This window comes from Ruditapes philippinarum, unplaced genomic scaffold (assembly GCF_026571515.1).
Source record: "Ruditapes philippinarum isolate M1 unplaced genomic scaffold, ASM2657151v2 ctg507_1_1_1_1, whole genome shotgun sequence".
NCBI classification, from domain to species: Eukaryota; Metazoa; Mollusca; class Bivalvia; order Venerida; family Veneridae; genus Ruditapes; species Ruditapes philippinarum.
In genome coordinates this window covers 89,299-161,387 of record NW_026853082.1, presented here as the reverse complement: position 1 = coordinate 161,387, position 72,089 = coordinate 89,299, and the positions used below count along the sequence as shown (strand labels likewise).

Genomic DNA, 72,089 nt, shown 5'->3' with positions numbered 1-72,089 from the left:
TAATTGGAAAAATTGGGTAATGTTATGGGTATTGGTATGTTAGCTAACATTTTCATCCCGAACACATGTGTTAATATCTTTTGTGGTTGTACTAGTTACAAGAAAAACTAAACGCAGAACAAGGGAAATAATTCAGTCAAAATGGAAGATTATGAATCTTGGTGTGTGACTTCAAGTCAATATCTTCTGTTGTTGTAGAGATAAAAGTTACACGCAAAAACTAAACACTGACTTTCTAAGTCGAAAAAGAGACACTATTCAGTCAAAATACATGACAGAGTTATGGAACTTGGGATGTGACCTTTCACGTTCACCTCATACACATATGTGAAGTTTTAAGTGAACAGCTTCAGTTGTGGAGAAACAAGTGAAACGAAAATAAATCTGAACATTCCGTTTAGCTTATATTAACGACAATGAGTAGGTAAGCTCTCCTTTTCTTGGAAAAGTCGAACTAAAATACTTTTGTTTGAAACGGAACATCGTAAAAATAGAATGAATACTAAAACAGCTTCACTCGCTCCTTATATAGGTTTTTTCTGTCTTGGCTTACTAGTAGTTCTAGCTTCCCGCGTGATCAACCAACACATTAAAACCAAGGTGCAGTATATGAAAAGACTGAATATCATTAATAGATTTTGTTCAATAGAATAATAGTGTAATAATAATAATAATAATATAGTGTAATATCGTTTTGACGTGCTCTTCATGTATACTGAAGGAAATAAAATATCTATCTACGTTAGCGGACGTTGCTTAATTTTACCGCGCTTATAAGGGAAAATAACGACAAGTTTTCGCTTTTTCGGCGGCAAAAGTTTACCTGTGATAAAAAGAATATTACATTCGTGTCTTTTAACATTGAATTTATTAAACTCGTTGAATAAAATAATAAAATGCTCGGCAGAGCCTCGCAATTTATTATTTTATCAAACTCGTTTAATAAATTCAATATGAAAAGACACTCATGTAATATCCTATATTTATTTGATGCTAACTAATGAAATACTGTTCTATCAATGAAATATATTCATATTATATCAGTCACAGTGTGGTGATATAGATTTGGGTGATATAAGCCACGCCCACTCTGCGTACGTATTTATAAGTCTGGATTCCCTAAACATGCATTAAAAATAACTGTTTAATTTCATTCTAAATGACATATTTCTCGATTCAAATGTCCGTAATTTTGTAAGATTGTTGACAATGAGACCGCAAAAAGAAATATAAATAAATAAGGATTATTTTGCTTGCAGCGTTAACGTTTGCCGTCATATTGTTTACGCGCGCGTAGTCTCCGCGCTTCAGTAGTAAACGGTCTAAAAGCACTTTTCAAAAGGCACATAAAATAAAAAGAAAATGTGTTTGCTTTTCGTGAATATGAACTATATCTCACATCGAAGTGAGAAAATGTTCATATTTTCACTCGCGCTACGCGCTCGTGATACATATTTCATTTTTTTTCTCACTTCTCAGTGAAATATATTTCATATTCACTCAAAACAAACAAATATCCTCTATAAAATTCACTAAACACCGTCGTTTGAAACTATCTAATCATAAAAGGCGAAAAAAAGCTAAGACGCGTCGAAACGATAAAGCGGCCCCGCCACAAAGACACGATCTGTTTAAACGAATTAACTATATTATTATTACTAGTGGAATAGATATGGAAAGTTCCATAGAGCGTCTGCAAGCAATTGGCACAGACTTGCAAAAATCGTCTCAGGAAAGAAGGTTCCTAGATGTCAAAATGTCATACTATTTAATTGAACCAAGATTCCTGAAAGTCTGCGGAAGTCAAAAGTCTGTCAGACCAAAAAAGGTTCATTGATGTCAAAAGGTCCTAATCTCTAATTAGATATCCTGAAAGTCAACGGGGGTCTCAGCTACTTCCCAAACAATCATATATGGTCTCATTGGTGTAAATATGGTCATAATTTGTACTGAAACTAAGATTAAGTCTGTGAGATTCCTTTAGACTGTCGCTGTATGGTGGGAAGAAATTTGAGGGTTCACAGAGGTAAAAGATCACTTCCAGTTGAAGTCTGATACTATGCCGTGCATTGTCACCAAAATTTTTTGAAGGTTTCGAGAACGTAAGACGACTTGATAGCAATACCATTACGACAATGCGACAGTTCTATGAAGACAATACAATGCCGACGATACGATATTGCAACAAGTTAGTACGATGGCGATAAGATATTGGTATCGTGATGTCGACATCACAATATCGATTTATTGCATTGTCGCCCTTGTACTATCGCACTGATATAACCACGATTGTCCTTATGATATTCCGTGTATCACATATTGAAAAATAAACTTGTGACATTTGTGATTCGCCTGTTTAAAAATTCTCAATTTTGCTTGTGACGTTTGTGATTGGCATTTTTACCCGATTTTGGTCAATCACATTCGTCACAAAAGTCATTTGTGACGAATGTGATCACATTCGTCACAAATTCATAAAAACTTGTGACGAATGTGATTTGTGACACATGTGGCCTAACAACGCTCTGCTCCAAAGAACGGATTAGAGATTTTGCCTATAGGCTTATAGCTTCTGTTGTGCGGCCGAAAAATGATAAAATTCTTTTACAAAAAAAATGAATAAATACGCATGATGATTTTCTTTTAAACACAAATGTTTATAAATATAATCATTTTCTTAAAGGTCATATTTTCAAAACTATGTGTGAAATTTCAAATATGTTAAGTTACAGGTACTATATGTTTTTACAATAGATGTCAAATTTATAATTATGTAACCTGAAGAATAAATGTGTGTCACGGTTCAGAACTGTTCACTATTTAGGGGAGAAAATGTGCAGCCTGACCGGGACTCGAACCCGGGACCCTCGGAATACCGTACCGCGGCTCTACCGACTGAGCTATCCGGCCGCTTACACATCTTCTCCCCTAAATAGTGAACAGTTCTGAACCGTGACATACTCCCCTGCTATATTGAAATTCGACCTCGAATTTCACAGAGTTACAGAGCAATGTAAATTAAACTCAGAGCTATATCAGTCACGGCCCCACGTTGGCCACCAATTTGTTACCTTCTATATTCGTCGAAGGGTTTTTAAAGTTCTCTCTTGTGGTTGAGACTGTAAAAACACACAGAGGCAGCATTCCATAAATATACAAAACCGTCAAAATCATGAAACAAACGATGAATGAGAAAATGAAGAATGAATATATATCAATACACATATATAAGTAAATTACCTGTAAAAACACACAGAGGCAGCAAAATAAATAAATAAACAAGAAAGTCAGAAGTTTCGTTCTCACGTATACAACTGTAATTCAAATCTGCCGTGCGCATGCGTGGCGGTAAATCATGAGCGAAAAAATGAGGCCCGTCACCAGTTACTATAGTTAGTGTCTGATATATGATGAATGATATAATGAGGCTATGGGAGTAAATATGAGATGAAGAGTGGATGGACAAGGAAGAATATATTTATAAGAAATGCACTATATATCATATTGGATATAATAATGGTAAAGTATATACATGTATATATAATGACAAATGACCCTGTGACATGTGGCTTTTCCTCCTTGTCCAATCAATGGTGCTAAAAGTTTAATTATATTTAGGTGATAATGTCAATTTAGCCGTCTGTACTTAATAAGTTGTTAAACCTTATTACTGATAAAATGTCCAGGTGATGATTGTTGTTATAAATTATATGTTGCTATGTTACATTATTTTGTATTGAAACATGATTGGTTATTTTGTTATTTAAGAAACAAAGATGTTAAAATTTTATTGGTCAGTTTAAAACGAAACCATTTTTAGAAATATTGTAAAGATAGAGAAATCGAACAGTTAGATTTTGGATTTCCAATTAATAACATTGTGCCTCTCCACTAGAAATATTTGTTACTGCTTTTTAATATCTACATTGTATTTGTTAACGTCAGGATAACCTGTGTATATTTGATATATTATTAATGTTTGTACGTGGTATTCCACTGAGAAAGAAACAATAAAATAATGATTAAACGGAACATTGTGTTGTGATTAAAACCATCTTCAGTAGAACCTATAATTCAGCGCATAATACTTGGTGGGAATCAGTGTCTTTCCCAACCTCTCAAATTAGCAAGCGAGACTACGAATTCAACTTCCCCAAGAAAAACAACAATGAATATCATAAATGGAATACCATTTAGAAGTGCAAAATCATGTGCACAATGTGGACTTAATCATTATCACAGACAGGAGAAGTGTTGTGCAAAAATGGCAAGATGCAACAATTGCAAGAGAATTGGACACTTTGCACGAGTTTGCCAACATCAAGCAGTTAGGTCAAGTCTATCTAAACAACGGGATCAAGAACGAATGACAACTTTTATTAGACGCAAGACAGCAGAATGCACATTACCATTCTACAATGAAAACGATGCTTTCTTTCAGAACAACCAAACAAACAACTCTGTAAGTCATGTTTCAATAGCAGAATTTCAAAAGTTGAAATCTTTAACTCATTCAATGAATAAAACAATTAACGGTTTGAAATCAGAAAATGTGGCTCTCAATTTGAAAAATCAAAGACTCAAGGACTTTACCGAAAACCTGCAGAATGAGATATCCCTCAAGAAATCAGAAATATGTCATCTTCAAGAAACATTGATATTACAAAGAAACTCGCTAGAAGAAAAGTTTAGGGCTGACTCGATAAAACTAGAAAAAATGGACAAACTCATATTAGAATTTAAGAAAATACATGACGATTATGAAGAACTGAGACCTGAATACAATCGGAACACTTACGAAGCAATGGTGACAGAATCAATGAAAAACGACCAAATAGATGAACTTAAAAACAAAAATAAAAGCTTGAGAAATGAGATCGCTCAGCTGACAGACAAACCGAAATATTTATGTCGCAGAAGAGAAACTGAAAATGAAAACCAACAACACGATCGTTATAACACATGCGAAGCCGGGTTCCAACATAGGGGAGGCAATTGTCACCGCGGAAGACAGCAAGGACATAGAGGGCAATACAGCAGAAATAGACGTCATTAGGGGTGTATTGTTTACAATAAGACAGTGATTAGGATATATATTATAAGTGGATGGTACTTACGCTTTTCAGCAAAATCGGTGCTTTATGTTATCAATATATTTCTGTAACTGAATATCTAACGTAAACAGTATTTTAATTTAATGATATTTATTTTTGTTATATACATATTTTAATGCTCCATTTCACGGGAGTGAAATAGTCTTAAAGGAGGGAGAAGTGTTGTGCGGCCGAAAAATGATAAAATTCTTTTACAAAAAAAAAAATGAATAAATATGCATGATGATTTTCTTTTAAACACAAATATTTATAAATATAATCATTTTCTTAAAGGTCATATTTTCAAAACTATGTGTGAAATTTCAAATATGTTAAGTTACAGGTACTATATGTTTTTACACTAGATGTCAAATTTATAATTATGTAACCTGAAGAATAAATGTGGCTTTTCCTCCTTGTCCAATCAATGGTGTTAAAAGTTTAATTATATTTAGGTGATAATGTCAATTTAGCCGTCTGTACTTAATAAGTTGTTAAACCTTATTACTGATAAAATGTCCAGGTGATGATTGTTGTTATAAATTATATGTTGCTATGTTACATTATTTTGTATTGAAACATGATTGGTTATTTTGTTATTTAAGAAACAAAGATGTTAAAATTTTATTGGTCAGTTTAAAACGAAACCATTTTTAGAAATATTGTAAAGATAGAGAAATCGAACAGTTAGATTTTGGATTTCCAATTAATAACATTGTGCCTCTCCACTAGAAATATTTGTTACTGCTTTTTTAATATCTACATTGTATTTGTTAACGTCAGGATAACCTGTGTATATTTGATATATTATTAATGTTTGTACGTGGTATTCCACTGAGAAAGAAACAATAAATGATTAAACGGAACATTGTGTTGTGATTAAAACCATCTTCAGTAGAACCTATAATTCAGCGCATAATACTTCCTACACAACGGATCTGAAATAAATTCTATAAACTTACTAAATAAAAACACAAAGGTTCTATTACTACATATATAGCTAAACTATAGAAAAAAAAATTCTCTACGTTTTCAACAAAACTCATCAAATAAGTTTATTCCCTTCTGTTTAGGAACCAACCAAGCAACGTAGAAATGTTAATAAATACAATAAAGAAACAACAAAGAACACATGCTCTAACAAAGGAAAACTATTCCTTAAGAAATACTATCGGTATTTAATTCAAGGTATATTGTTTGATTTTATCAACCTGTCAAATTGTATACAGATTTCACGACCAATGTACACTGTCTATATTTATATATTCGATATATGTTTTGTAAGATTGTGAGATATACCCAGCAAGATGCGTTTGATTTTAATTTGTTTCTATGAAATAATTATACTGAGCGTTATATCGTACTGTAAGAGGGTTGTACTACTAGGAGATTGACTATTAAAATGGTGTTTGACCGACAGTTTATTTTGGAAAATTAGGATAAAATTCAAAATCTGCCTAAAATATAAAAAGACTGCCCCACTCTTTTTATAAAGTAAACGTTTCAGGTAAGTTCTAATTGATATTTTTACAGAAATTCCGTTTCGATCCGGGGATTATTTATTGTTTATATGAAGAAAATAAATGAATTAAAAGGAATCATGGCTATATAAAAACTTATTCTGACTTTCACCTGTTCACTCACTGTATACCCTCGAATGAGCATAATGTCACTTTAATGAAGCTATTGTCACAGGTGTACAAATTTACCTATATCATCATATACTAATACTCTAAATTTCAGCAGTATTCCGTAACATTGTAAATCGACTACTCAACGTGATTTACAATAACACTATCTTTTTACCTTTCCTCTTTACTATTCCTTTGTTATTTAAATGATTTTCTATGACGTATATAAGTTTGACCAATAGGGTCAATTAAACAATATATTTTGAAAAAAATAAGATTGTATTGTATACGTTTGGTTTATATAACCTTAACTTAAATCATTTAAATTAATTACATGTGTATAATAAAAGGAATATATTTTGCTACAGGTAATTCTCTTCATATGTTGCATTTGTAAATTGCGTACATCTAATGTTAATAGACTTATATTATTTGAGTTCTGAGATCATTTCTTAGAATATATTTTTCTTTGTGTAATATGATGTCGGCCATTTTGTACATGTATGTTTACATTATTTAAATGCAATAAAATTAAACAATATATTTTGAAAAAAAAAATAAGATTGCATTGTGTACGTTTGGTTTATATAACCTTTACTTAAATCATTTAAATTGATTACATGTGTATAATGAAAGGAATATATTTTGCTACAGCCGGAAGTTGTTTTGATCCGTCATCCCCTGGCCCCAGATATATGAAACTCTACCGTTGAGACGGTCCAGTGCCCTAGACTTAAGAGGGACGTCTGGCGCCTCGGCGACACTATGTCAAATTAAGTTGTTGTGTTTGTTGTTTTTTTTATATGATTTAACCTTGTTTTGGTAAAATAGTCTTTTTAAACAATTAAGTTTAATAATAAATATATACAATTTAAGTTAATTTTAGTTAAAGTTCAATGTGTTAAATTGAAAAAGGGCAATTACAACAAAATTAGACAAGGCAAAGTTATGGTTGTTTTGCACTACATTTCAACTTAATGAGATCTATCTCCCTACAAAATTCATGTTGAAATCTCTTATAGTTTTGGAGCTATGTCCCGGACAAAGTTCAAAGTATAAGAATGAACAAAGAGCAGTAACGTCAAAATTAGGCAAGATAGAGTTATAGTTCTTTGACACTGCACTTCTATCCAAAAATAGTTGTGAAATCCGACTTCAAATAACGAAGTTATGGGCCGGACACGATTTTGCTGCAAGGTCATGCTGTGACCTTGACCTTCAAGGTAGTGACCAAAATGTTGATTGCGACACGTCGTCGCAATATGGTGATCATTTCTGTGAAATAGTTGAAAAATCGGATTTCAAAAAACGACGTTATGGACCGGACACGATTTGCTGCAATAGCATGCTGTGACTTTGACCTTAAAGGTTGAGACCCAAATGTTGCGCGCGACACGTCGTCTCAATATGTTGATCATTTCTGTGAAATAGTTGTGAAATCCGACTTCAAATAATGAAGTTATGTGCCGGACACGATTTTGCTGCAAGGTCATGCTGTGACCTTGACCATCAGGGTAGCGACCCAAATGTTGCGCGCGACACGTCGTCTCAATAAAGTGATTACTTCTGTGAAATAGTTGTTGTAAAATCCGACTTCAAATAACGAAGTTATCTGCGGATGTTTCAAAATTCAAAATTGTTCATAGTAAATGTTGAATTCTCCTTAAGCCGGTGCTAGGGGACGTGGACGGTAGTTTGCATTTAATAGTACCGTCCATGAACAGGCTCAATCAAACCGAGCCGGCAACATTTTCAATTATGCCGTGTTCGGCTTTCTTTAGGGATTCTTATTTTCTGTTTTTATGGGCCGGGCACGAATTCGGGAATTACGTACGGACGGACTGACGGACGGTCGAAATGGATAAAGGGACAATTTCTTTTGTTATTTTCTAGTGTTAAATAGAGGTTCAATGGCCTCTTACTATTTTGTTACGGAGTGAACTCTATTGTTCTCTTTTGTTCTGTTTACAATAAGATCTCTATCCCTATTCGGTTGTGCTGACGGACGGACGGACAACCAGGCGACTATATGCTACCACAAAATCTTTTACTGGTACATGTCCAATACAAAATACAGACGTTAACGTTTTATTTGTTTACTGTAAGTGCAGAGTTTTTAAAGTGTTTTTCCCCATTTCATTTAGCTATCTCACAATGTGAATACGCAAAAAAGCGCGTATTGATATTTCTTTATTCATACAGGATCCACTTTCGTTTTGATATGTTTGTTTCCTTTTTGTTGTTTTCTGGCATCTCCGTGTCCCTAGCAACCACATGTTTGTCCAAAGAAAATATTAATAGAGCGATCTATGATCACATGTGTCGCATCATGATGGCCACTTGCATGTGTCAACTATTGTGTAGAATGAGACACAAAAAATGAACAGGACATTTTTTCATTCAAGGGACATAACACGGTCAAACAATTATTCGACCAGGTAACCCTATGTACACAAGTTCTTGAGCTACAAAACAAATAAGTTTATTTCAAAACAATTCAGTAAATTTTAATTGAAATTGCATTCGGGTTATTAAAGAAGTATTCCTGGCGGATTTAACTTAATACAGGACTGGAGCAGTACCTAAGAACGCTTGCAGAACTCATAATTACAAAATAGACAATTATCGTTTTTTTTGTTTTGTTTTTTTTCCCGCCGATTCTTACATTATTTATTCATTATCATACATGAATCGGTGTGATAAGATGAAATATACCTTTTAAAAGTTCATTCCATTGGGTGAAAAGGCAACATTTTAGCATTTTAGTATTCAAGCGCCCTGTCAGGTATATACCGGAACACGGTATTTAGTGTGGTGGTCTTATCTTTTTTGACAAATTTTAGAAATAAAAATCTTTAAAAGGCCAACTCTGAAAAAAATCATTGAACAAAAAAGAAAAATGCCGACTATACGCACAACAATATTTGTTACTGATAATTCCTGTTTGGGTGACATTGAACCATTAGTTTTTGAATAGAAGTCTAGACAAGCTTCTTTGTAGATGGCAGCACACACAAAAACAACCTTTTGAATTGGAGGACCATAACTCGGCCATAAAACATTCAAGCGAAGAACCCATGTACTGTGCTTAAAGACTTCAGCTACAGATCAATACTATATGTTCCATTGAAATTGCATTAGTGGTATAAAAGGAGTAGTCCGAATGTCTCTCCCCTCTTTGTGTACAACACAACAAGTTTTTTGTTTTCTAGTATACTTATCATACAAAATCTTGTATAATGTTGTATTGTGATGTTTATCATGTCTTTGTGTTTATTCATTTCATAACATTGTCTGTTTTGTTTATGTGTATTTGCACTTGATGTTCTTCTATAAATGTTGTGTATTATGCATGCTGCTCTCCTATGATAGAGGTAATAAAGAATCTATTTATCTATCTATAATATTTCAATGTTAACTAGCAAATATGCGAGTTGAACGCACATTTATACACCGTGTATCTCCAGTAACGCCGGAATGTGAAAATAACGCACGATTCGTTCAACAAGAAAAACAGAATTGTGCAATAAATAAAAATGTTTAGTAAATGTCACTTGCCTTAAAAACCGAAATTATACTGTATAATATGCATTGTTGTACTTATAAGAGTCGACAAAAAGGCAAAATCTCGCACAAAACGTCAAGCCATCATTTGCACGAATGATCTTGAAAAGTAAGGAATTTTGTTGAAGGATAAAGAGCATTGTCTTCGCAGCCGTATGCGGTTGTTCATTTTTTCTGTTCGGTAAAATAAAAGATATATTGGCCAGTTTACTTACCGCGTTGGAAATCCTGTCAGGTAGCCGCCATTTCTTGCACAATTCTGCTTTACTTATTGCACGAATCGTGCGTTACTTTCATATTCCGGCGTTACTGGATATACACGGTGTTATAGTGTGAAGCGTTTATTTTTTTGATGTTGTTTTGAAGGGCGGTTTGTTGATTCGTTGAAGTTGGTTGAATTTAATTGCTGTGATCTTAAATTGGTTGTAATTAGTTGTTTTGGTTGTTGTCTTTTATTTGGTTGTTGATTTTTGTCTGTTTGGTAAGAAATATTTGATTGATATTGGTTGAATTTGGGTCGCCCGGGTCAAAGTCAAATGCTCTACCTATTTAGCTAACCGGACGATTTAGAGCTTTTAATAGCATCACCAAATCTTTAAAATGCAGATATATCGATAACAAATTTGCATTTGCTTTATATATTTTATAAAACGATGTAGAATTGTCTAAATACTGATAGATTGTCATCATTCCTGAGGTTAATTTTAATAATGGTGTTTTCATAGTACCTTGGTATAACCGGTTTTACACTGTTGATTTAATACATTATTCTTGTATATGTATTTAGCACATTTATGAACTGTCTACATCTATCTTATTCATGCTCCCACCCCCTGCAAAACAAAATGTTTTATACTAAAAAACATTCAACCAGAAAACACGTGCGATTTGCGCAAGTACCACGGTGTCAAGTGTATACGCATCCTTTTTCCGTGTACCGTCGATAATTTATCATCCTGCGCGCAGTGCTCACCGTATCATTTTAGACAAAACAAACACTTTAACACAACATGCATGATGGAAAATGATCTGAAAGTCACACGTTTGAAGTAAGTGTATTCATTAAAGTGTGTCTACGGAATATTTTGATCATTGAAGCTTATGTCTTTAGCTAGTTTTTATCAAAGACTTTTACGATTTCTTTGTTTTAATGAAAACAGCTAGAGCTGGCTTGGGGAAAATGAGCATTTGGAAAATTTCTAAAAGAGATAATTATGTTGTCAATCAAAATATTTATTTAATATAACTGTTAGCATCAAAGATATATATACACAGACTCTTGCACGCAAATTTAAGCCGTTAAATATCTTTAAAAAAAGTCATAAAAGTGTGACAACTGACCGAGTTCTTGGTACCGTATCATGGGTCCGCACCGAAAATTGTGACACCGTATACATTAGCGCTGGACTTGCACCGTATCATTATGATAAACCTTATGTTGAAAAATCTTATTTGTATTTATTTATTGTTGTCCATCTAGACGAGACCTGTAGATGTATATTTATTATTTTTAAACCAGAGGAAAATGCATAAATAGAAGCAAGCCTGGTTCTTTTGTGTGCCCGGCGTAAATACGTGGGACCACGGTCATATTCGAAAGAATTCGAGTCGATACTTTATTATTAAGATCAGTTCGATTAACACAACTTGAGTACAAATCGCTAACATTCTTGTACATGTAAAGAAGCAAGTTTTTAGTGAAAATGTTATGTATATTTAACACAAATATGGATATATAATTGTCACCATTTTATACATACTCTTTGAGATAGTGCTTACGGAGAGAGTTTAAAAAAAATTGAAACGTCTGACTTGGAATTCTGGCATCGCTTGTCAAGACTCGAACCCCGCCAGCATGGCCATGTTTCATTGGGCAAGAAACTTACATTGTTGTGCTTAAAGTTATCTATAAGTTTTATAATTATAGTCTATCAATAACTGGAACTACAAGGAAAAATACAAGAATGCCGACACAGACATGTAATCGATACAGTACGAGTTTTCCTTCAAAAGTGTCTTCTTACAGACATAAGAAGACAGTTTGAAGAAAATACGAGTAACTGTATCTGAATTATACGACATTTAATTGTAAAGAACCGATAAATTAATAAACACATTTAATTATAAATAGATCTATGTATGTTCACGTTGAAAATATAAAACTATAGAAACTATTTGCATTTAAGCTTTGGGCAGTGAAAGGTGTAGGTAAATTGTATTCGCACGGAACTTTCGTGCACTTAATCAATCGGACATAATTCACTTTCATTTGTGATAAACAATGGTAAAATGGCTGCCATCAATTAAAAGAATGTCAAATTTACTAAAATTGATAATGCCAGTCAACATTGAAATCGTCTCTAACTTGTATTGCGTCAATGTTGTACGGATTACGTTTTGGACCCCAGATTTAGTAAGTTTCCTTATTCACATTCTTACCTTAACGCATTGTTCAGCCGTTTATGGCAGTTGTTTTTTACTTGATTTTTATGTGCGTGGGCGGTGGGTACAGTAAATGTCACTTTAATGTTGTTTTTACAGAATGTCAGACGATATAAAAAAAAACAACAACTAAGTGTTGTACCATCTTCCAACGAATAACTGTTAGTTTCGTCAATGCTAAAATCAACAGTTACTTTGTTCCTGGAAATGGCCGTCCAATTTCTCGATAAACTGGATTATCTCATGAGATGCGCACTACTTTCCAACTGTTTCTATAGTGTCCTGTTTGAGACAGTTAAAATATCGCGTGTTAAGATTCACTAAATCTCTTGTTTTAGCTCCAATATTCGAAAAATAGGGAGAGCTATTGTAATTGTGAATTTTGACAGAACTATCGCGCTTATTGAAAAATCTTAAGGCTCTATAAAAATACAGAAAGGCGGACACAACTTTAAGAAAAAATCCTGCTTATCAATAGCAGTCCTTTAAATGGCCCAAGATGGACACCGTATATTTCATTTGTACTAAATCCATGTGGAAAGTAACGGTTATTTAAAAGTGTCTTCTTACTATAGTGGCTGATTTGGAATGCTCTTGTGCGTTAACACGCTAGCGCCAACACGACAAAGCGCCAAGCGGTGCATTGTCGGGCTTTCGTCTTGTCGTCATGTCGCTAACGATGTACGCCAAACGGTGCGTTGTCGTGCGGCGTGTTGTCGCAATGTCACATTGTCGCTCGGTTTAAATCGAAGGATTGGCTTATAAGCCAAGCGACAGGGCGACATCACGGCTCACGACCACGCGCCGTTTGGCGTGCTTCACTAGAGACAGGACGACAAGACGAGAGCGCGACAACGCGCTGTTTGGCGCTTTGTCGTGTTGTCGCTAGCGACAAGACGAAAAGGCGATAACGATACCGACAACGCAACCAGTAATGTACCAAATGAGCCCACCATATCTTACAGACGTAAGAAGACACATTTTGAATAGCTCTGCTGGGGGTATGGTCGTATAATAAATAATACAAGAAGGATAGCTCAAGCACATAGTTGCCACCTTTCTTAAATTCAGTAAAATGCGTAAGTTACGATGCCCAGTCAATTAGTTAAGTAACTAAAATTCAAATGTAAAAAAGAAATACTATTTTAGAAATATGACTTTGGCTTGCTTGTGTGTTGTATTAACAAATTTGAGAGTAAAAGTTTAATTACTGATATCAGCAAATATTATGCGATTCCCGAGTTGAACTCCACAACAGACATTAAATGCAACTGCTACGAAAGCATAGAATTTCAATAAAAAATTACCTTTTACACGGTGATAGGGCGATTACCACAACTTTTCCGCGCAACGTCAAAATATCGTCCTTCTGACCGAGACACCGTATATTTCTGGACAAAATATTAATGGCGGGATAAACAAATTCCAGGTAATAGCTTACAAAATATCTTACTGCTGGACATTGCAAGATTATGCCAATTGTTTAAGTATTCCATCGAATTTCTGAGACAATTTATTGTTAATCTAGCACAATACAAATCACACAAAAACACATACTTCGAAGAAATAGTGTTTACAAAAGATCGTGTGTACCTCAACATGACTCGTACATGTCACAAAAAACATGTGTTATAACGACGATGTCTTTGTTCTATGACATAACGAGCTCGTATATTTATTATGGTTAACCCTAAGTTCAAGTTCCATACAAAATTGTGTGTTTCTATCGTAAATTTCAGGGAATATTTGTTGAAAAAAGGCCAACTGACCCGAATATTGGAGCACCGTACAATACTGAATAAAAACACCGCATTCTTTTTCCGTTAGACCGATAAATACTGGAACCGTCTTCTTTTGAATTATACAATAATCTTATAAATATGTTTCATAATTTTTATTTGATGAAAGTTTGATGAAAGATTGTTTACTTGCTGTTATGTTATGTCATACGTTATGTTATGGAAAATTTCTGAAGGTCTGGTCTGTGTAAATACTACCAGTTAGATAAGTGCAATGGTATCTATATATAGATAAGGATGTCTTTCCTTTTCGAACTTATTCAAACTGATAAACCCAACATGGAAAGATTGAAGTTCTTGGCAGACTAAACCATCAAACAACACCGAGAAACAAAAGGAATGAACTATTTGTTAATGGGAATTTCTTATTGCATACTAATTTGATAAAGTTGCAAAAATCATAACACAAATTTTCATGGTGTAGTTTTGCAGGAACCCGGGCAATATTTCCATAATATCTTCAGTCATCGTCTCCAATGTGCCTTTTTAAACAATCTTTTGCAAAAGTGACTTCATATTCTTTTTCTTATGTGGTGCGTTACGCATATCATCCTGAAATACAGGGAGGCGCTGATCCATTGGCGTACTGCTGATATCAGAAGACTTAGTTGGGCGCTCTCCAGTTGCTGCAGTATCTGCAGCTTTGCCAATTTCGCACGTTGCTTTGGCTTTTTCAGACATAAGTTTGAACGTCATCTTTTTCTGAAAGCAAACATTAATATAAAAAATCAACGGTGCTAAAAAATGCGGTGATTTTAAGGAGGAATAATGCGGTGCCCTAATCTTATGATTGACAAAGTTGTGCGGTGCCTTAAAATACACACGTGGAAACATAAAAATCATACCAAATATACAAAAAACGGGTAATTTATGTATTGTAACTTGTTCAGACGACAATAATGTACATATTTATATTGTATTTTGACCAGTTATATGAACTGAACGGACTAGAAATACGTAATATTTCGTAATCAAAGCAAGATTTTTTTCAGTATGCCCTAAATGTTTTCACTATCCTCACTTAATTAATGAAGCATTTTGCATGTAGTAAAGATAAATAAGTTTCAAATTAAATGGCACATTCGATGAAAAAAGAAAAAATGATGATTTTACCTTGTTTTGAGCAAAGTATATGCTGTTTTCGTCTCGGTTACAGGCTTGCTGTCCATTTTGTACCACAGAAATATACGGTGTCTCGGGCAGAAGTAAGATATTTTGACGTTGCGCGGAAAAGTTGTGGTAATCGCCCTATCACCGTGTTTTTTAAAAAACTATAGAGTTCCAGATTGCTTCCAGGCCAAGGTAATCCACTTCCCCGCTTACCCTTACCGATAACCAAACATTTACCTTTTCTTATCAATCCTACAATAAAAAATAACATACCCCAAGAAAAAAATATATAAAAAACACGGTTAACACATTTTAAAGTACATGTATGCAGTATTACCGCGCAAAAAGAAGCGGTGCCATGGTTCTGCATGATGCGGAACCATGTTTATCAATTTTTTCTTGATTTAACAAAAATATTTTGCATTATTTGTATAAAATTGGTATGTTATCAGCTTGTATCAATGCTTGTTGTGATCATTTGCCATATGATACTTCTTCCGACAACTTTACATTCGGAAAAGGATGAAAAATGTTCGCATCGAGAACAAAAATGTTTCACATGTATAAAAGTGTTTTTGTGAGTTTCAGGTTATGATAGACACATATTGTTGCAAAATATTTTGCACACATAGACGAATTATTCAAAACGTCCCGGAAGTTCCGTGGTGTATGCAAACTCTCTAAATACAATCAATTTAAGTAAGAAATTTTCGCATTTTTGAAGTTACCTCTTGCACTTTTCAGAAGATTACGTAAGAATGATACGGTGCTGCGCGTAGGATGATATATTAGATCGGCGGTACGCGGACAAATGATGCGTTTAACCTTGATACCGTGAGTACTCGAACTACAAATAAGTGTAGGATATCGACCGAGTACGAGGTCTTTCTGTTAGGAAAGACCTGGTCACGAATTTCATGTGACACCGAGAGCGCGTAGCGTAGGTGAAAGGCGCGATTTAATAAATGTTAAATGTGTTCTAACTTTTGAAATGCTATCCATTTATTTTATTCTAAGATTTAATATAGGAATGTTAGAATAATTGCTTAGTGCATTCAATAAACATTATCTTGTGTAAAAAATGTATCCAGATTTCGTAAGACAGAAATATTAAGACAATCATAATCTATTATACATTTATTTTCATTTTCAATTTTGGATTACATTTCATGTTTTCCTTTCTACGCATAGGCAGGTCTATTATTTCACGTGTTTTTCATGACCGGGTCTGTCTGCAAAAGATTGACCTCATAACGGACTTTCTTTTGTTTAAACAGGTCTATCCGAAAAATAAAGACCTGTCACAAACAATAGAGGAGGTGTGTAAATACTGTAAAGTTTCACTACACACATGAGCCGCGCCATGACAAAACCAACATAATGGGTTTGCGAACAGCATGGATCCAGCATGGATCCAGACCAGCATGCGCATCCACGCAGTCTGATCAGGATCCATGCTGTTTGCTATCAGTTTTTCTACTTGTTATAGGGTTTGTAAGACTTTATTGTTCACGAGAACAAAAATATATTTGAATACATTGAATAAATCAAATCCGAAAGACAAACAAATAAAAACATACAATATTGTTTTAAGAACTTCTATATCAAATGAAAAAGATTGACCTTAATCATGCACCATTATTTACAAAAAAAAACAACATATTTAAATGCAATAGTTTATAATTTAATTCTTTAAAGCTTGTAAATGTACAAGCATATGTGTTCTCATATTTCCCTTCCTGTTAAACCGTTAACCGCAAACCTCACATTCAAACGGCTTCTCTCCTGTATGTAGGTGACGAGATAAACCGGAAGAAGATGGGAACGGTCGGCTGCATATAGGACACACGTGCTTCAATGACGGTTTCTGAATGTCGTCATTTCCGGTACCTCTAGAATCGTTCACAGAGTCTACAAAACAAGAAAAGTAACGTTGTAATTTGACTATTCCATGTAAAAATTATCAAAACTAGAAAATGTAACAGTACATTTATAATAATATAACGATATAATATGGAATTTTATATAATCAAAGTCATTTGAATAATCAAATGCAAAGAAAACGATGTGGGTTAGTCAATCACCATTAACAAATTAATATGTATTCATAGAGTTATGACATGCACTTCTAAGGCTTTTCTAGCGACGGTAAGCGTGCAGTTACATAATGCTTATATTTAAATTATAACGTTACATGTGGATGAAGAGAAATATTATTCCATTCAGCTTTCTATATGTTATATACCGGTATTTTTTTCAGTGAAAAAAAAACTTTATCAATTTCTCTCTCGGTGGAAACATACCTTTATTTCTATGTGAAATATTTACTACGATATTTTTGTAACAGTTACATACATCTAGTGCATATTGATACGTGACCTGTCTAATTCTTATTATCAGATTAGTGAATACAAATAAGAATTTCACCACAGCATATTTGTTAACAGAAGAGCACATATCAATGTTTGCGGTAAAATCTATTGCTATTTAAATAAAAGGTCAAAGTAGGAATCTATCAATATTTTTCTTAGAGAAATATAAACTTATCATTTTATCTATATTCTATTTTTCAGCAAAAATATTTTATTTTTTTAAGCAGAAAGCATACTTTAAAATTTAATCTCACTGAAATAATCTTTTTTAACCCTCATAAACTGATATGTAACCAATATTTCTTTCAGTCTACACTCTTGTGTTGAGTTTAGACAGTCCATCATAGTTTTCGATAAGCCCTCTATAATTTACAATATTTCACGGTTTCCCATTGTTATTTCATTCCAGTCCATAGTTTAGTTTATGCTTTAATAAGTCTACAACATATTTTGTTTCATGCATATTTTATTACATTGCACGGTTTTCACGTGTTTTGTACCAGTGTGTAGGTAATATATTCGGTGTTTTACTAATTGTTTCTCACTCGAGCAGTATTTGACAGCTTTTAACACGTTCTTTAGAGTTATTTAGAATACTATGTCGCGGGAAAATTCGCCACCACGTGCAAGTTTTTCAACAGTTTCCAAGGGAAGAAGTTGTCTCCGAATTGAAGGGTTATTTTGATGACAAATTTAGTTCGCTTCAACGTGATTTGAAACGTGATGCTGAGTGGACTGTTTCTTCAGCGACAAAGAAGTAAAAAAGGATTCTTTAATTTCATTCAAGTCTTATCAGAACAGGAAACAGTTCCGAGTTCAATAACACTGTTTTAGACTTACTTGACAATATTGATAAGGCAGTTTCATACAGAGAGGCGTCTAAAGCTAAGGACTTTCTTGCTGAAGCTAAGGATGCTATAACTCATAGAAATAAATTGATACGTATTGCTGACGGTTCAGATCTTGGGTGGTCTACCATAAATGAGTACGAGTTACTGGAAGTAGCGTCTGATTCAGATGATGATAAAGAATTCGTCGTGCTGAAGAGCGCGCTAAAAAGAAGGCTGATAGAAAATGCTTATTTTTAATGATAACAGTTTTTGCTAGTTCTTTTCGTAACAACAGAATTTCCAGAGCCGCAGAAGGACGTCGTTTTGGTCACGGAGACGTGGAAGGACGACGTTACGTTTCAGGCAGACTTGGAAGGACGACGCTCCTCTCTTGGATACCTGGAAGGACGACGTTTTGTTCCGGGAGAAGTCATTTGTTTCCAGTGTGGCAAGAAGGGCATTATGCCAATTTCTGTTCCTCACACCGAAGAGCTATCATGGTGCAGCAATCTAGGAACAAAACAGCTTCAGCAGCAGCAACTAATTCTGATGCCACCCAACTCCTCGCACCAGAAGACAACAAACAAGAATGATATGTGTGTAAGACTATCGAAATATGATAAGTATTTACAATTTTTGTCAGTTAGATGAATGTACTGTTTGCGAATTACAAAGAATCTCAAGTAACTGTACAAACAAACTCTGTTAAAGGTAGATTAAAAAGTTGTATTTCGTTTGGAAGGACACTATTCGGCCTTCTAACAATGAAATAATTTCTTTTATAGAACAAGGTTATGTTATTCCGTTTGTTGACAAACCTCCTTTTTTTTATTTAAAGAATAACAAGTCGGCTTTAAAGAACAAAGAATTTGTAGATTCAGCTTTACAGGATCTGTTAGATAAAAAGTGTGTGTATGAAACAATGTTTAAGCCATATAACATTAATCCATTATCTGTTGCCGAAAATTCGTCTGGCAAGAAACGTCTCATTTTAGAATTTTTTGGTACGGAACATTTCACTAGTAGAGTGCTTGTTATACGCAATATTGTAGGGGAGATAACTGTAAAATGGGTTTTAATTTAACACTCGTTTATTATTACCTTTGTATATTTTTGTCAATTTGCAGGCTTGTTTGATTCATGTAGATGGAAAGACTTAACAGACACATGCAACAGTTCTGGTCTTCCGATGTCCGTTGTTTCAGAAGTAAAACGCACTATTTTGGGTAGCAGAGAACATAGTACAGTGAAAAATTATATGTATGCTTTTGAAAATTTTTGTAATTGGTGCGATAAATGCAAGTTATTTTTTTTGCCAGCTTTGCCTGTCACAATCGCGCTTTATTTAGTTTCGCTTATTCAGATGAATACATATTCATGCGGGAAATCTAAGTTAAATCAAAATTTCTATGCTATAAATTGGGCGCATGAAACTGCGTATTTTAAAGAAAATCCTTGTCAAGATAGATGGATTATATTATGTTTAGAAGGCTGTATAAGAAAGATTTCGAGGCTTGTACAGAAAAAGAGCCTAATACTCCTGATGTGCTGAAATTACTCATTAAACGTTTTGTTTCTGAAAAGTGTTCATTGGCAGATTTAAGAATTGTTACATTGTTTGTGATTTGTTTTGCTTTGTTTTCAGAAGGTCTTTATTTAAAACGTTGTCACATTGATTTCAAAGATCATTGTTCATTATATATTGAAAATGCCAAACAGATTTATATAGAGAAGGAAATTATGTAGTTTTGGCAAAAACTGGAAAGTTTTCATGCCCGGTGCAATTATTACATAGATATATTACAGAGGCTGGTTTGATTGAATGTTATGATCAGTTTATTTTAGAGCTGTAGTGTTGTGTAAAAAGTCTAACAAGTATGTATTAAAACGTAAAAATGCTCCACTTTCTTACTCGAGAACACGGGAACTTTTTTAATCAAAAAACTTACTTCGATAGGACTAGAAAGTCATCAATACGGTTTGCATTCACTAAGGTCAGGTGGAGCTCTTATTTGTGCTAATTCTGGTACTAATGATAGACTGTGGAAAAAACATGGACGTTGGCGTTCAGAGACAGGTAAAGATGGATATGTTGAAGACAGTTTGAAAACAACGTTTGTCTGTGTCACTAAATCTTAACATTTAATGAATTCGTGCAGCTTATGTTGAATAACTTTTTATAATATGAAGTGATTATATGCTTGTCATTATATTCAGTCAATGATCGATTTAATTGTGGAATAAAATACTAGTTTTATAATCTTATATTTTGTGTAAGTGTTATATAGATTTATCATGAGTAATCATTGGTGTGATTTGACAAGGCTTCATACAGACGACAACAGATATAATTATACTATTTTAAGATAAGTATTATTTTTAAATATTAATTATTCATTTGATATCATTATTTCAATTGTTAATTATTATACATATTCTGTTATGTTTTGTTTATATTAAATATATTTATTTCTACATCAGTTAATGAGTGTACATGTTTATTGAGATAATTTAATTTTGCTGAAAAGGCTTTTACTTTTCAGTTTTTAAATCGTGGAATATAAAATTGTTTGTTAGAATTTTTCAGGTGATCAACTTATATTTTGTCGTTGTTGTTTATTTTTTGTGTTTTGTTTTTATAGCGTCATACGATGATTGACATGGGATTTTGACGTTTGTCATGAAAATGGGAAGATCTATTGTGTTTGCAAGTTACCAAGGGCTTTTGATTCCAATTCTTGTTAACGATTCATCGTCATGGATGAAATACAAAATGCTTGCAATCTTCTCCAGCACACAAATTTGCAGATAAGTATTTATTTTCAAAGTTGATTTAATGCTGAGATAGCTTACCAATTTTATCGTGATGGTGAGATAGCTCACCGAATTGTTTTCTGATGCTGAGATAGCTCACGATTTATTTTGTGATGCTGAGATAGCTCACCGATTTGTTTTTGTGAAGCTGAGATAGCTCACTGATTATATTTTGTGATGCTGAGATAGCTCACCGATTTGTTTTGTGATGCTGAGATAGCTCACCGATTTGTTTTGTGATGCTGAGATAGCTCAACCGATTTGTTTTGTGATGCTGAGATAGCTCACCGATTTGTTTTGTGATGCTGAGATAGCTCACCGATTTGTTTTGTGATGCTGAGATAGCTCTATGATTTATTTTGTGATGCTGAGATAGCTCACCGATTTATTTTGTGATGCTGAGATAGCTCACCGATTTGTTTTGTGATGCTGAGATAGCTCACCGATTTGTTTTGTGATGCTGAGATAGCTCACCGATTTGTTTTGTTATGCTGAGATAGCACACTGATTTATTTTTGTGATGCTAAGATAGTTCATCCATTTGTTTAGTGATGTTGGGAAAGGGTCCTTGTTTTTTTTTTTTTTTTTTTTTTTTTTTTTTTTTTTTTTTTTTTTTTTTTTTTTTTTTTTTTTTTTTTTTTTTTTTTTTTTTTTTTTTTTTTTTTTTTTTTTTTTTTTTTTTTTTTTTTTTTTTTTTTTTTTTTTTTTTTTTTTTTTTTTTTTTTTTTTTTTTTTTTTTTTTTTTTTTTTTTTTTTTTTTTTTTTTTTTTTTTTTTTTTTTTTTTTTTTTTTTTTTTTTTTTTTTTTTTTTTTTTTTTTTTTTTTTTTTTTTTTTTTTTTTTTTTTTTTTTTTTTTGTTTTTTTTTTTTTTTTTTTTTTTTTTTTTTTTTTTTTTTTTTTTTTTTTTTTTTTTTTTTTTTTTTTTTTTTTTTTTTTTTTTTTTTTTTTTTTTTTTTTTTTTTTTTTTTTTTTTTTTTTTTTTTTAATTTTCAAATTTTTAACTGCGGTCAAAAAAAAAAGGCAAAAAAAATTCTTTTTGTTTTTTTCGTCAAAAATTAAAAATTATCAATTTGGAAAAAACCCGTTTTTATGAAAGAATTAAATTTCTTTCAACTAAAATTTTAAAAAACCCCAAATTTCCAAAATTCCACCTAACCCCGAAAACTTTAAAAAAAAATGTTTTGTTTTGCATTTATTGTTTTGGACTTTATAATTTCCACACTTTATTTGTTTTAAATTGGTTTCTATTGCTCGATTGAAAGTTGTCAAATACAATGCCTAAATCCTATTCTGTTGTTTTGGTTTCTTTCTAGTAAGATTATAACATGGGATAAGTGAATAATTGTTTTACTCACGACACAGAGTGAGTAAATAAAATTATTCACGTTTCCCATTGTTATTTCATTCCAGTCCATAGTTTAGTTTATGCTTTAATAAGTCCTACAACATATTTTGTTTCATGCATATTTCATTACATTGCACGGTTTCACGTGTTTTGTACCAGTGTGTAGGTATATATTCGGTGTTTTACTATTGTTTCACACTCGAGGCAGTATTTGACAGCTTTTAACAAGTTCTTTAGAGTTATAGTTATTCCCTCTTCCCGCCCTCCAAGTTTCTAAGAAAGGATGCTATTAGTGGTTTTCAGAGTATCGTTATAAAAATTATGTTTTCATTTATCATTATTAATATAGTTTCAGTATATTTCAGGTTTATCGTTGGACGAATATGCATATGGCTTTCCGAATTCAGCTATACAAGAAACTGTACTAGGATGATAACTTGAGCCTTTGTTTACATAACAAAGACCAATAACAATGCAAAAAATAGGTTAGGCAGATCAATGCCACAACCTATAAAAATGAAAATAAAACTACATATTAGCATGTGACTTGTTAGCGCAGTAGGTAGGGGCAACCGTGTCAGTATTGTGTTTTACCCGTACAGGCAGAAGTTCGACTACTGCAGTACGACACATTTTTTTTTACTTCAGAACAGCCAATTTTTTCAGAAAACAAGGTTGACCGTTTTTTTTATATACATACATGAATATGATATCAAATATTTTATTACACTGCGATCGAAAAATACAAAAAGAAAATAATAGAAGGGAATTAAAAAAAAATATATATACTATATGATATATATTATAAGAAGAAAACAAAAAGGAAAACAAAAAATAAATAAAGAATAATGATAAAAAACAGAGTAAGAAGAAAAAAACTGTGATTATGAAATGACACTAATTGCGGTTCGAACCTAAGAGTACAAAACACTAAAACAAAAAGTTACAATTACTCCGACCTACCGACAGAGCCATAACGGTAATACACAAATGCTTTTGTAAGAATAATGCTATATAGTATATGTAAGTGTTTACTTTTACGATATCGGATAATAATCCGGGTAACCCCGTTTTTCGACTTTCCCATGTACCGTTAAGACCAAATTATCATCTTAGGACAGTACTATCTACAGGATCCAATGGAACTGTTGTATACCTGAAGAGATTTTAACACGATCCAAACTACATGAATTTATTTGTTGAAAGTTGTCAAATACAATGCCTAAATCCTATTCTGTTGTTTTGGTTTCTTTCTTGTAAGATAATAACATGGGATAAGTGAATAATTGTTTTACTCACGACACAGAGTGAGTAATAAATACTTTACTTACATAATTATAAGCTACCAATACCTTTGAAAATAATCAATAAGTGCTAACCGAGATAATAGAAAATAACCTAAGGAAAATGATTATTTTACCGTACGATTAACAAGTTAGCCATTTCACTCTAGTCACCTATTAGAGAAACAGTCTGTCTGTAAACTATGAACAATTTAATTTACATAACGGTTAAATATAATTTAGCTTATTAAAAAAATCTTTTTTAATACACTACGACTTCATGATGTAAAATCAATGATAAAACATTTCCTTAGACACTCAAATATTCTTAGTTTCCCAATGTGAGCATGTACGTCATCAATCTTAAACGACATAATTCTACATATGAGTTTTATATAGGCAACGCCAGCAGGACTAAAAAATACGTTGCATAGAGACGCAAGCAGGACTGAAATACGTTGCATAGAGACGCAAGCAGGACTGAAATACGTTGCATAGAGACGCCAGTAGGACTGAAATACGTTGCATAGAGACGCAAGCAGAACTGAAATACGTTGCATAGAGACGCCAGTAGGACTGAAATACGTTGCATAGAGACGCCAGCAGGACTGAAATACGTTGCATAGAGACGCCAGCAGGACTGAAATACGTTGCATAGAGACGCCAGCAGGACTGAAATACGTTGCATAGAGACGCCAGCAGGACTGAAATACGTTGCATAGAGACGCCAGCAGGAAGAATGACGTTGTATAGAGACTCCAGTAGGTTGAAAAGCGTTTCATAGAGAATGTAACCTTTATGCTTCATTCTTATAATTAATTTTATCAGGCGACGCTGAAAAGGCGTTGGCGCGCGCGAACGGCCACCTGAACAGAACATGAGATTTGAAACCATAACCCTCCGAGGGCAAAAAGATGAGATGTAAAATAACTTGAAGTTAGGTACCTAGAACCATTTACGTCCACTTATCTTAGTCTGCACATCATGTGAATATACTGAATATCAATTTTGTAACTAATATTCACTTCAAGTAGATATATTGACGCCATTTAAGAAATAAAATATGACGTAATTTCCGGGGGGAAGAACAGGTCAATGTTTGAAAAAGACGGTAATTAAAAAACAAAAATTAAATAAAATGTATTTTTGATCGATACAACATTTATTATGTATAATTATTTCTATTATGCGATTATATATGTTATGTGAAACATGTTTCTATAATATGTTATTGTACTTTATACAACTAAATATAAACATGTATATTTTGTAATGTAATATTACCTTAACAAGCTGCCATGACAATATGCTATTGTGTTTTTATATTCAATGTATTTATGAGTATGGGCCTGTTGCCTGAATGCAAATTTGAAGAAAAAGATAAGATAAAAATAAATAAATAAAGGTCTCTCCCATTTTCATCATGAAAGTTGCAAAACCAACTTGATAAATAATGTAGATACAAATGAAGGAAACACCTAGCAAACTGTTCAAATATTTATTTTTATTTATTTTTTTAGAAACAAGATTACAGGTCTTTTTTAAGTTTAAAAAAAAATGACACCCGAACAAATTTAAACGTATAAAATTACATGTACTTTTATCTTTACTAAAACAACTTGATTTCGGATAAGGAAAAGTCTTAATTCATTGAATTTTATGAACATTTTCCAAATGAGTTTCTAAATGTTGTTTCAAGACAAATTGTTTCAAGCAAAGTTCACAGTAATATTGTCTCTCTCCAGTATGTGATAACATATGTCTACGGAGATGTGACGGTGACTGCAGCAATTTCTCACATACGTGAAACATATTACTGTCCAATTTCCTTCCGTATCCTCTCTTTCTACTTCCGGACATTTTCTCCATGTTGTACATATCTGTAATGAAAACAACCAAAATTTCACCTGTTGTTTTAAATATATAAACCTTAATGCTATGTTCAGAGGAGTGCTGATCGCTAATGTTGTAAGAACTTCAACCCTTTTGCTATTTGTTGGGCTCAACCCTTTTGTTATTTGGTGGGCTTAACCCTTTTGCTATTTGTTGGGCTCATAAAATGTTTGCGAATGTTTTTTAATATTTTAAAGCTTAAAATGGATTTTTAACAGTTTCTGTTACATTTCACTTACAGTTTTACGTGAACTGTCTGGACATATGATTACAAGTATTAGATTAACGACACTCAGGAAAGTGTCAAATTAAAAGCATCAGAACATTCAGTTCGAAATATTTTAGCTTTAATGAGTACATTTCTAAATGTCTGACAATCGTTAACTGGCACTTTCTCTCAATAATTGACATAAACTGTACATATATGAAACATTTTAGTTAACAAGTAATGTGTGTATATTTTAAACATCCCTATCCTACATATAAACAAACAGGACGTCTGTGAAAAGTAAAACACTTCTATTATTGTGAAGAATGGTGACCATGTTTTTACAGCAGTGTAGACAGTTATAAAAACAAACCTATTAATGAAATTACAGAACTGATTATATTTGTGTTTCTTCAGTCTATATAAGGAATAATAACAAACCTATTAATGAAATTACAAAACTGATTATATTTGTGTTTCTTCAGTCTATATAAGGAATAATAACAAACCTATTAATGAAATTACAGAACTGATTATATTTGTGTTTCTTCAGTCTATATAAGGAATAATAACAAACCTATTAATGAAATTACAGAACTGATTATATTTGTGTTTCTTCAGTCTATATAAGGAATAATAACAAACCTATTAATGAAATTACAGAACTGATTATATTTGTGTTTCTTCAGTCTATATAAGGAATAATAACAAACCTATTAATGAAATTACAGAACTGATTATATTTGTGTTTCTTCAGTCTATATAAGGAATAAAAACAAACCCTATTAATGAAATTACAGAACTGATTATATTTGTGTTTCTTCAGTCTATATAAGGAATAAAAACAAACCTATTAATGAAATTACAGAACTGATTATATTTGTGTTTCTTCAGTCTATATAAGGAATAATAACAAACCTATTAATGAAATTACAGAACTGATTATATTTGTGTTTCTTCAGTCTATATAAGGAATAATAACAAACCTATTAATGAAATTACAGAACTGATTATATTTGTGTTTCTTCAGTCTATATAAGGAATAATAACAAAGCACAGCAAATATTTAGAACTACTTACAGAATAAATATTATCATCATAATGATGACTTTTGTTAGTGTTTTACAGACGATTCAAACTCATTTAAGAAGATTGTTCAAATAAATATAATCTAATAAGACAATCTTTACGGTTTTAGAAATTTGGGCATAAAGACGTTTTCATACGGAATTGAAACAAAATTTGACTTGCTGATTAAATAGATGACGTTAGCTGATTAAATAGATTACTTTTAAAAAAAATAGCTGATTAAATAGATTACTTTAGCTGATTAAATAGATGACTTTTGCTGATAAAATCAAGTGCAAACATCAATCATTTAAATATTCAAGCTGACTTGACAGATGTGTTATTAATACGGTAAGAAATCGTTATTTGTATAGAAAGTTATCCTTAAAGGCACATTTAATACCCCAGAAAGGCGTTTCTTCTTCTTCTTTTCTGTAGAAAGGACAAACATGCATTTTTTAAAGTTTTATAATATGTGAGATGCTTAGAACAAATTTGTGATAAAGGAAGAAAATGTAAACAAAATGTTAGTATGAAAAAGAATTATTTCCTCTAACTGTAAAATTATTCAGACGCAAAATATGGCCTAGAAATTTGGTCAAGGAGTAACTATTGGACATTGCCGGGTGGTTAGATACGTTGACTCCGACACACTTGCCCCTCATGGCTGTTGCATGGACTTTGTATTTATATATATGATGAAACTTTCCAGCAAACTTTCTGGAGTATTGACATAAAGGGGTGCCTGACAGTAAAGCAAGAAAGTCACCATATTACATATGATTACAAACCGAACAAAATAAAACAAACAAAAATCTGCCATTTTACATCATGTATATTACAAAAATGCAAATATCGTGCAAAATTGTAGTAGGTCGGTGTTATTTACAGGAACATATAAACAAACAAATATTGTTGCTGTTGGTTACATTGTCTTTTATAGAATAAATCATTTATTGTAATATTGCATGCAAAAGACTGATTTAGAAGTGAAAAACTGAGTTAGAGGTAAGAATCTTCGGAATAATATCGAGCAAATTATAAGTTAATTTAACACTGGAGTAAATAAAGTTCATTGAAACAGAAACAAGTGTGTACAGTTAACAATACGCCAGTGCAGATGCACAAAATACTTTATTGTTCACGAGAACAAAAATACATTTGAATACATTGAATAAATCAAATCCGAAAGACAAACAAACAAAACAATACATTATTGTATTTAGTACCACTATATCAAATGAAAAAGATTGACCTTAATCATGCAACATTATTTACAAAAAAAAACAAAACATATTTATATGCAATAGTTTATCATTTAATTCTTTAAAGCTTGTAAATGTACAATAGTCCAGTCATTCTAGCTCAAAATAGAGCCAAACCTCAAACAAATTGCAACAGAAAATATTTTGAGTGTTTTGAAACCCCAGACCTATATTGTATAACATATCAAAAGTCTAGAAAAATCTAAATTGGAGAATGTTTTCAAAAATTGAGATCAAATATATGGGTATCATTGTATTTATTTTTTTAATTTGAACTCAATGTAATACACACATACAATTTTCCAATCAGTTTTATATATAATATGCATAAAAATATAGCTTAATCTATCCCTATAGTAACATAAAGTAATCAAAAAGTTGTTTTTGTTTAAAGAAACTACTTTTACCTTTCTAAAATTTATTAATTAACTTAAGTGGGTGGGGTAATATTATATTTTTACATTTCTGTAGATCAACAATTTATTGAAAGCTCTATGTTATATGATATTCAACAGAAAATACATAATGGTTTACGTACATGTGAAAACTGTAAAGTTTCAACGTTTTATGAATTTAATTTACATTCCATCAATATTAAATGCATATATTGAAATATTTATATTAACATTGTACAGCTAGTGGGTGGGGTAATTTTATACAAAATAAAGAAACATTTAGGAAATTTATATTATCTATGATAATAATATTGAGTTTTATATTAACTTGAATACTTTCAAGCACATCTGTTGTATTTTTTTCTGAGTCATTATATAACATCATGACATTGGGTCAAAAGAGGTGACATTGACCTTTTGGAAGGTCAATTTCAAATATTTGATACATTTGAGCATAAAATGTAAAAAAAAAAAATATTTGCAAATTTTAATTTGTAAAATATCTTCGCTAAGCATAAGCACAAGAATGTCATGACTTTTACAAAGCGTCACTCGCTTCTGTAATTTCTGGTCGACCAATCTTTCACTTTTTATCACTAGATGGTAGCACCTGAAATTCTTCTGGTATATCTTTTCCAGTTCTGAAATTAGAGGAGCATAAACATGTTTCATGGTAAAGAGCATCGGTTACAAGCAAGTCGTGAACCTGTTCTATCCTTGCTCTCACTGTATCAGACAAACAGTCATTCCTCTGTATGCTTATATTCAAAATAGTAGTAAATATATTGTCCTTACTGGCAAAACATCACACTTCCTTGTTTTACCCTTACTTATAACAGATTGACCACAATATAAACAATGCTTTTTGTATGAAAACTTATCAGTCATTGATCTCAATGGTGTTAATGGTGGCATCAGTGTTGACTTTTTCTGTCTTAGTGTCTCTTTTAGTGTAATGTAGGTTACAGTACATCTTTCTACACTCAATGTGAATATATTATTCTGATCATTACTGTCATTTTATTTCTCACTGGCAGCATTTATTCCCTTGCATTCCTTTTCGTTGCCTTTAACTGTCTTTGTATGATCATCTGAAACAGCCGTTAACAAATCCGAAAGGAGTTCATCTTGAAAAAAATAAACAATAACTGATATTGTAAGATTTATAAAATCTGTTTTTTACATTATATGGAGGTTGATCCAGAATTACACAAAATTTATTTATAATTCTGATAACTTTTTTATGTTTTTTTCATTAAATTTATAAATGCGCAAAGATCGATGTTTCATCTATTTAATTGCCAAATGTAATTGATTATAAACATCCAGTACCGTCTCATGCCGCCTTAAATAACCATGGAGACACCACAGCAGCGCAACTCAAAGAACACGACGTTCGTTGAAATTTATAATACACCAAAGTGCCCGACACAAAAAGGGATCATGTCCAATATTTGCCGAATTTTAATGTAAAGCCTGCTAAAATTTTACGTCGTTTGAACATTGTATTATTGTGTAATCATTTGTAATTGCAACGTTTATTTATGCAAAAACGTCTTCATTTAGGCGTAGGAAAACGGCACTTTCATAAACATTTGTCAACTGTTTAGACAGCCTACCATAGAAACATCTAATATGATAAAAGAAATTCGACACAAGTATTTTGTTAGTCATGCATGCAAAACTTTTTGAGGGGTAAAGAAGTTTTTTTACCAGACTATTGGAGTAATTTTAAAGATAAATACATATCGTTTGCGGCATAGAAGAATACGCGTGAAGTTAACGTTCTCCGTCGCTGTGGCGATTGAAAAATACATATATGCTGTCATATGCGGCCTTGCACAATTTCAATGCGATTTAAAAACATGAAATCTAATTGACGATTATGTGTTGTTTTTCATACTTTATTTGTTTCCTTTTACATGCACTTTTTATCTAATTAAATTAAATGAATCATATATTTTATGCCTTCAACTTTAAGATGGTCATGTGTATGAATCACAGCAATTAAAGCAATTAGCAGTTCAATAGTCATAGGTTTAGGTTGTTAGTACACTTACAGTGAATGGCATCGGGAGGATTCCCTATGTATAAGAACAATAGAACATCAACCTTTCTTGCATAATGTGACAAATCCTATGTTTGCTTATATGGTAGGCATACTGTTTTTAATTATCATATTCTTGTTTCCTTGTAAAGAGGATATATTACGCAGTTATAAAGTGTTTGTTATATGAACTTCGAATAAATATTATTTAATTTATTGTTTAAATTCCGTGTATTTCTGGATCATCCCTTGTATTCTTGTATTCTGGTTATTGGTAGCTGATTACGTATTGTTTCAGTTATCCCAGAACAGTACGTGTTATTATAAGATGTATTTTTCCTAAAAGGCTTTCCTTAAAATGTTTTAGGTGTATTTATTTGATCAAAGTTGCTGATATGACACACTTTTCTTGCATATCAGACTGGCGTTTCCGTTAGTATTACCCATGCCGGAAATTTCATCTGGCATAGGGGGTCGGGCATGAGTCGCGTGCTGTACAATGACGTAATTTTACCGTTATGAATGAAGTTCTAATTTCATACGCTGTTGTACAAAAATAGCTTCGGTTGTAATGGCATAAATTCCCATTGAAAATTAAGATAAAGAATTCAAAATATAATGTTATATCGTAAAATATGCAAGAAAAAATATCTGACATATGTTTGCGGTTCGGATCGGAATATCCGTCCCGAGGTGACCCGCCCATTGGGCGGTAACAAGGCTTGCCGATTTATTATTATTTTCTAAGGTTTTAATCTAAAATTATAAAAATATTAAATACCTACTGGTTAAAGTGTTTGGAAGTAACGTAAAGATAAAGTCACATATTGAGTTTAAAAATGTCACCTTTCAATTTTAAGCATTTCTAATGCCCATCCGTGCATGCATTCAAAAATATTTGTACTGATATGTTACTATATGGAACTTATGACACACTTTAAAAGTTTGCTTATATGAAAAATATCATTAAAGTGATTTTGTGAAACAAATGTCTCAACTATGCATCTTTACCTTTAACTCGTATACATCACAGTGTCCTCAGAACACATGATCGGGCATACCCATTGGCTCTGGTGTGTTGATGAAATCTGTAACATAGAAATTACTTCAAGTTTGAAAGGATTAGAATCTTATTTTCATATTTACGTGAAATAAGGTTCTATAGAATACACAGATGTTTTTATTGTTACATGTATTTGCTTAAATTTTGATTTTAAAAGTGATAAAATTATACTATAGTCAACTTAGGTGTGCATTCCGAAAGAAATACTAATATATCGCTGTGAATTAATCTTATACACGTAATGCACTTTTTCAAATTCGCGCAGGTGCTATTGTATGCATAAAAGATTTTCTTTTAAATTATGGATCAACTGTGCATGTTTACCTTGAACTCATACACATCGCCAATCATGAACCATAACTAGAAATCACGTTTGTTTATTGATAAATTTTTCATGTCACCTTTTCATGTATAAATTTCTTCTATGTCTATTAAAAACTGAAAATAATTTCAGATATATTGAATTATGCATACGACGCTCTATTTCCTCCATGTTTAATATTCACTTAAACTAGTAAAAGATAATGTTTGATATTTGTGTTATATATGTAAAAATATTACAAATGTAAGCACAGGAAAGCAAACTTACTCATTTAGTGTACATTATAGTTTACTGGATTTTTTTTTTTTCAAAATCAAGCATACATCAATGAAGACTACCTCGGTACCCCTGAAATAATAATAACATTACATACATTATATATGTAAAACAATTTTAAATCAAAGCACAGAAGGTGCTGAATTTGTTTGGGTCTCAGAATGTAAGAAAGGTGCAGGTTGTGAGATTATATGTATAGTGCCACCAATGCTTTCCAGCGTTTTAATTGTAGTAAATTGGCTATAAGACTAATTGCAACACTGATATTCAATCCAATGTTTATTTGACTTTAACAATTTGAAAAAAAATGAGTTACCTTTACTGGGATTTGAACTCCAGACCTCTCGCTTCCTAAGCGAGCCCGAAAACCCTTCAGCCACGGTGAATTTATATGTGAACGGGCTGAAGAAAACCATATTATTCTAAATTAGGGCTTGTAACGACTTTAACTGTTGTTTAACACAGATGTAAATAATGATATTATTTGTTACATATTAAAGGAAGTACAAATAGAGAGAGACTGTGCATTTTGTATAAAAGAGAAAAGTATTGTTAACCTTGCTTAAATTAAGTAATATACATTGTATTGAATGTTTGAAGTTTGTGTCTTCATTTGCCTATGTTTAGTACACACTATGTCTTTAGTTCAATGTTTCATTTTCACATTGTCCTCAGTTGTAACCATAGGCTAATTCCTTATATTTTAATTTTTTCAATTTACCATTTCATAATTTAATTATTTTGCAGATGAACACTTTAGGGATGATTATTCAAAGGGGAACCAATATAAAGATTAAAGAGAGTCCTGGTAATTCATGTCCAAAGAGCTCATGTCAGTCATTGCTGAGTACTTTTAAACCTGTGATAACAGATGACTTAGGTGAGCATTTATGCCCTGAATAGAGAGATGATTTAGTATTTTCTGAAAATATTTTATAGAAATATCAAAGTCAGTTGTTTTCTAAAATATGGAAGATACATGATACTATTTGATACATATAAAAGGTAGTACAAATAGAGATAGACTCTGCATTTTGTATGAAAATGAAGAATAGTTTTGACATAACAAAGATTAAGTAGTCTATATTTTTTACAAAATGTTGGAAGTATGTGTCTTAAATTGCCTATGTTTGGTAAATAGCATGTCTTTAGTTGAATGTCTCATTTTCATGTTGTCCTTAGCTGTAACCATAATATTTAAGTACAGGCTAGTACCTTTTATTTAGAATATTTATATTTGATTTTAATTTCATTTCTCAGAAGAAGACCTAATAGATGAATTGTTAAAGGAGAGCCAATGTACAGAGAGCCCTAGTACTTCATATCCACATAGCTTCTGTCAGTCATTGCTGGGTACTTTTAAACCTGTAGTAACAGATGGCTTATATTGCGTTCATTGAACGCCGACTTTCCTTGTTGGTCTTGTTTATCAGATTTTAGCTGAGAATTAATGCCCTGAATAGAGAGATCAGAAGTATTTGTGAAAATATTTTATAGAAATATGAAAGCCAGTTGTTTTCTCAATGATGGTAGATACATGATATTATTTGTTACATATTAAAGGAAGTACAAATAGAGATATACTGTGCATTTTGTATGAAAAGGAAAAATATTGTTAACCTTGCTTAAATTAAGTAGTATACATTTTATTAAATGTTTGAAGTTTGTGTCTTCATTTGCCTATGTTTAGTACACACTATGTCTATAGTTGCATGTTTCATTTTCGCACTGTCCTCAGTTGTAACAATAGATTAGTTTTTTATAATTTAATTATTTCAAATTACCACTTCATAATGTAATTCCTTTGCAGATAAACATCTTAGGCATAATTTATCAAAGGGGCACCAATATACAGAGAGTCCTAAAAAATTCATGTCCAAAGAGCTCATGTCAGTCATTGCTGAGTACTTTTAAACATGTGATAACAGATGACTTAGGTGAGCATTAATGCCCTGAATAGAGAGATGATTTAGTATTTCTGAAAATCTTTTATAGAAATATCAAAGTCAGTTGTTTTCTAAAAGATGGAAGATACATGATACTATTTGATACATATAAAAGGTAGTACAAATAGAGATAGAATCTGCATTTTGTATGAAAATGAAGAATAATTTTGATATAACAAAGATTAAGTAGTCTCTATTTTACAAAATGTTGGAAGTATGTGTCTTAACTTGCCTATGTTTGGTAAATAGCATGTCTTTAGTTGAATGTCTCATTTTCACGTTGTCCCTAGCTGTAACCATAATATTTAAGTACAGGCTAGTACCTTTTATTTAGAATATTTCAATTTGATTTTCATTTCATTTTTCAGAAGAAGCCCTAATAGATGAATTGCCAAAGGAGAGCCAATGTACAGAGAGCCCTAGTACTTCATATCCACATAGGTTCTGTCAGTCATTGCTGAGTACTTTTAAACATGTGGTAACAGATGACTTAGGTGAGAATTAACGCCCTGAATAGAGAGATCAGAAGTATTTCTGAAAATATTTTATAGAAATAAGCCAGTTGTTTTCTCAATGATGGTAGATACATGATATTATTTGTTACATATTAAAGGAAGTACAAATAGAGATATACTGTGCATTTTGTATGAAAAGGAAAATATTGTTTACCTTGCTTAGATTAAGTAGTATACATTTTATTAAATGTTTGAAGTTTGTGTCTTCATTTGCCTATGTTTAGTACACACTATGTCTTTAGTTGCATGTTTCATGTTCACACTGTCCTCAGTTGTAACCATAGACTAGTTTTTTATAATTTAATTATTTCAATTTACCACTTCATAATGTAATTCTTTTGCAGATGAACACCTTAGGGATAATTTATCAAAGGGGCACCAATATACAGAGAGTCCTAAAAAATTCATGTCCAAAGAGCTCATGTCAGTCTTTGCTGAGTTATTTTAAACATGTGATAACAGATGACTTAGGTGAGCATTAATGCCCTGAATAGAGAGATCATTTAGTATTTCTGAAAATCTTTTATAGAAATATCAAAGTCAGTTGTTTTCTAAAAGATGGAAGATACATGATACTATTTGATACATATAAAAGGTAGTACAAATAGAGATAGAATCTGCATTTTGTATGAAAATGAAGAATAATTTTGATATAACAAAGATTAAGTAGTCTCTTTTTTACAAAATGTTGGAAGTAAATGTCTTTACTTGCCTATGTTTGGTAAATAGCATGTCTTTAGTTGACTGTCTCATTTTCATGTTGTCCTTAGCTGTAACCATCATAATTAAGTACAGGCTAGTACCTTTTATTTAGAATATTTCAATTTGCTTTTCATTTCATTTCTCAGAAAAAGCCCTAATAGAGGAATTGCCAAAGGAGAGCCAATGTACAGAGAGCCCTAGTACTTCATATCCACATAGCTTCTGTCAGTCATTGCTGAGTACTTTTAAACCTGTGGTAACAGATGACTTAGGTGAGAATTAATGCCCTGAATAGAGAGATCAGAAGTATTTCTGAAAATATTTTATAGAAATATGAAAGCCAGTTGTTTCTCAATGATGGTAGATGCATGATATTATTTGTTACATATTAAAGGAAGTACAAATAGAGATATACTGTGCATTTTGTATGAAAAGGAAAATATTGTTTACCTTGCTTAGATTAAGTAGTATACATTTTATTAAATGTTTGAAGTTTGTGTCTTCATTTGCCTATGTTTAGTACACACTATGTCTTTAGTTGCATGTTTCATGTTCACACTGTCCTCAGTTGTAACCATAGACTAGTTTTTTATAATTTAATTATTTCAATTTACCACTTCATAATGTAATTCTTTTGCAGATGAACACCTTAGGGATAATTTATCAAAGGGGCACCAATATACAGAGAGTCCTAAAAATTCATGTCCAAAGAGCTCATGTCAGTCTTTGCTGAGTACTTTTAAACATGTAATAACAGATGACTTAGGTGAGCATTAATGCCCTGAATAGAGAGATGATTTAGTATTTCTGAAAATCTTTTATAGAAATATCAAAGTCAGTTGTTTTCTCACTGATGGAAGATACATGATACTATTTGATACATATAAAAGATAGTACAAATAGAGATAGACTGTGCAATTTGTATGAAAATGAAGAATAATTTTGACATAACAAAGATTAAGTAGTCTATATTTTACAATTTGTTGGAAGTATGCGTCTTAATTTGCGTATGTCTGGTACAAAGCATGTCTTTAGTTGAATGTCTCATTTTCACATGTATTTAGCTGTAACTATAATATTTAAGTACAGGTTAGTACCTTTTATTTAGAATATTTCCATTTGATTTTCATTTCATTTCTCAGAAGAAAACCTAATAGATTAATTGCTAAAGGAGAGCCAATGTATAGAGAGCCCTAGTTCTTCATATCCACATAGCTTCTGTCAGTCATTGCTGAGTACTTTTAAACCTGTGGTAACAGATGACTTGGGTGAGAATTAATGCCCTGAATGGAGAGATCAGAAGTATTTCTGAAAATATTTTATAGAAATATGAAAGCCAGTTGTTTTCTCAATGATGGTAGATACATGATATTATTTGTTACATATTAAAGGAAGTACAAATAGAGATATACTGTGCATTTTGTATAAAAGAGAAAAATATTGTTAACCTTGCTTAAATTAAGTAGTATACATTTTATTAAATGTTTGAAGTTTGTGTCTTCATTTGCCTATGTTTAGTACACACTATGTCTTTAGTTGCATGTTTCATGTTCACACTGTCCTCAGTTGTAACCATAGACTAGTTTTTTATAATTTAATTATTTCAATTTACCACTTCATAATGTAATTCTTTTGCTGATGAACACCTTAGGGATAATTAATCAAAGGGGCACCAATATACAGAGAGTCCTAAAAAATTCATGTCCAAAGAGCTCATTTCAGTCTTTGCTGAGTACTTTTAAACATGTAATAACAGATGACTTAGGTGAGCATTAATGCCCTGAATAGAGAGATGATTTAGTATTTCTGAAAATCTTTTATAGAAATATCAAAGTCAGTTGTTTTTTAAAAGATGGAAGGTACATGATACTATTTGATACATATAAAAGGTAGTACAAATAGAGATAGACTCTGCATTTTGTATGAAAATGAAGAATAATTTTGACATAACAAAGATTAAGTAGTCTATATTTTACAAAATGTTGGAAGTATGTGTCTTTACTTGCCTATGTTTGGTAAATAGCATGTCTTTAGTTGAATGTCTCATTTTCATGTTGTCCTTAGCTGTAACCATAATATTTAAGTACAGGCTAGTACCTTTTATTTAGAATATTTCAATTTGCTTTTCATTTCATTTCTCAGAAGAAGCCCTAATAGATGAATTGCCAAAGGAGAGCCAATGTACAGAGAGCCCTAGTACTTCATATCCACATAGCTTCTGTCAGTCATTGCTGAGTACTTTTAAACCTGTGGTAACAGATGACTTAGGTGAGAATTAATGCCCTGAATAGAGAGATCAGAAGTATTTCTGAAAATATTTTATAGAAATATGAAAACCAGTTGTTTCCTCAATGATGGTAGATACATGATATTATTTGTTACATATTAAAGGAAGTACAAATAGAGAGAGACTGTGCATTTTGTATAAAAAGGAAAAATATTGTTAACCTTGCTTAAATTAAGTAGTATACATTTTATTGAATGTTTGAAGTTTGTGTCTTCATTTGCCTATGTTTAGTACACACTATGTCTTTAGTTGAATGTTTCATTTTCACACTGTCCTCATTTGTAACCATAGGCTAGTTCCTTATATTTTAATTATTTCAATTTACCATTTCATAATGTAATTCTTTTGCAGATGAACACCTTAGGGATGATTATTCAAAGGGGAACCAATATAAAGATTAAAGAGAGTCCTGGTAATTCATGTCCAAAGAGCTCATGTCAGTCATTGCTGAGTACTTTTAAACCTGTGATAACAGATGACTTAGGTGAGCATTAATGCCCTGAATAGAGAGATGATTTAGTATTTCTGAAAATCTTTTATAGAAATATCAAAGTCAGTTGTTTTCTAAAAGATGGAAGATACATGATACTATTTGATACATATAAAAGGTAGTACAAATAGAGATAGACTCTGCATTTTGTATGAAAATGAAGAATAGTTTTGACATAACAAAGATTAAGTAGTCTATATTTTACAAAATGTTGGAAGTATGTGTCTTAAATTGCCTATGTTTGGTAAATAGCATGTCTTTAGTTGAATGTCTCATTTTCATGTTGTCCTTAGCTGTAACCATAATATTTAAGTACAGGCTAGTACCTTTTATTTAGAATATTTCAATTTGATTTTCATTTCATTTCTCAGAAGAAGCCCTAATAGATGAATTGCCAAAGGAGAGCCAATGTACAGAGAGCCCTAGTACTTCATATCCACATAGGTTCTGTCAGTCATTGCTGAGTACTTTTAAACATGTGGTAACAGATGACTTAGGTGAGAATTAATGCCCTGAATAGAGAGATCAGAAGTATTTCTGAAAATATTTTATAGAAATATGAAAGCCAGTTGTTTTCTCAATGATGGTAGATACATGATATTATTTGTTACATATTAAAGGAAGTACAAATAGAGATATACTGTGCATTTTGTATGAAAAGGAAAATATTGTTTACCTTGCTTAGATTTAGTAGTATACATTTTATTAAATGTTTGAAGTTTGTGTCTTCATTTGCCTATGTTTAGTACACACTATGTCTTTAGTTGCATGTTTCATGTTCACACTGTCCTCAGTTGTAACCATAGACTAGTTTTTTATAATTTAATTATTTCAATTTACCACTTCATAATGTAATTCTTTTGCAGATGAACACCTTAGGGATAATTTATCAAAGGGGCACCAATATACAGAGAGTCCTAAAAATTCATGTCCAAAGAGCTCATGTCAGTCTTTGCTGAGTACTTTTAAACATGTAATAACAGATGACTTAGGTGAGCATTAATGCCCTGAATAGAGAGATGATTTAGTATTTCTGAAAATCTTTTATAGAAATATCAAAGTCAGTTGTTTTTTAAAAGATGGAAGGTACATGATACTATTTGATACATATAAAAGGTAGTACAAATAGAGATAGACTCTGCATTTTGTATGAAAATGAAGAATAATTTTGACATAACAAAGATTAAGTAGTCTATATTTTACAAAATGTTGGAAGTATGTGTCTTTACTTGCCTATGTTTGGTAAATAGCATGTCTTTAGTTGAATGTCTCATTTTCATGTTGTCCTTAGCTGTAACCATAATATTTAAGTACAGGCTAGTACCTTTTATTTAGAATATTTCAATTTGCTTTTCATTTCATTTCTCAAAAGAAGCCCTAATAGATGAATTGCCAAAGGAGAGCCAATGTACAGAGAGCCCTAGTACTTCATATCCACATAGCTTTGGTGAGAATTAATGCCCTGAATAGAGAGATCAGAAGTATTTCTGAAAATATTTTATAGAAATATGAAAGCCAGTTGTTTTCTCAATGATGGTAGATACATGATATTATTTGTTACATATTAAAGGAAGTACAAATAGAGATATACTGTGCATTTTGTATGAAAAGGAAAATATTGTTTACCTTGCTTAAATTAAGTAGTATACATTTTATTAAATGTTTGAAGTTTGTGTCTTCATTTGCCTATGTTTAGCACACACTATGTCTTTAGTTGCATGTTTTTTGTTCACACTGTCCTCAGTTGTAACCATAGACTAGTTTTTTTATAATTTAATTATTTCAATTTACCACTTCATAATGTAATTCTTTTGCTGATGAACACCTTAGGGATAATTAATCAAAGGGGCACCAATATACAGAGAGTCCTAAAAAATTCATGTCCAAAGAGCTCATTTCAGTCTTTGCTGAGTACTTTTAAACATGTAATAACAGATGACTTAGGTGAGCATTAATGCCCTGAATAGAGAGATGATTTAGTATTTCTGAAAATCTTTTATAGAAATATCAAAGTCAGTTGTTTTTTAAAAGATGGAAGGTACATGATACTATTTGATACATATAAAAGGTAGTACAAATAGAGATAGACTCTGAATTTTGTATGAAAATGAAGAATAATTTTGACATAACAAAGATTAAGTAGTCTATATTTTACAAAATGTTGGAAGTATGTGTCTTTACTTGCATATGTTTGGTAAATAGCATGTCTTTAGTTGACTGTCTCATTTTCATGTTGTCCTTAGCTGTAACCATAATATTTAAGTACAGGCTAGTACCTTTTATTTAGAATATTTCAATTTGATTTTCATTTCATTTCTCAGAAGAAGCCCTAATAGATGAATTGCCAAAGGAGAGCCAATGTACAGAGAGCCCTAGTACTTCATATCCACATAGCTTCTGTCAGTTATTGCTGAGTACTTTTAAACATGTGGTAACAGATGACTCAGGTGAGAATAAATGCCCTGAATAGAGAGATCAGAAGTATTTCTGAAAGTATTTTATAGAAATATGAAAGCCAGTTGTTTTCTCAATGATGGTAGATACATGATATTATTTGTTACATATTAAAGGAAGTACAAATAGAGATATACTGTGCATTTTGTATGAAAAGGAAAATATTGTTTACCTTGCTTAAATTAAGTAGTATACATTTTATTAAATGTTTGAAGTTTGTGTCTTCATTTGCCTATGTTTAGCACACACTATGTCTTTAGTTGCATGTTTTTTGTTCACACTGTCCTCAGTTGTAACCATAGACTAGTTTTTTATAATTTAATTATTTCAATTTACCACTTCATAATGTAATTCTTTTGCTGATGAACACCTTAGGGATAATTAATCAAAGGGGCACCAATATACAGAGAGTCCTAAAAAATTCATGTCCAAAGAGCTCATTTCAGTCTTTGCTGAGTACTTTTAAACATGTAATAACAGATGACTTAGGTGAGCATTAATGCCCTGAATAGAGAGATGATTTAGTATTTCTGAAAATCTTTTATAGAAATATCAAAGTCAGTTGTTTTTTAAAAGATGGAAGGTACATGATACTATTTGATACATATAAAAGGTAGTACAAATAGAGATAGACTCTGAATTTTGTATGAAAATGAAGAATAGTTTTGACATAACAAAGATTAAGTAGTCTATATTTTACAAAATGTTGGAAGTATGTGTCTTTACTTGCATATGTTTGGTAAATAGCATGTCTTTAGTTGACTGTCTCATTTTCATGTTGTCCTTAGCTGTAACCATAATATTTAAGTACAGGCTAGTACCTTTTATTTAGAATATTTCAATTTGATTTTCATTTCATTTCTCAGAAGAAGCCCTAATAGATGAATTGCCAAAGGAGAGCCAATGTACAGAGAGCCCTAGTACTTCATATCCACATAGCTTCTGTCAGTTATTGCTGAGTACTTTTAAACATGTGGTAACAGATGACTTAGGTGAGAATTAATGCCCTGAATAGAGAGATCAGAAGTATTTCTGAAAATATTTTATAGAAATATGAAAACCAGTTGTTTCCTTCATGATGGTAGATACATGATATAATTTGTTACATATTAAAGGAAGTACAAATAGATAGAGATTTTGCAATTAGTATGAAAAGGAAATATATTGTTAACCTTGCTTAAATTAAGTAGTATACATTTTATTAAATGTTTGAATTTTGTGTCTTCATTTGCCTATGTTTAGTACACACTATGTCTTTAGTTGCATGTTTCATTTTCACACTGTCCTCAGTTGTAACCATAGACTAGTTCCTTATATTTGGATTTTTTCAATTTACCATTTCATAATGTAATTCTTTTGCAGATGAACACCTTAGGGATGATTTGTCAAAGGGGAACCAATATAAAGAGAGTCCTGGTAATTCATGTCCAAAGAGCTCATGTCAGTCATTGCTGAGTACTTTTAAACCTGTGATAACAGATGACTTAGGTGAGCATTAATGCCCTGAATAGAGAGATGATTTAGTATTTCTGAAAATCTTTTATAGAAATATCAAAGTCAGTTGTTTTCTAAAAGATGGAAGATACATGATACTATTTGATACATATAAAAGGTAGTACAAATAGAGATAGAATCTGCATTTTGTATGAAAATGAAGAATAATTTTGACATAACAAAGATTAAGTAGACTTTATTTTACAGTTTGTTGGAAGTATGTGTCTTAATTTGCCTATGTTTGGTACATAGCATGTCTTTAGTTGAATGTCTCATTTTCACGTTGTCCTTAGCTGTAACCATAATATTTAAGTACAGGCTAGTACCTTTTATTTAGAATATTTCAATTTGATTTTCATTTCATTTTTCAGAGGAAGCCCTAAGAGATGAATTGCCAAAGGGGAGCCAATGTACAGAGAGCCCTAGTACTTCATATCCACATAGCTTCTGTCTGTCATTGCTGAGTACTATTAAACCTGTGGTAATAGATGACTTAGGTGAGAATAAATGCCCTGAATAGAGAGATCACAAGTATTTCTGAAAATATTTTATAGAAATATGAAAGCCAGTTGTTTTCTCAATGATGGTAGATACATGATATTATTTGTTACATATTAAAGGAAGTACAAATAGAGATATACTGTGCATTTTGTATGAAAAGGAAAATATTGTTTACCTTGCTTAAATTAAGTAGTATACATTTTATTAAATGTTTGAAGTTTGTGTCTTCATTTGCCTATGTTTAGTACACACTATGTCTTTAGTTGCATGTTTCATGTTCACACTGTCCTCAGTTGTAACCATAGACTAGTTTTTTATAATTTAATTATTTCAATTTACCACTTCATAATGTAATTCTTTTGCAGATGAACACCTTAGGGATAATTTATCAAAGGGGCACCAATATACAGAGAGTCCTAAAAAATTCATGTCCAAAGAGCTCATGTCAGTCTTTGCTGAGTACTTTTAAACATGTAATAACAGATGACTTAGGTAAGCATTAATGCCCTGAATAGAGAGATGATTTAGTATTTCGGAAAATCTTTTATAGAAATATCAAAGTCAGTTGTTTATTTAAGATGGAAGGTACATGATACTATTTGATACATATAAAAGGTAGTACAAATAGAGATAGACTCTAAATTTTGTATGAAAATGAAAAATAATTTTGACATAACAAAGATTAAGTAGTCTATATTTTACAAAATGTTGGAAGTATGTGTCTTTACTTGCATATGTTTGGTAAATAGCATGTCTTTAGTTGAAGTCTCATTTTCATGTTGTCCTTAGCTGTAACCATCATAATTAAGTACAGGCTAGTACCTTTTATTTAGAATATTTCAATTTGCTTTTCATTTCATTTCTCAGAAAAAGCCCTAATAGAGGAATTGCCAAAGGAGAGCCAATGTACAGAGAGCCCTAGTACTTCATATCCACATAGCTTCTGTCAGTCATTGCTGAGTACTTTTAAACCGGTGGCTACAGATGACTTAGGTGAGAATTAATGCCCTGAATAGAGAGATCAGAAGTATTTCTGAAAATATTTTATAGAAATATGAAAACCAGTTGTTTCCTCAATGATGGTAGATACATGATATTATTTGTTACATATTAAAGGAAGTACAAATAGAGAGAGACTGTGCATTTTGTATGAAAAGGAAATATATTTTTAACCTTGCTTAAATTAAGTAGTTTACATTTTATTAAATGTTTGAATTTTGTGTCTTCATTTGCCTATGTTTAGTACACACTATGTCTTTAGTTGAATGTTTTATTTTCACACTGTCCTCAGTTGTAACCATAGGCTAGTTCCTTATATTTCATTTTTTTCAATTTACCATTTCATAATGTAATTCTTTTGCAGATGAACACCTTAGGGATGATTTGTCAAAGGGGAACCAATATAAAGAGAGTCCTGGTAATTCATGTCCAAAGAGCTTATGTCAGTCATTGCTGAGTACTTTTAAACCTGTGATAACAGATGACTTAGGTGAGCATTAATGCCCTGAATAGAGAGATGATTTAGTATTTCTGAAAATCTTTTATAGAAATATCAAAGTCAGTTGTTTTCTAAAAGATGGAAGATACATGATACTATTTGATACATATAAAAGGTAGTACAAATAGAGATAGAATCTGCATTTTGTATGAAAATGAAGAATAATTTTGACATAACAAAGATTAAGTAGACTTTATTTTACAGTTTGTTGGAAGTATGTGTCTTAATTTGCCTATGTTTGGTACATAGCATGTCTTTAGTTGAGTGTCTCATTTTCACGTTGTCCTTAGCTGTAACCATAATATTTAAGTACAGGCTAGTACCTTTTATTTAGAATATTTCAATTTGATTTTCATTTCATTTCTCAGAAGAAGCCCTAATAGATGAATTGCCAAAGGAGAGCCAATGTACAGAGAGCCCTAGTACTTCATATCCACATAGCTTCTGTCAGTCATTGCTGAGTACTTTTAAACATGTGGTAACAGATGACTTAGGTGAGAATTAATGCCCTGAATAGAGAGATCAGAAGTATTTCTGAAAATATTTTATAGAAATATGAAAACCAGTTGTTTCCTCAATGATGGTAGATACATGATATTATTTGTTACATATTAAAGGAAGTATAAATAGAGAGAGACTGTGCATTTTGTATGAAAAGGAAAAATATTGTTAACCTTGCTTTAATTAAGTAGTTTACATTTTATTAAATGTTTGAAGTTTGTGTCTTCATTTGCCTATGTTTAGTAAACACTATGTCTTTAGTTGCATGTTTCATGTTCACACTGTCCTCAGTTGTAACCATAGACTAGTTTTTTATAATTTAATTATTTCAATTTACCACTTCATAATGTAATTCATTTGCAGATGAACACCTTAGGGATAATTTATCAAAGGGGCACCAATATACAGAGAGTCCTAAAAATTAATGTCCAAAGAGCTCATGTCAGTCTTTGCTGAGTACATTTAAACATGTAATAACAGATGACTTAGGTGAGCATTAATGCCCTGAATAGAGAGATGATTTAGTATTTCTGAAAATCTTTTATAGAAATATCAAAGTCAGTTGTTTTCTAAAAGATGGAAGATACATGATACTATTTGATACATATAAAAGATAGTACAAATAGAGATAGACTCTGCATTTTGTATGAAAATGAAGAATAATTTGGACATAACAAAGATTAAGTAGACTTTATTTTACAGTTTGTTGGAAGTATGTGTCTTAATTTGCCTATGTTTGGTAAATAGTATGTCTTTAGTTGAGTGTCTCATTTTCACGTTGTCCTTAGCTGTAACCATAATATTTAAGTACAGGCTAGTACCTTTTATTTAGAATATTTCAATTTGATTTTCATTTCATTTCTCAGAAGAAGCCCTAATAGATGAATTGCCAAAGGAGAGCCAATGTACAGAGACTTCATATCCACATAGCTTCTGTCAGTCATTGCTGAGTACTTTGAAACATGTGGTTACAGATGACTTAGGTGAGAATTAATGCCCTCAATAGAGAGATCACAAGTATTTCTGAAAATATTTTATAGAAATGTGAAAGCCAGTTGTTTTCTCAATGATGGAAGATACATGATATTATTTGTTACATATTAAAGGAAGTACAAATAGAGATATACTGTGCATTTTGTATGAAAAGGAAAATATTGTTTACCTTGCTTAAATTAAGTAGTATACATTTTATTAAATGTTTGAAGTTTATGTCTTCATTTGCCTATGTTTAGTAAACACTATGTCTTTAGTTGCATGTTTCATGTTCACACTGTCCTCAGTTGTAACCATAGACTAGTTTTTTATAATTTAATTATTTCAATTTACCACTTCATAATGTAATTCTTTTGCAGATGAACACCTTAGGGATAATTTATCAAAGGGGCACCAATATACAGAGAGTCCTAAAAAATTCATGTCCAAAGAGCTCATGTCAGTCTTTGCTGAGTACTTTTAAACATGTAATAACAGATGACTTAGGTGAGCATTAATGCCCTGAATAGAGAGATGATTTAGTATTTCTGAAAATCTTTTATAGAAATATCAAAGTCAGTTGTTTTCTCACTGATGGAAGATACATGATACTATTTGATACATATAAAAGGTAGTACAAATAGAGATAGACTCTGTATTTTGTATGAAAATGAAGAATAATTTGGACATAACAAAGATTAAGTAGACTTTATTTTACAGTTTGTTGGAAGTATGTGTCTTAATTTGCCTATGTTTGGTAAATAGCATGTCTTTAGTTGAGTGTCTCATTTTCACGTTGTCCTTAGCTGTAACCATAATATTTAAGTACAGGCTAGTACCTTTTATTTAGAATATTTCAATTTGATTTTCATTTCATTTCTCAGAAGAAGCCCTAATAGATGAATTGCCAAAGGAGAGCCAATGTACAGAGAGCCCTAGTACTTCATATCCACATAGCTTTTGTCAGTCATTGCTGAGTACTTTTAAACATGTGGTTACAGATGACTTAGGTGAGAATTAATGCCCTCAATAGAGAGATCACAAGTATTTCTGAAAATATTTTATAGAAATGTGAAAGCCAGTTGTTTTCTCAATGATGGTAGATACATGATATTATTTGTTACATATTAAAGGAAGTACAAATAGAGATATACTGTGCATTTTGTATGAAAAGGAAAATATTGTTTACCTTGCTTAAATTAAGTAGTATACATTTTATTAAATGTTTGAAGTTTGTGTCTTCATTTGCCTATGTTTAGTAAACACTATGTCTTTAGTTGCATGTTTCATGTTCACACTGTCCTCAGTTGTAACCATAGACTAGTTTTTTATAATTTAATTATTTCAATTTACCACTTCATAATGTACTAGTAATTCTTTTGCAGATGAACACCATAGGGATAATTTATCAAAGGGGCACCAATATACAGAGAGTCCTAAAAATTCATGTCCAAAGAGCTCATGTCAGTCTTTGCTGAGTACTTTTAAACATGTAATAACAGATGACTTAGGTGAGCATTAATGCTCTGAATACAGAGATGATTTAGTATTTCTGAAAATCTTTTATAGAAATATCAAAGTCAGTTGTTTTCTCACTGATGGAAGATACATGATACTATTTGATACATATAAAAGGTAGTACAAATAAAGATAGACTCTGTATTTTGTATGAAAATGAAGAATAATTTTGACATAACAAAGATTAAGTAGACTTTATTTTACAGTTTGTTGGAAGTATGTGTCTTAATTTGCCTATGTTTGGTACATAGCATGTCTTTAGTTGAGTGTCTCATTTTCACGTTGTCCTTAGCTGTAACCATAATATTTAAGTACAGGCTAGTACCTTTTATTTAGAATATTTCAATTTGATTTTCATTTCATTTTTCAGAGGAAGCCCTAATAGATGAATTGCCAAAGGGGAGCCAATGTACAGAGAGCCCTAGTACTTCATATCCACATAGCTTCTGTCTGTCATTGCTGAGTACTATTAAATCTGTGGTAATAGATGACTTAGGTGAGAATAAATGCCCTGAATAGAGAGATCAGAAGTATTTCTGAAAATATTTTATAGAAATATGAAAGCCAGTTGTTTTCTCAATGATGGTAGATACATGATATTATGTGTTACATATTAAAGGAAGTACAGATAGAGATATACTGTGCATTTTGTATGAAAAGGAAAATATTGTTTACCTTGCTTAAATTAAGTAGTATACATTTTATTAAATGTTTGAATTTTGTGTCTTCATTTGCCTATGTTTAGTACACACTATGTCTTTAGTTGCATGTTTCATTTTCACACTGTCCTCAGTTGTAACCATAGACTAGTTTTTTATAATTTAATTATTTCAATTTACCACTTCATAATGTAATTCTTTTGCTGATGAACACCTTAGGGATAATTAATCAAAGGGGCACCAATATACAGAGAGTCCTAAAAAATTCATGTCCAAAGAGCTCATTTCAGTCTTTGCTGAGTACTTTTAAACATGTAATAACAGATGACTTAGGTGAGCATTAATGCCCTGAATAGAGAGATGATTTAGTATTTCTGAAAATCTTTTATAGAAATATCAAAGTCAGTTGTTTTTTAAAAGATGGAAGGTACATGATACTATTTGATACATATAAAAGGTAGTACAAATAGAGATAGACTCTGCATTTTGTATGAAAATGAAGAATAGTTTTGACATAACAAAGATTAAGTAGTCTATATTTTTTACAAAATGTTGGAAGTATGTGTCTTAAATTGCCTATGTTTGGTAAATAGCATGTCTTTAGTTGAATGTCTCATTTTCATGTTGTCCTTAGCTGTAACCATAATATTTAAGTACAGGCTAGTACCTTTTATTTAGAATATTTCAATTTGATTTTCATTTCATTTCTCAGAAGAAGCCCTAATAGATGAATTGCCAAAGGAGAGCCAATGTACAGAGAGCCCTAGTACTTCATATCCACATAGGTTCTGTCAGTCATTGCTGAGTACTTTTAAACATGTGGTAACAGATGACTTAGGTGAGAATTAATGCCCTGAATAGAGAGAACAGACTACTCCTTTTCTATTGTTTACTTTCGTAAGGTACGGGAAAAATACGTCATGTATTTATGTGACGTCATGTTGTGACGAAGAGGTATCCTAAAGGGAATCTTATTTCGACGTTTCATTTGAAACAGCAATGATTTTTTAAAAAATCGTCTAAACTCGGCAGGGGAAGGGTTATAAAATTATTATTTTGGTTTTGGAGTGATATATGTGGATATATTACCTGTCAAGATAAAATATCACCCTCGCCTAACGGCTCGGGTGATATAAAATCTTAACAGGTAATATATCCACATATATCACTCCAAAACCAAAATAACATATATTACTTACACATGGTACTGAACACTTAACACTTGTATGAATTATCGAGTTCCAGCACACCAAACTCTGGAACATATTAATTTACCATTTGTAATGAAAATAATAATTTTTTGTGAAAAATATAAGTCTATATCATACATGTAACAAACAGTGACCTTTTCTTGGCCCACCATATGAAAAACGTGTTACTCATGTGTATCCATATGAAAAACATGTGTTTGCATCATATGTAAAACATATGGAGCACTTTTCTGGAAGAAACCATATGTTTTTACCATATGTAAAATATGTGGGTCACATACATTTAACATGTGGTGCATAATTTACCGGTGTACTTACATGGGTTTTGTCTGATATAATCATGGCCCTTTCTAAACTTTGAAAAAAAATGCATTATGCCAGCTCTTTTTGTTTTAAGAATAGTTTGTATTCACTGTCTTATGGCTCTAACTTGTTCATAATGTTTTATATATTAGATAATAATGGTAGCAATATGATATTTTATGGGGTTTCATATAGCAAAGGAAAACCCTATTCCTACCACTTCTTTAATCAGTACATATACTCTTTTCATTTAACGTCTATAATTAAATACCACTTATACTTTTATTTCAGATTTCCAACTGAGAGGTCAAGATTACATCATTTGAAGAGGAAATTCTATGAGAAATGTAGAATCCCAAACGTAATCGGTAATTGATCATTAATTACTGAACATTAGTTTTATATATACATATATATTAAAAGCAATGTTTTAAAATATAATAATTATGCTTTTGGAAATGCTTGTTACATTGTTTTATGTTTAAAATCATTTGATATCATTTCTACAGGCACAAGTGGCACTTCTTTGTATACAATCCTTACTAAGAAATATCAATTCAGCTTTTTTTAGTCCCCTACCGGTTTTTAGTCCCCTACCGGTTTACCGGAGGGGACTTTAGGTTTACCCTCCGTCCGTCTGTCCGTCCGTCTGTCAGTCCGTCAGTCCGTCCGTCCACAAAACTGGATCCCGCGATAACTTGAAAAGTACTGAAAATATTTTTATGAACTTGGTATATGGATAGATGGCAGTATGGAGATTATGCACGTCTTTTTCTTTTCTTCCTATGTTGAAAATTCTGGTTGCTATGGCAACAAATAGGCTGAAAATATGGCAAATTTTACACATAAACTGGATCCAGTGATAACGCAAAAAGTACTTGAAATATTTTTTATAAAACTTGACGTATGGGTAGATGGCAGTCTTGAGATTATGCACGTCTTTTTCTTTTCTTCCTATGTTGAAAATTCTGGTTGCTATGACAACAAATAGGCTGAAAATATGGCAAATTTTACACATAAACTGGATCCAGTGATAAAACAAAAAGTACTGGAAATATTTTTATGAAACTTGACATATGGGTAGATGGCAGTCTTGAGATTATGCACGTCTTTTTCTTTTCTTCCTATGTTGAAAATTCTGGTTGCTATGGCAACACATAGACTGAAAATATGGCAAATTTTACACATAAACTGAATCCAGTGATAACTCAAAAAGTACTGGAAATATTTTTATGAAACTTGACATATGGGTAGATGGCAGTCTTGAGATTATGCATGTCTTATCTGTTCTTCCTATTTTGAAAAAATATCAGTTGCCTTGGCAACAAATAGGCTTAAAACATGGCAAATATAACAATATTTGTGATTAGTCTAAAAGAGCTGAAAATTTTATGAAATTGCATCTTTAATTCAAGAGTTATCTCCCTGTTTAAGAATTTTGCTTTTAAAATGTTATATTTTGGTAACAGGGATGTTTCAAAATTTAACTTTAGAGTGTCTTCAGTCCGTCTGTCTGTCTGTTTCCTGTGATCACTTTTAAAGAACTTTCCAACAAATTTACTTCAAATAAAGAAAAATTGAAACATTAGTGAATGGCCCTTCAGAATGTTGATGGGGTTCTAACCGGTAGGGGACTTATGGATTGCTTGCAATACTATGATAATTGCTTGTTTTTGTAGGAGCAGTAGATGGAACCCTCATCCCTATTCAGGGTCCATCACAGGATGAGGCAGCTTATGTCTGCAGAAAAGGGTTCCATGCTCTTTATGTTCAGGCAGTAGTCGATGCTGAAATGAGGTACACTATTTTATGTCAAACATTCAAGTCCTGTGTTAAATTACAAAAAAAATATAAAATAGAATCTAATTTAGTTTCTTAATCCAAGAAGTGTCCCAGGAGGAACTTATTTTCATTTGACAACTGTTTAAATCAGTATAATGAAGATGAACTTAACATACACTTTTATAACATTAAAATGCTAAGGAGAAAAAAGGGAAGCATACTACTGGCAATTTATAAAAAAAAAGTACAACTTCAGATAAATTTATTAATTCAATATATTTCCTGTAGATTAATGTATCAAATTGATGTAGCTGTTGTAGATTTACTTATCAAATAAATATACTTCTTGTAGATTCACAGATGTTGTTTCAAGGTGGCCTGGTTCACAGCATGATGCGGCCATTTTCAATGCTTGTGGGTTAAAGGTGAAATTTTTCACAATCAATTTCTCATGACATGAATTAAAGCTGCATAACCCTTAATGGACTTCTAATTATATTAGTAAATGCTTGTGCTAACATCATACTAAATGATTAAGGACAAAAATATTTTTTCTTTCTGATTTTATCTAGCTTTTGTGAATTTTCTAAAGAAAACTATATGTCATCTGAAAATAACTGCTTTATGATAACCTATCATTTTTCAGACACATTTAGAACAAAGTAATAATGGGTTGTTATTGGGGGATAGTGGGTACCCTCTTAGGAGGTACCTCTTGACCCCAAAGGTGAATCCGACAACACCACAAGAGGAAGCCTTCAATAAACACCATAGCAGAGGCAGAATGGTGGTAGAAAAAGCCTTTGGTATACTGAAGTCACGTTTCAGGTAAAATATTGCAAATCATTCAAAGTAATTATTGTATTAGTTTAGTTTATACAAATTTATTTTAGTTTGATTGTGTTGGAAGCTATAAGCTTATTGAAACACTCTCGAATCCGTTCCTTGAACCAACCAGTACTAAGCAATGAATGTAAAGTTTCTTGCTCAAGGAAACAACGGCGTGGCCCTGACAGTATTTGAACCCACGCGGTCAGCAATCCTTAGATTAATAGTCCGACGCGTTAACCACTCGGCCACGCCGCCAAATTGTATTGATCCATTTTATCATAATGTGTTTCACTATATGACCTGTATTGATAATGAATTTACAATATGTTTAAATGATGCTGTCCCAACTTTGATCTCTACTTCTGGCCCTATTTTTGTGAAAATGTCATGCCACTGAAGTAATGACATACCACATGAAACGAATAACATACATAAGCCGCGTCACGACAAAACCAGCATAATGGGTTTGCGACCAGCATGGATCCGCGCAGTCTGATCAGGATCCATGCTGTTCGTTTACCAACCCTAAATCAAGTAGAAAAACTGTAAGCGAACAGCATGGATGCTGATCAGACTGCGCTCTGGTCTGGATCCCTGCTGGTCGCAAACCCATTATGTTGGTTATGTCATGACGCGGCTCATATATTTATGCCTTTATTGCAGATGCCTACACAAAAGTGGTGGTGTTCTACCGTTTTCACCAAAAAAGAGCAGCCAAGTTGTGGTAGCATGTATGAGGCTACATAACTTTTGTAAAACTAGAGGAGTACAAGAGCCTGTGGAGATCATCACACAGGATGATGATGATGATGATAATAATTTACCAAATGGAGACGACAGAAGTAATAATAACCTTAGACAGGAATTAGTTAATTTATTCTGAAAAAATGTTTTTAAGACATAGAAATTAAAATACAATTACTTGTTCTGGTCACTTGAAATATAACATTTCACTCAATTAAAACAATTAAATCTATGTTTTGATCTCAATTTAGCACCCATGTATTACTTAAAAGAATTACTTTGTATTTCACATAAACCAAAATTAGCACAGTACAGTAGTTAACTTATTGTCAGAGTCAATGATACTTTTGATAAGAAATTTTTTTATTTGTAATGAATAATAAACATTAAAGGGGTTAAGTAGTAATATTAAATAATATAAGTAAACTATACATGTGAAAGCTATTCAGTTAATCTGTTGAATATTAATTTGTGATTTCATGAAATACATTAATTCATTGTGAAAAATAACTACTAAAAATATAGCTTTCAGAAATATCCCCTTGTCTTACAACTATACCTGTTAAATATTAATAATTCAAATACTGCACATTTTTTAACATCATTTTTCATTGGAATACAATGATGTTTAAATTTATGATTGAAGAACTTTTTCCCTCTAAAATGTTGTTTGCTGTATTATGACTTTGTTACAAAGATTTCTGATAAGTTATATGGCCATTTAAAAGAATTTGTTTGCAAATTATAACCCTCACCTTGTGACTAGGTTATATAAGCAAACAACCATTTAAATGGGGTAATATAACCTGTCAAAATTCTTTTTTAACTAACAGTATAACAAGTTTCATGTTGATGTCTTTTATAGCTTTTAAATCATTCTATATTACAGGCAATTATGTTAAAAATTCTAAATTGCCTAAAATTCTAAGTTTAAAAAGGACTTAACTCTTGCAACTATCATAATTGCTCAACTGTTACTTCAAAACAAACATGGTTAAAACAATTCAAAATACAGATAGGACAGAAGTGTTTCCTGATAAAAATAGACACCAACACTATGTTAGGGAGGGTGGGTGCTTAAATGAAAATTTTACAATGACTATAAATTAATGATTAAGAAATAATATATCCTAAATTTTGATTTTTGTGCTAAAAAAACACTGTTCGAGTCCAGATGTAAGAAATAACATCACGGGGGCAAAGCCCCGTTGATATAATGCTGCACATCTGAAGGACAAACATTGATTTTAATTTATCAATGGTTAAATTTACTGATTGAGATATATTATTTCAATCCTAACACATGTCATTTAATAAATGCTGCAGTACCCGATATTAAGCTAACTTTTGCCTGTAAAGTTTCCATATTAATATTCAGCTCGTAAAATTTTTAATGGTTTCATCAAATGTCCAACTTAAGAATGTCAACATTGATTTTATGACCATCATAACACACAATTTCGGTTCTTCTGAGTTCATAAGGAAACATACATGTTGTGTTAGAATTTTAAATAAGTTTGTCTAATCTTTTTTTTATGCATCTAAAGACTGATTTAATGTTTTTAATGTTGAATTCAATTCTGTCATAATTGCAGTCTGTTGTTCAACAAGTTGATATATGTCATCCTCTGTTTTCTCTGAAAAATGAAATCAAAATAACTCAGTCTAAAAGATTGATGTATGTACAATTTTCATGTGCATACTTAGTGGAACAAGTTTAGATATGGTCAATTTGCAAAAAGTGCATTTAAGTTACAAGAAATTACTTCTAAAACACACTGCATTATATAAATAGTTTATATTCTGATTCAATGTGCAACTACTGTATTTCAATGTACTAATAATGCCTCAAATCAAGTTATGGGGGTTTTTGTGTATGAGTAGTTAAGGTTGTTTTCTTCACATCACCTGCCCCACACGGCTGTGTGTTTAAAACCCAACAGAGACTTTGGGTTTTTTTTTCCTTTTATGGAAGCTACACGTATCTATATCTTATGGCTGATCTGTGGTTCTACTCAAGTGCATGCTTTTCAAGGCCTCAGTTCGCAATCACTAGTATGTTGAAGCATGCAAGTTAGTAAATGAATAATAATAGAATTGGAGTAATACTATAACATAATAATACTTACTGTCATATTTTGCCTTCTTTGGCACTGGCTCATTATCACCTACAATTTAATGTGCACGAGTATTATTGAATTATTTCAAGCTTGAATAAGAAATAAAACGACAGTTGTTTGTGTTAATGAAGGTATTTTTTTCATAAATATATATGTATACAAGTTTCCAGAAGATTTTAGAAAGCTTTTCTTTTTGAGTTTTTGGCACACTTAACCTCAGTTAAATAGAATGCAACAATCCTATCATTTTTTATAAAAAATGACATGGTGTGACTATAAATAATTTCAACAATACATGTCAACATATATTATTGATAAGACATTATGTACTTTGTTAAATTGCTGAATAAACATTATGTAAAGTTAAGTTATGTTATTCTTACCTTCAAATCCTTTATCATGCAAAATTTCCTTTCTTCCCAAAGCTGAAAAAAGAAGCCTGTATTAGTTATTACATAACTTAAAAGACAAGTCACATGTCCATAAACTGCACAATGTGACATGCTAACTAATAAATGTGAATCTTAAGTATGTAACCTTCTGGTATAAGTATGTAGCCTTCTGATACGTAAAATTATGTAGTCTATGGATTGCTGCATAATTCACAATATTTGTGTGTCTTTTCTAATTGTATATTTCTGCTCATGACTGTATACCTACATGTATATAAATATGTATACATCTACCTAGATACCTATTATAGGAAATGACAGCTTAGTTTATGTAACATTATAATGTTAAATCACAGAGAAACAGATACACTAATCTACTATCATCCATAATAAATTCCAATATACATAATAGCATTTATGACTGAAAACATTGACTGCTTGACCAATGAAAGAGGAAATATTAAACTAATTTTGAGTAATTAGCTTTTGTCAATTAAGGATATTTGGAAACTTGATAATTACTATAACATTGAAAATAATGAAATTTCCGAACAAATTATAATAAATGTATTATCAACATGCTCACAACAATAAAATTTATATACATGTACTTACAGTTTGTCTCACTTCCAACAGGAAGGTCTGGGATTGTAAGGCCAGGATCATTATTTTCTGAAAATGGAATACATTATACAGTTTTATTTCATGCTTTCCAGTGTTTTATTGTAATATATAGATGATTATATTCTGATAAACCATTAGTGAAATTTATAAAATATAATTTTCATTGTAGCCGGACTATATCTGAATGCGGATGAAAAGAGAATCGTAACTAAATGGAATGACAGGCAGAGATAAATGCTGTCATGCGTAAATTTTGCTTCTTAAGGAAAAGAAAGTCGATGTCACCATACATCATGTTAAAAATGTAACAAAATTAGAGAAATTTAACAGAACTACATTTCAAAATTGATGATGTGACGTCATGATGTGATGAAGTCACAAAGGAGAATGCGCGACGTTACACGGCAAAATCAGTAAAGAATACTTAAAATCACTTAAATAGCATGAAATAAAAAGAAAAAAAATTATTTGTTTTACATATAAGATTGAAATATATTTCATTCGTGAACACCAGCTATTATATTTTCACTCATGGCTACGCCACTCGTGAAAATATTGCATCTGGTGTTCAATCAGTGAAATTATATTTCAATCTTACATGCAAAACAAACAAATATCCTCTATATATCAGTAACAGAAGTGAAAGTCTGAAGAAATTCAATCTATGTTTATCATAATTAATTTTATTTATTCTATGTTTAAACTTGGGAACAAATGTCTTAATTTTCTTAAATAGTCTATTCATTTAATACTGTTAAGATGTTTTGGATTAAGTTATTGTGCTTCACTTATAATTTATTTTAAGTAAATTTTGGTCATTCATCATGAAATTCATTCACAATTAATGACATGATCACAGTATCATTCTACATGTACTTATAAGTGCAATACAAAACTTTACCAAGAAAGGTGTCTGCACCATTTTCTATCCCTTCTACACTGCATTAGGGTATTGTCTGTAGAATCTGTGTAGAAATAGCCATGTATATAGAAAATTAGTGAAAAGTCAGGAGATTTGAAATGATAAACTGGTGTGTAACCCTTTACATATAATCTTAAAAAAGTAAGTTTATAGCTTCACTTGTTTCAGAAACAAAAAAGATATGCAGGATACTTTTTAAGTGGACATTACATTTTTCAAAAAGCAATGATGATGATATTTGTTTGTATGTAACATTTATTAAAGAAAAAATATAGGGAAAGGACAATACAGATCACAATAAACTTTACATATGAGATATTTGTATATAAGACAATGTTGATCTTTAAGAAACTGTCAATGTCAATGTCAGAACAGTGTTGCAGAAAAAATGCAATTATTAGGAGGAAATTTGCAATGGGAAGTAATTTAAAAGCTGGAAAAACAGTTTATGTATCTTCAGACAATGTCTATTTTTTTCTATGATGGTTAGACCATACTAACTATTAAACCTATTGATACCTTGCTCTCCCATGCCTTCAGGTCTAAGATAGGGGCTGGGCCACCACCTGTTTTTCTGGTTTCCTCAATATACTGTATAGATTTCTTCTTGGTTTGTGACTGAAAAGATAATCAATCATATGTATTAGCCTTAAATAAATTTCCATTTGTGTCTGTAATGAATGCAGAAACTAAAAGTATCTAGAAACTGTCAACACCTAATCTCACCTTCTTGTTCTTGTGATGTAATATAAATACATCACTTCATGAAAATATGTAGAAGGGCAGAGTATTTACAGGTAGACGGGTGAAAAATAACTCCTGCTTTTACAGCAAAAAGGTACATGTTACCCTTTAATATGAAATGACTTGTTACTTATAAATGTGCTGTATGTTAAAAAAAATGATTACAGCATAAACATTAACAATTTTGAAACATCTAAATCTTTTACAAATTAGGGTCAAAATGTCATGCAATGAATAAAATGTGGGTGTTGAAAAAATTCAGCAGGAGAGAAAGGTTGACATTCAAAATACTTTATTTTGGTAAAAGATCTATTTTTGGTTAAATATTCAGATAAACAAAGCTTTCAAATTACAAATTATCAGATTTTACTCTTTATTTAGAATTATTTTCACATGTTATTTAAAAAAACATGATAGTTAAATAAATTTAAAAGAAATTTTAGCATTAAAATACAAACCTTCAAGTCAATCCATTTCTTTTTGACTTGTTCAAGTGTCCTTGAACACCCGCTTACACTGTTCACACTGAAATAAATCAAACTTAAAGATATATAATATATGCTTAAATTTGACATTAGAAAATATTGATAACTGCTACATATATGTAATACATGTATATACATATATATATAAATATATAACAAACACATTCTGACTTCACACCAAGTAGATAAGTTAAATTTAAAATTCTACATGTTATAGGTGGTCACAAAGTAAATATTAAGAACCATTAAAAAACTGGCAGTTTTTTTTAAAAAGACCAACTTCACTTGTCCTGTTTAGGGGAACACAGCTTCCCATACATACTTCATTCATTATTTTATTCATTCAGTAAATATTTCATTGATTTCAATAATTTTCTGTGATTAAAATATTATACTTAAGGATAAGCATATACATAGTATATATTTAAGGATAAGGGAAACATGAAAAGTGACAAGTGTACACTATTTATTTGCAAATACAAAAAAAGTTAAGAACGATTAGAAAGACGATTGATAACGTAAAGGCACATTATGCATATTTGTTAATTCTTTAGAAATGTCAAACATGTGTTAAATAATGTTTTGATATTGATTTAGGAACCTGTAAAATGATTAACAACTGAAGAAATTTAACAGCACTAAATGTGCAGTGATGTGTTGTTAAGGTAGCAAAATGTAAACAAAGTACACATGAAGTATTTTGACTTCCATCACAGGACCTTGAACTTCTGTCAATAAAAAATGTTGTTTTTTTTCTCGAGACATTAATGCTGTTATTGACTAACATAATTTCAAGGTCCTGTACAATTTACCAATTCACTATAATTATACCAATTACCAGCATAAGTATTTGTTTAAACTGTAACAAGCATTTCTGATGCTTGATTGGGCTTTAAGTAAGAGAAGTATATGGAAACAATAACAGCTCCCTTTTATTGATTATACTTAAACAATAAAAACAACCTTATTTCCTCAAAACAGAAGTAGAGTTGACATGTACTGTACATGTTCTAGTCCTATGAGAAATATACAGTTGCTGTGTAATATGCTGGGCTAGCAAATCATACATGTGATTTAACAGATTCAAAATTGTTGGATGCAGAAAACAGAGCCCCAGAAGTATTAAATATACAAATGTGACAATGAGTGGCATGATTCACTACCCTAACTAACAACTTCACAGTGGCCAGTGTTAATTTTATACTATAATAATCCAAACCAGTCTATTTTATAGAATTGGTCAACTTATAGAAAGTGGCAATTGGTCGAATTTATTTAATGTCAAAAATTTGTAAAATTTGCTGAAAAATGAATGAAAGAAATAACATAAAATATGGGTCAAAGTAGTTAAATACATGTATACTGGGATCCTACATGTTTACCGGACAATCAGTTTACCGGAAAAAATCTATTCCTGTCAAATAAGGCTTTATTTTTTGCTTAAACTCAAAAATTATCCGGTCTGAATCGTACACACACTTTCTACTGCAAAGTAAATAACAACAAAATCACTCTCAGGCAAATATTATTGATTCAGTTTTTTATTTACTAACATACCCTCTTGTTTACTAATTATTCAATGACCTGGTCATGCGGGGGAATAATCTGTTCTGCGCATTCCCGAATATTGAGGCCCTCAATGGGTTATTTTAGATAGGTTTTCCTTTAATTCTTCTCAAAGTTACCTCAGGAGATAATCGTAACATATTTTAATGATAAAAACTTTAAAAAGTAATTTTAGATTTCGTTCGAACAATATCTTGTTGTAGTCTTTTACAAAGAAATGCAAATTAAAAAAAATATAAGGAAACGGGTTATGCCCATGAGAGGAAACTCTACATAAAATATACAAAAATAGACTGTATGGCTTTTGCAACATGCTACATGATGATCAAAAGGAAAGTGTAAGTGAAAGAACAGAATTCCATTTGAATATCAAAATGTGTCATACTTTTAAGGATCATGAAGAATCAATAATTAAGTAAATTGAGTTAATAGTGTTAATTTCAATTTCACCCCTATATTTGCCTCTTTGTTACAAGCAAGGCTGCCCTGTCTATTTTAGTGACATACTGGGTTTTCCAGTATCTTAACATTGCCATTCAATAGTCGTAGTTTCCTTGCTTAATTTCAATTTAAGACTCAATTTTTTTTTAACGCAATGTCCGGTAAATTGAGTTGTTTACAAGACAGACTTCTACGGTCAAATGTTTAATTTTATGTTTAATAAAGGAATGTTTACGTATATTAAGAACCTACAAGTATTTATGTAAAATTTCATACTTTTTTATTATCCTAGATAAAAGTTACAGCGAAAAAACATCATATTTTGTCCGGTAATATGTAGGATCCCAGTATATCAGATATGTCATTCCTTGTATATTGTGAAATAGAACTAATCCGAAAGTAGATCGAGTGACATTGAATCAGTACCGCTACAAACCACGGCTTTAATTTAAGCCTTTTAGATGTTTTAAAGCGATATATAAAGTTTTGCAAGTACAATTTATGTAAATATACATGTAAATATCGCAAATGATCGTAAATGATCTATTAATAAAAATTGCTGGTTACCTTTCCACTACATCCGCCCAAAACCGGGCTTTGTCCGCGGCCGTAAGTGTCTGTGAAAACTTGCCGGTGGCCACATCAGCATTTTCACATTTGCTAATGAGCATATCACGCTCATCAGTTGTCCAATTAACTTTTCTTGCCTTGTCAGACATCGCTGAATTGTAGCACACGTCGTATTTCAAGTATGACATTAAAATGCGCGTTACCTCCTTTTTTGAAGAGTACGTGTTAGTGCGCAGGCGTAAGAATCGTACGCTTATGAAAATTGTAAGATTTTAGGTTGAACGTACGACCGCGTTGATAAGACAGTCTTACGATCGAGCGTACGACAATCGTAGATCAAAATCGTACGCTAAGATTTCCAAAATCGTACGATCGTTGATAAGACGGGCCCCTGGAGCTTACTATAAGCATTTATATTTATAAAAAATCAAAGTGCTGCAAGTTCTGTGGTATTTTCTGATCTTTGCTGTATATCTGTATGCATTTTCCTGTATAGGTTTATTTTAATGTATTATAATTCATTTTGCAAGGCACCAGAGTTTGATACATACGGAATTCTGCATAACTAGAGTTGCATCAAAAAATCATTTATGTTCATTTTTTACGACAGTTACACTTTATCCTTGCATATCATGGCTACTTCCTTAACAAAAACACTTAAAAAAGAATTTATCAGAAAAAAATTTTTCCTCGACTGGGATTCGAACTCGAGACCTCTCACACATTAAGCGAGCGCGTTACCACTGTACCACGGAGAAGTTATACACAGAAAGTCTGAATAATATCAAGTCATTCTAAATTGAGAACTTCCATTGCATTTCGGGTTTGTAATCCTTATTAATTTCGAGGTATTTTGTTCAGGGTAAACCTGTTGTTTAAAATTGAAGTAAATATTTTAGCGAAAATCCTCTCGCCCAAACAGTCCGACATGTAGAATCTATATATTCCACTACTCGGTTTGTGTAGTATTCGGTTATAAATAGTATTTTCATTGATAAAATCATATTCATCCGCGTAATTTGTGATTGTGCATTTATTGACAATTCTATAAGCCAACGCTATTGTTTAACTTTAAATGCGTTGTAATTTGTTGGATACTTGTAACAAAATAAAATATTTCTTTCTTTTAAATCGTTAGTTTTAAGCTGTTTTGAGAACTACTTGTTGTTAGGTTTGTTGTAAACTTCTGTGTCAGAGATTGAATGTCCGCTTTGTATTTAGTTATTTTCGATCAGAAAATACAATAAAACAATATTAGAAACCTTCGACCATTCGGGAATTACTTTGCTTGAAAATTGATGCGCCTGTCTTTGACCATCTTTACGCAGTGATCTCCCCTGAATTTTTCGGCTTTAGTGTACATACAAAAGGGAAGTAACCGCTTCAAAAAAGTGGACTACTTTCGGCATTTGCAATTAAGAACATTATACTCTGAAATTTCGCTACCATTATTTGTTTGGTCTGACGACCCAAACAAATAAAAACTATTAAAAAATACAAAAAAAACAGCCTGCTGCGTTCATTGGATGCCGCCTTTCCTTGTCGATCTTGTTTATCATATTGAATACACATTTAACAATAAAACATGATTAAAGTATTCAGAATTTATTTAACGTGATTCGTCATAATTAAAGTGATAATGGCGTTCCATAGTTTAAAAATACTGTCGAAATTAACTTGTTATAAATACACATTTTTAGGCCGTTTTTGAATGTTTACTTAGACAGGAGTTAATCAGATTTGTAATTTATATAAATTAAACTGTTTTCCATGAAAAGTATAATACAGATTGCTTGAAACACCTGTTGACCTTCAACGGATAAAGAACTAGTAAAACAAGTAATAATTTTCAACAAATACTCATAATAAACTTACGACCCCACATTAATAATTCCTATTATGATCTGTAATATTTTAAGGAAAATATACCAACCCACTTTACAGTGTACTTTACTGACATTTATTTTGTTTACACTTATTTTGTTGTTGTTGTCGCCATTATGCAGTCGCTATTCTGAGTATCGGAGACGCTTTGTTCGCCTATGGAAGACCGTTGTCGTCAGAAAAAAATCACAAAAAATAACGTGATAAAAACCCGTTTTTGGGGTTTACTATGATATGAACACAAATAGTCAGCTACCTACGCTAAGCAAAATAGTTCCAAAACTTCGCAGTAACTCCAAAATCATAGTTCCCTATCTATTTTAAAATTGACTGGCCAATTTTGTACTAAATTTAGCAATCGTCTTTTAAAATTGTATGTATATTTTTGCTTTACGCGATTTTAATATTACTACGCCAGCGGTCGATCATAGCCAAAGTACTTGCATAAATATAGTACAAATTACATGTAGTCACAAGTTAATTAAGTGTCATAGAACTCAAAAAATTTAGCAAGTAATGGAATACGGATTTCAGATCAGCTAACTTTAAAGCTTATAGGGCCTAATGCTTCATAAGTGTAAAATTTAAGAAAAACAAATGCATGCTTATGAATACGAACTATTTTCGCCCTAACGTCATTTTACCGCAATCACCATTGTTTACAAGTTCATCCGTGAAAGATTGAGAAGTTTATATAGAAGTTCCACGTGTTAAAACGAGTTGTAAGTTTTATATTTACAAAAACCTTATCTCCCATTTACCTAACTGTTGAATAACGTTGCTTGTTTTGCATTTATCCATTTATCAGTGGCGAAATCGTCGTTAAATCGTTGGCGATTCTGGTTGCTTACAAAAAATACAAGGGTTTGACTTAATACCGGATATGAGTCATATCCGCGGATATGACTTTAAATACAACGTTATACTGATGTTCATTGTTTATATTTCATAACGTTGATATTTATGTTGCAATTAAAATAAAAGCTGTATTTTTTACAAATTTTCTTCACAATCGGCCATTATCGGGTAAAGCTTTTTTGTACTGAATTGACCTTATCAAATTTTAAGTTTAGCAGTTCCTTCCCTTGAAAGTCCTCCCTCAAACCATTTCCTACCCAGACATTTTTGACCCATTTTTTTTATATATATTTTTTGGAGGTGAGTTATTTACATCTAGCGTATACATATTGTTGATGCTTACCTTACAGCTTTTTTAAATAAAAAATATACAAGTAGTGCCAGTCTCTCATTGTACTGCAACTTCATAATAAGCTACAAAAAATCGACATGTCTTGCCTTGTCCATCACCTCGGCTTACAGACACTTCACCCCCAGACACTTCACCCTAGGCCCTTTTTTGCAGACACTTCACCCCTCATTTTAAGAAATTTGAGTAAGGTTATAATTATATTTACATTGGGGATTAGCATCGAAAAACCCTGACATTTGCTTAGTTCTGGATAACTATTATCTATACGCTACCAGTACAATTTTCTTTTGGAAAAATGCGTTTTGACTCAAATTGATACTACATAACTGACAGGTATTCATGCCACATGGTTAATTTTGAATTTTATCCAGGGAGACATGAGAATTATGCATAATATTTATACACATTTAAAGTTAAACCATGCATAATATATTGATTTCCTATTGGAGTGAAAAAAATGAGTACATGTACGTTTTATCGGTCAAACGGAAAAAGAATGCGGTGTTTAAAATTTCCCTTTTGTTTTAGGGGTTGCCCCAATATTCGGGGTAAATAGGCCCTTTTTTTCAACATATATTCCCAAAAATTTACAAAAAAAAACAACAATTTTGTATGGGAAATTTTGAATTTATCCCTAACCTTTAATTATCCCCGAGCTCGTAAGGTCTAGAAAAAAATAATAAATCTTTTTAAAACATTTTTTTGTGAAATACAAGTCATGCTGGGGGTAAAACCCACGACCCTTTTTAAACACAAAATTTTTTTCGAAGTATGAAATTTTTTTGGACCTTTTTTTGGGCTAGTTTTAACGAAAAATTTTTTTCAAAAATTCAAAGGGAAAGTACTTAAAAAATTTTGGGGGTTTTGAAATTCCCAGTAGAAAGTATTTTGTAAGCTTTAAACCTCCCAATTTGGGTTATCCCGCCTTTAAATATTTTGCCCAAAAATATAGGGTGTCTCGGTCAGAAGTATGATATTTTGACGTTGCGTGGAAAAGTTGTGGTAAACGCCCTATCACCGTGATAAATAATGTTCGGAAGTATAAAATGAACTAGGTACAAATATTGCTCTGTCAGATGTAGTTGTACTTGGTTTTTATCACATATCACTTATCAATATGAAATCATCCATTTTATATATGCCAATTTTGGATGGGAATTTTGACAGTAATTTTGGGACTTTAAAAATAAAACATTTGAAAATTTGCTGTCTTTTTTATTGGGAACGTAAATAGTTTTATAAGGGAAAAATGCTGTTCTATTACAAATAGAATAGATAATAGTTACAAATACTACAAATAATATATCAGGGATTGAAAAACGAAAAACAACAACAACAACAATGCTTAAAAAATATAAATTTCCTTCATGTTCTGACTCATTTTTCTTTTTTGAAGACAATTTTTCTTTTTTGAAGACACTGTTTAACTAACTTCTTTCTGGCTAAACATTTGCCAAATATTGCATTGTGACATTTTAAAAACATTTTGTGGAACATACTGGAATCGCCGCACGGGCTTTTAGTAAGTTTTTACAAAATAGAATCAGACAGAATTAAGCGTTGCATTCAACAAATCAACATCAGTTTTGCCCATCAAACACACGGGAATTATTTTGTGCTCTGTCTTACTAGTAAAACTTGAAAAATGGTTTCAAAAGAATTGAATTGAAATTTGATTAATTTATGCTAGAAATTTCACATGTTCCTGCAGGACGGGCATTTTTGGGAGATTAACTTGTCCAGAGTCATTTTTACTCGTATTATCATTTATGAGCGGACAAGTGGATTTGTCGAGCCTTGATTAACTGCAAGCAGTGATTAACCATTTTTTTCTATTTTCCCTTCCCAGTTTAAACTTTTTTAACGGGGCCCTTTTCAGTAAAAACCGGCCTTTTTTTCACAATATGTCTTTGGGGGGGAAAGGGTTAACAAAAAAAAATTGAAAATGTTAAAAAAACAACCCAATTTTTCACCAAAATTAGGTTTAAAAAACGACAGGGTTTAAACATAAAAACTATTTTTTAGGTGTTTCCAAAGTTTTTCATCATTTTTTTTTTTAACCCCTTTTTAACCCCCATATTTTACCCCCAAAAACAACCCCACTTTTGACCCCCCCCCCCCTTTATTGGCCTAAATGGGGGAAAAAAAAATTTTTCCAAAATTTGGGGCCCCAAAAAACAAAAGGTTTTTCGTTTTGAAAAATTTTCCCTTAAAAAAATTGGGAGCACTTTTCGGCCCCGCCCCCCACCCAAAAGTTTAGGTTTTTTCAGTGAAAACGGCCATTTTTTCACAATATGTCAGGGGGGAAAGGGTTAAGATTGCTAATATTTTTAAAAGTAAATTCTTTAGGGGTTTTTCCCAAAACTACAGGGGGAAAACTGTTCTTTTTTTTTCTTTTTCAAGTTTTTTTGATGAAAAAAAACTTAATCCTGCCCAACAGTTATTTTCCCTTAACGGGTGTTGTATTTTGATTTTTTTAAAATCTGTTGAAAATATTAAATTTAAAATTCTTTTGAAAAGGTTTAAAAAAAGAAAAAAGAAATGAGTTTTGGGGCAAAATTTTAAAAAGGTAAAGTACTTCAATAAAAAAAGTAAATAGGTAACAAAAACCCAATTTCAAACAAAAAACAAAATTTAAAATTTCAAGTTTTTCCCCGGACATGCCCAAAGGGTTTTTCCTGACAGGGGTCAGAAAAAAATTAAAAATTTTTTTTTTTTGAAATCGGTAACCTTGAGCTATGTTCTTTTCCCGGATTGAGCTAGGGTTTTCCGCCCAATTTTTACTCACTTTAAAATTGTTGGGTCAATAAATTCGGGACATGCAACATTAAATTACCCATAAATTTTCCCTTTAAAAAAAGGGACTTTTTTCGACTATAAATTTACTTAAAATTTTAAAAAATTTCCCCTATTATTCTTTACATCTTTGTTATAGGTTTAAAAATTAGGAGCCCCTTTGTAAAAATACGCAATAAAAAATAATAAACTTTAAAATACAGGAAATAAAAAGGGAGCATTTTACTTTATAAATATTTTTTAATGTTTCAAAAAGTATGTAATAAATTAAAAAAAATTTGTATTGGTTTAAGCGAAAAGTTTTTATTTCGGGGTTTGGAATTTAAAGGCTTGTTTTTTAAAGATTTAAATTGTGGGCTCAGTTGGTTTTTTTGGGCTGAGAAGTTTTGTAAAACATAATTATACGGGCCTTTAAAGGGAAAAAACCATGTTAGTTTTTTCTGACTTTGATTTTATAATCCATTTTTAAACCTGTAGCATAAAAAAGAGAAAAATGGGAATTTTTTCCATAACAATAAAATTTTGGGCCCAGGGCCCCTTTTAAAAAACAAAAGGAAAAAACAATAGTAATGGTCCTTAATCCCTTTTTTCGGTCACACGGGCAAAACATTTTTTTCCCAATTTAAGCCAACATTATTTGTTAGAAAGTTAAAAAGGAAATTTTTCATTGTTATATATATATTTGGTTTGAAAACTTTGACATTTAAAATTTTTTGCCCCAAATATTTTCCTCAAATATTTTTTGGGCCCCATTAATGACAAAATTTTAGTGGCATATGTTCTAACTTTTTTTCCAGGAGGTTTTTTGTCAGATTGATAAATGGAAATTAAGGGGAACCTTTGGGGGAAAAATCCCTTTTTAGGGAAGGGAAATTCAAGAGAGATGGTCAAAAATGATAACTGTAAAGGACAAACCCCTTGAAGTAAACAGGGGGCAAAATGTTTTTTCAATTGTAGGGGAATTTAAATGAAGGGGTACGGATTTTTTGGGGGTACACCCCTTTTCCCTTAAAAAATTTACTTTCTTAAAGTTTGCAGTTTAAAGGCCCCCCGGGTAAAGGTTTATTTAAAATCGTGTTTGGGGCCACAAAGACCCAAATTTGTTTTATTAATTTTCAATATCTTTTCATTAGGGCCAATCTTTTTTTAATTTGGGGAAACAAAGCCCGGATAGCAAAAAACATTTTGGGGCCCGTGTCTGAAAAAAACCAACAAAAGGGGCATCCGCCCAGTTTTGTTTCAGGACCCATACTTTTCGCTACCCTTTTCTCTACCTTGTAAAAAGGGTTTTTGAAAAGGCGAACAGCAGGGAAATCCTGATCGGGACAAACCGGTTTCTGGATAAATTGCTGGTCGCAAAACCCTTTTATTTTTGGTTTTGTCATGAAAAGGGCTCATTTGTGACAGGGCAATTCATTTTTAAATTGTATTTTAAAAATTAAAGTTTTCATTCCTTTCACCTCAAGGCATTTGACATTAAATAGTGATTTTCAGGTTTTAGTAAGCAGTCAGTAAAACCTAATCATCTAATCTTGCCCTTTAGCTTTTAAAATTAAAATTAGGGGGTCATCACATTTCCCAAATTTTATATGATTTTAAAAAAGTTTTTTACTAAGCAAATAAATAGTTTTAAATTGGGGTGACCATAGTCAAAGAATGCCACCTAACCCTTACCTTTAAAATATACTATGTTTCATCGTAAAATTTTTTCTTAAAAATGTATTAAATTTCATTTTTTCTTTTAAATAGGGTCAAATTTTGAATGAATTAATATGCTTGGAACCCCATTTTCCCTTTCTTAGGAGACAAAAAAAAATTTTGGGTCCTTCTTAAAAAAATTTTGGGTCGGGTTTCCCTAAAAACCCTAAAATTTTTTATATTGTGCCCAAAAACCTTTTAGCATGTTGGTTTTTTTTAACTTTACAAAAGCTCCCTTTTCGTAAACAAAAAACATGCTTATTTTTTTTTAAAAAGAGACGGGTTGTAGAAATTATCAATGTTTTATTATATTTAAATATGGATTTTTTAATGTGAGAAAGAAAATAGCTAGTTTTTTAAAGGGGGGGTTTTCTACTCAGATGCTCGTTTTAAAATTTTGATCAGGGGGGTTGAGTTTGGGAAATTGGGGTCGCGCTTTTTTTTGGGTTTTATCCCTTTTAAATTCCAGAGAATTCTAACAAAAAGATCCCTGAAAAAAATTTAAAACTTTACAAGTAGGGAATTTTCCTGGGTCAGCAAAAAAACTTTTTAAAACTCTTTTCAGAAAAAAAGAGTTTGGTTTGGGTTTGACAGTTTACAGTAAAGTGGGGAGTTATGAGGGAAGTAGTTGCATTTGAAAAACTATTTAAAGGAAACCACTTAAATCACCAAAAAATGTTTTGGAATTTTATCAAGGGTTTTCCCAAGTGTTTGAACACCCATTTTAATAATACAGCTCAGAGTGAATTTTGCAAAATAATTAAATTCTGTTTTCAAAGTTTTTTATTTAGATGTTAGTTGATCTGTTCAAGTACTTATTTTTTTTTGCGCGAGTCCAACAATTACTAAAATCAATACTCCGAGTACTCGGGTCATTTAGAGTATTCGGTGTTACTGGGATATTTCCCAATGATCTTTAAATTTTATTCAAACACAATATCAAACACTTCTGCATGCTACCTTCATTTTCATTTTTAATTTATAGAAAATTTGTAGCTATAAAATAGGATTGCCAAGGAAATACATATAATAAAATAAGCCATAAGAAAAAGTCAATGACCAGGGATTTATTATAATACCTAATTAAAAATTTTCTTCCTAAAACACAGGATTTCTTGCCAAAACGCCCAAATAGTTTTCAACCCGGTTAGAAAAAATTCTGTATTATGATTTGAGACAAACAGTACCATTTGGGAAGGGGCCCGGGCTATTTTTTTGCTCCCCGAAAAATTTCGGGGTTTAGCATATAGTCGCCGCTTTGTCCGTCCGTCCCCTTCCCCCTTTTTTGTCCGGGGCTTAAATTGGGAAAAAAACCCAAAAGGTATCAACATGAAAAATTTGTTGGTACCCGGGGCTATGCGAAAGATTCTGAGTTTTTTCTGGACAAGGGAGGTCCTGTAAAAATGAAAAATTTTTTACGGGCCAACAAAGATTTTACTGGACCGAAAAAAACCTGATTGGGGTATAGCATTTTGAGTCATTTGCAGTGTCAGGGAGGGAAAAAAATTTTTGTACAAAAAGAAAAAAGTATTATTTAACCCAGTGAAGTTATCTTTTTTCCCCCACAAACAAAATGTAAACATAAAAATTGTTTTTACATGTATTCAATGGATTTGGGTATTTAAAATTTTAATTTCTACCCGACTATTTATAAGCCAAAAAGGGGAGGGGAAAAATTTTAGCAAAAGTTGGCATATGTTAAAAAAGAAATTTAATATCCGGTTAAATTTTGTGAAGTTGACAGATTAATTGTTCCCTTTATTTTGGTAACCTTCACGTTATGGTTTTAATTTTTTTCAACATCTTGGACCCATCTTTCATAGCTAAAAAACCAGTTGAGCACCAAATTTTAAATTTTAAAAATTTCCCTAAGTCGGTGGGAAATTTAAAGACCCTAAATTGTTTTTCCCAATTTTAATTCACCTTGGGCGCTTTCATCCCTTTTAAACAAAAAAAATAGCGGTTTTACCTTTCACATCTGGCCCCTTATGTTTAAATTTACATGGCCGGTTATTGACTTTTTAATTTTTATAGTTGTTTGGTTTTTTTTCCCTTTCGTTGGTTAATTAAAGTTTGCTTAAAGAGGGAATTTCTAAAAGGGTTTCAAGCTTGCCCCGAGCTTTTTATTGTGTAATGACAAAAATTTTGATTTGTTTTTGAATGTAGGGAAAATGATCGGCCTTTGGGAAAAGGGTTTAAAAAGTAAGGTTTTTTTAAATCCTTAATTTTTACCGGACCGGGCGGGGCCCTTTAAAAAATATATTTTTTTCGGCCTTCTTGATTTTTTTTCCGGGCAGGCCGACGGTCCGAGTTTTTCCCGGGAAAAACTGTAGGTAGAAGAAACTATTGAGTGGTGTGCAGTGCACAAAAACCCTAACTTTTGCCTTGCCTTTAATTTTTTAATTTTTCCCCTTTGTTTTTTTTTTACCTTTGAAAATTTTTTCCGGGAAAATAACTCAAAACTATTTAAAAGGTATTTTAACATGAAACTTTTGGTTTGGAATAGATCTAATTTAGTAAATGTCAGTGAAAAAGACTGTAACTCTGGCCCCTTTCTTAATTTTTTTAAATTTTTCCCCTTTGTTTTTTTTACATTTTTAACTTTGTCCAGGGCATAACTCTTAAAAAATATAAGAGGGGATCAACCCTGAAACTTTGTAGGTAGATAAAATCTCATTGAGTTGGGGTTGGGAGGACAAGAACCCAAACTCTGGGCCTTTTCCTAATTTTTTTAAAAATTAACCCCCCCTTTTTTTATTTTTTCACTTTTTAAATTTTTCCCGGGGGATAAATCCCAAAAATATAAGCGGATCAACCCTTTCTTTTTTAGGTAATTGATCTCATTTATTGGGGATCAGTGCACAAGAACCGTTAAATCTGCCTTGCCTAATTTTTTTAATTTATCCCCCTCTTCCAAATTTTTTTAAAAAACCCTTTTTTAACTTTTTTCTCTTTAAAAAAATATAACAGGTTCCCCAAAAATTTAAAAATTTTTAAGGTAGTAGATTTCTTTAGTTGGTAAGCAGTGAACAAAAACCTTAAACCCCCCTTTCCTTAAATTTTTGGGAAATTTTTCCCCTTTTTTTATTTTTTTCACTTTAACTTTGTTTCCCAGACATAACTTCCAAAGTAAAAAAAGAATCAACAAAGAAACTTTGTAGGGTTTGATTTGATATCGTTGAGTTTAAATTTCAGGTTTTCCCCAAGAACTGTAAAAAATGTCTTGCCTTTCTTTTGGAGTTTTTGGGGCCCCTTTTATCCCTTTTTACACTTTTGGGGAAATTTGTCCAGGGCATTCTCTAAACAGTGCTTAAAAATTTTACCTTTTGCCTTGCCTTATTTTGAAGTAACTTTTAAAAATATTAGAAGTAAAAACATGAAAAATTTTTTAGGTAGCTAGATATAATTT

At 31.6% G+C, this 72,089-nt stretch overlaps 3 protein-coding genes across 6 annotated transcripts; 2 read left to right on the top strand and 1 right to left on the bottom strand.

Annotated features, from left to right (window-relative positions):
- Positions 1–11,080: 11,080 nt before the first annotated feature.
- On the bottom strand, positions 11,081–26,152 carry LOC132733508 (zinc finger protein 28-like). Its single transcript, XM_060720164.1, has 4 exons — positions 26,008–26,152; positions 17,402–17,550; positions 15,072–15,231; positions 11,081–11,121 (listed from the first exon to the last, which is right to left on the bottom strand). The coding sequence occupies exons 1-4, from the start codon at positions 26,150–26,152 to the stop codon at positions 11,081–11,083; spliced, it is 495 nt and encodes a 164-aa protein (XP_060576147.1).
- A 7,420-nt stretch (positions 26,153–33,572) lies between these two features.
- Positions 33,573–48,270, top strand: LOC132733480 (uncharacterized). 4 transcript variants are annotated; one of them, XM_060720134.1, is made up of 14 exons: positions 33,573–33,700; positions 35,135–35,260; positions 36,624–36,749; positions 38,126–38,251; positions 39,627–39,752; positions 41,082–41,207; positions 42,081–42,206; positions 42,577–42,702; positions 43,080–43,205; positions 44,573–44,698; positions 45,076–45,201; positions 47,065–47,190; positions 47,566–47,691; positions 48,069–48,270. In XM_060720134.1, exons 1-14 carry the CDS (start codon positions 33,583–33,585, stop codon positions 48,215–48,217), a joined length of 1,779 nt encoding a protein of 592 aa, XP_060576117.1. In that variant the 5' UTR covers positions 33,573–33,582; the 3' UTR covers positions 48,218–48,270. The 4 variants fall into 4 exon arrangements, 3 of the variants coding, with proteins under 3 accessions (XP_060576117.1, XP_060576131.1, XP_060576125.1); XM_060720148.1 differs by lacking the exons at positions 33,573–33,700; positions 47,566–47,691; positions 48,069–48,270 and adding exons at positions 35,626–35,752; positions 36,130–36,255; positions 46,561–46,687 and having other exon boundaries at positions 34,830–35,260; positions 47,065–47,194; XR_009626173.1 differs by lacking the exons at positions 33,573–33,700; positions 47,065–47,190; positions 47,566–47,691; positions 48,069–48,270 and adding exons at positions 35,626–35,752; positions 36,130–36,255; positions 45,572–45,697; positions 46,075–46,122 and having other exon boundaries at positions 34,833–35,260.
- Positions 48,271–49,771: 1,501 nt separating this feature from the next.
- LOC132733457 (putative nuclease HARBI1) lies at positions 49,772–53,380 on the top strand. The gene is made up of 5 exons (XM_060720105.1): positions 49,772–50,239; positions 51,551–51,668; positions 52,006–52,078; positions 52,300–52,481; positions 53,148–53,380. Exons 1-5 carry the CDS (start codon positions 49,936–49,938, stop codon positions 53,365–53,367), a joined length of 897 nt encoding a protein of 298 aa, XP_060576088.1. The 5' UTR covers positions 49,772–49,935; the 3' UTR covers positions 53,368–53,380.
- The last annotated feature ends 18,709 nt before the right edge of the window (positions 53,381–72,089 follow it).

Bases quoted from the DNA above. Each gene is read 5' to 3' on its own strand.
- LOC132733508 (XM_060720164.1), bottom strand. From the start codon at position 26,152: ATGGAGAAAATGTCCGGAAGTAGAAAGAGAGGATACGGAAGGAAATTG. The intron at 17,551-26,007 runs GTGAACTTTGCT...CTTGTTTTGTAG, and splicing joins TGGAGAGAGACAATATTACT to ACTCTGTGAACGATTCTAGA. The intron at 15,232-17,401 runs GTTTGCGGTTAA...GTTTGCTTTCAG, and splicing joins AGAAGCCGTTTGAATGTGAG to AAAAAGATGACGTTCAAACT.
- LOC132733480 (XM_060720134.1), top strand. From the start codon at position 33,583: ATGATTATTCAAAGGGGAACCAATATAAAGATTAAAGAGAGTCCTGGT. The intron at 33,701-35,134 runs GTGAGCATTTAT...TTCATTTTTCAG, and splicing joins TGTGATAACAGATGACTTAG to AAGAAGCCCTAATAGATGAA. The intron at 47,191-47,565 runs GTGAGAATTAAT...ATTCTTTTGCAG, and splicing joins TGTGGTTACAGATGACTTAG to ATGAACACCATAGGGATAAT.
- LOC132733457 (XM_060720105.1), top strand. From the start codon at position 49,936: ATGCATTATGCCAGCTCTTTTTGTTTTAAGAATAGTTTGTATTCACTG. The intron at 51,669-52,005 runs GTACACTATTTT...TACTTCTTGTAG, and splicing joins GTAGTCGATGCTGAAATGAG to ATTCACAGATGTTGTTTCAA. The intron at 52,079-52,299 runs GTGAAATTTTTC...ATCATTTTTCAG, and splicing joins TCAATGCTTGTGGGTTAAAG to ACACATTTAGAACAAAGTAA.